The 72089-nt window shown below is 33.5% G+C and overlaps 1 protein-coding gene and 1 long non-coding RNA gene across 3 annotated transcripts; one reads left to right on the forward strand and one right to left on the reverse strand.

The window, feature by feature from the left end:
- Positions 1–4845: 4845 nt before the first annotated feature.
- LOC123669052 (ubiquitin-conjugating enzyme E2-22 kDa) lies at positions 4846–17345 on the reverse strand. 2 transcript variants are annotated; one of them, XM_045602716.1, is made up of 4 exons: positions 17140–17345; positions 10934–11086; positions 9898–10276; positions 4846–5433 (listed from the first exon to the last, which is right to left on the reverse strand). In XM_045602716.1, coding segments are annotated over exons 1-4 (597 nt in total). In that variant the 5' UTR covers positions 17203–17345; the 3' UTR covers positions 4846–5431. The 2 variants fall into 2 exon arrangements, with proteins under 2 accessions (XP_045458672.1, XP_045458671.1); XM_045602715.1 differs by lacking the exon at positions 4846–5433 and having other exon boundaries at positions 9056–10276.
- A 498-nt stretch (positions 17346–17843) lies between these two features.
- LOC123669053 lies at positions 17844–40827 on the forward strand. Its single transcript, XR_006745677.1, has 2 exons — positions 17844–18131; positions 40720–40827. It is a non-coding gene; the product is annotated as an uncharacterized LOC123669053 (long non-coding RNA).
- The last annotated feature ends 31262 nt before the right edge of the window (positions 40828–72089 follow it).

Genomic DNA, 72089 nt, shown 5'->3' on the forward strand with positions numbered 1-72089 from the left:
ATAGGGCCAGGTGGTGCAGTGCACCAGGGCCCCGGAGCTCAGGGGGCCCTCTAACCTCAGCTTTGAAAAAAAAAATAATAAAATAAAATAAATTAAAAAAAAATCTTGTGAGCAGGCTCGAGCCTCGAGTCAAGATTTTTTTTATTTTTTTTTTTTCAAATCAACATCACCAATTATAGAACTCCTTATTCAACATTTTCAACACATGCGCCAAGCGTCCTCGATAAGCATGTGCTGTTTGTTATCGTTATTTCAGTTATTTGGTAGTTTGGATGAGTACGCCCGTAGCACATTGGATCAGCGATAAGCTCACATGCTTGACGGTCGTGAGATCAATTCGCCAATTCCACCCATCAACTTTTTAGGGAAGTTTTCATTCGCTCTTGCCTTGCATCAGTTCTCATTTATGATATTTGTGGCGATGTTTTCAACTTTCTGGGATCTGGGACTGGGACGTACTACAATAGTTGACGCTAGGCGTGTCGCTGACTGTTGTAATTCGTAATTCCCTACTATCAGCCTTATTTCATCAAGTATCACCACTAATGCTATGATTTCTATTCCACACATCCATCCATCTGGCATCAAATTCTGCTAGAACTCATTTTCGCTAAAAAAATTTCCGATGACAAAATATGTATGATACAGATTGCAGCACAACGGTAACCGTATAATCTATGATAGCTCTCAACATGATCGACAACAAAAAATAAACAACGTTTTTCTAAACTCAACTATCAAACTAGGGATAAGTTCAACTCACTGCTTCCTATTCTTATTCCTATCAATAATTTTAAAGGCCAATACAAGTTCAAACAACGCGGAAAGAGGGGAGGAGGGCCCGATTCTTTCCCTATGCACCAGGGCCCTTGTCCCCCTAGCTACGCCACTGAGTAAGGGTCAGGAAAACGTACACCATATATATACATAAAAAAACGCTACTATACAACAACGAGTAACATTTGTTTGGGTTACACAAAGATTTGTCATGGGCGGGAATCTATCCCATTTCAACTGGCACCTCGGCCAGTTGATGTGACCATTGAGCTAATCAGGAGCGGCTTTACCTGCAGTGTGGGTACGGTTCACCCGGGAACGGGTGACAGGGGGCGCAAAAAACCGCATGGTTTTTTGCGCCCCCTGTCACCCGTTCCCGTTAACAAAGTTAACACGAGAAACATCGAATTCGTTTTATATAATAGTCACACATAAAAGAAATATTTAATTTTAATTTTATGTATAGGAATTGGTAAATAATTTTAAATGTCGTTTCTTTGTTTTTAAAAAACAACTTAACTTAACTTAAAAACTTTGTTTTTTCAGAGCAACACATTGTCTAATTTTCCGATTCCAATTTTAAGTAATCAACTAATGACTTATAAAACGACATTTAAAACTCAAAGGGATATATTCCTTTATAGAGTATACATGCGTGTGTGTCAAATACATGGTGGTGTGTGTAATGTTTTGTTTTTGTCCATCACTTCAGCCTATCGCAGTCCACTGAACGCCAAGACATAACGCCAAGATCTTTAACTGTGTCACTATATTAGATAAGTTTCCCATCAAGTATAAACTTGGCAAATTAGACCTAGCGTGGTTCGCCATAATAGTTTTTGGCTCCCGATTATTATTGTTTACGTTCTAGAACAATTTACCCTTAACCCAAGTGACTTATTCCATTGTGCAATCCACGTTTAGGCAAATCCACCAGCTTAACTTGTGTATATACTTGATCGTCAGCATTTATATGATAAGAAGAAGTTATGCGGGAAGTTTTAAAAACAAAAAGAAGTTTGGCAATTTTACAAAAACGTAATAAAAACATGGACAAATTTAGACCAAATTCTTTCACATTTCATTAAAGTAATTACTTAAATTTTGTATTTTCTCTGTTTGTACGTATCTACTTGCACTGAGACTTTTGATTTCACAATCCCTACTATTTTTTTTTATGTCACTAGGTCGGCAAACAAGCGTACGGCTCACCTGATGGTAAGCGATTGCCGTAGCTTATAGACACCTGCAACACCAGATGCATCGCAAGCGCGTTGCCGACCCAATCCCCAATCCCCCCAGGAGCTCTGGTCACCTTACTCACCAACAGGAACACAATACTGCTTGAAAACAGTATTATTTTGCTGTGATCTTCTGTAAGGTCGAGGTACTACCCCAGTCGGGCTGCTCCATATTTTGAGCAGGAAATTCCTGCTGTGCTCTACCTCAGTTGGTACTAATTATAAATGTGAATGTAAGTTTGTTTGTTACGCTTTCACGTGAAAACTACTAAACCAATCATCATGAAACTTTATACACATATTCTTGGAGGTATAAGAAGTAACATCGGATACTTTTTACTAAAGATAAAAAATTTAATGCTATCTGTTATTAACAAACAAGTATTACACTAACAAAATGCAACATCTGCAGTATGTATGCATGGGAAAATTTACCTATATAAAATTATTAAGTCAGCGATAAAGCCCGTCGCTTCCATTCTTATGCCGATGTTTTAAAAGGCAAAAGTATTGTATTCACTCGGTTCGAGTCCGACATTATTAGAGAACAGTTGATATTAAATAAAATTAATTTCCAGCACACATCTTTATGTATAAAAACTGACTCACTGACTCACTCATCAACGCCCAGCCCAAATCCTTGGACCTAAAAAGCTGAAATTTTGCACAGAGTTTTCCTTTATGATGTATACAAGGAATAAGAAATGATACTTCAAAATGCAATCCCTAAGGGGGTAAAATGGTGGTTCAAACTTTGTATGGCGATACAATATTAAATAAACATTTCGATTCGAAACTTCGTAGGAGTACTCCCAAAAATAAATAAGCAAATAGGTATTTCGTGATTTTCCGAAAATCAACCCTTTAGGGGGTGAAATGAGGTAAATAAACTAACAATCGATATGGGCGTGGTTATTTGTGTTTTTTGGGACGTTGATTGCAAAAATGGCAGTAATTTTGAAGTCTAAGACGGTGGGCATGATATAATATTAATTAAATTGTTTCCCAATACAAACTGAACTCCCGTTTCACCACTATGGGGTGACTATACAATTCGAACCTTCGTAGGTGTACTCCAATAAAAAAATAAGCAATTGTAAGTTTTCAAACTTCAAATACATCATTATAACATTAATTTGAATTAGTGTTTTATTTGTGCTGGAGTATACTTACTACAATTTGTACGATAATTTTTTCCAAAATCTAACAACTCGTGTCGTGTTAGCTAATGACGGCAGAACCTTTAATGCAGTATATAAGGATGTACTTTTAGCATAGACTGAAAAAATAAATATTCTTAACCCTTAGGTACTCCTTTGGGTAGGTTTCCTGCGCGAGCGAAGTCGCGGGCAAAAGCTAGTATTGTATAAAACTTGATTCGCCCCGACAACGGGATGACAGAAAGTACATCATAGGTACGATTTTCATAGAAAATAACCAGGGGAACAAATAATCCCTAGCCTAAAACCTACGTAGTAAAAATTATTAATTATTGTGTTTCCTATAATTGTTGATTTAATTTTCTATGGTAGATATGTGGTGCACAGTTAAGAATATCATTTTTCACAAAAATAAATAAATATAAAATATACCAGAACTGCCCATTTAACGACAATCAGTGCATGTTTTACCGGTTGCTGTTAACGCTATTTGAGGGATGACGGCATGACGGTATCCAACTAATAAAATTTATGGTGCCCACGACTTCGTCCGCGTGGAATAGTTACTTTGGACAGCATTTTTTGTACATATCTTTTGATTTATAAGCATCCTCGTTCGGGTATTTACATGTGCAACGCGAGTCTTCAAATTGACATAACTTTTTTATTTATAAACTGATTGACATGAAACAAACATTAAATGTTAAGTCAAGCTTACCACAATATAGTAGTGAACTACATCTAAATAGGATAAACCGTTCCTGAGACTAGCGTGCACAAACGTACAGAAAACAGACAAAAATTCTAACAATCATGGTATTGGGTGCTATTTGCGTTGATAAAGTTCCCAATAATATGTTTTCGACAAGCATTCGCTTTCGATTAAAGTAAGAATCATCAAAATCGGTAAACCCAGTAAAAAGTTATGCGGTGTAATACCACATAGGTCGACGAAAAAATAGTTAACCCAACTACTAACCAAATATGCATTATTAGATATAACTCAAAAAGTACTTGTCAGATAATGACACGCAATATATAAAGTTTGATGTTGTAAGCATTACGGGTGTAGGGCACAGCACGAAATATCCTACCAAAATCTGGAGCAGCCGACTGGGGAAATACCTCGACCTTACAGAAGATCACAGCTAAATAATACTGCTTTCTAGCAGCGTTGTATTCCTGAGTTAGGGGGCTCCTCGAGGATTGGGGTTAGGGTCAGTAACGCGCTTGCCTTGCTTCTGGTTTTGCAGTCGTCTGTAAGCTACGGAATTCGCTTACTATCAGGTAAGCCCTACGCTTTTTGTCGACTGAGTTATATAAAAAAAAGTACGATGACAAACTAGCGTACGCCCACCTGATGGTAAGGTTACCAATGCCTATAGACGCCTGTAACACCAGGAGCGTCGCAGACGCGTTTTTAACACTATATTCAATTCTACACAGGAGGCTTTGTCCTCCTTAGACACCACAGGAACACAACACTATTTGGGAGTATTATTATATAGCTGTAATTTTCAGTAAAATTAAGATACTTTGAGAAGGAAATTCCCTGCTGTGCGCTCCCTTAACAATGATAACATATATAATGATATTAAGAAGAAGAAGAAACACTTCAAAAATTAAGCCAAGTGAGCTGTCCAGCGGATAATAAAACAACATTTATCTTGTTAAGTAGCGTTTATTAATTCAATAATTATACGACACAAATTATTTGAAACAAACTAGGTATAGTGTTTTTAATTCTAAACATTCGTCAAGACATCACTATAATATCGTCATATATATTAATTGATATCAAATATTTTATTAAATAATAATATTCAATTATATTTAACATGTAAGAACTTTTTTGTGTCTATATTCATATAGTAAGTTTATTTGTATGTGTAAACATGCTTATCACATAGTCCTGTTGCTAGTTATATTTTATAAATTAGTTTATAAAAACAATCAACGTTTAATATGCTTCCATCAGCGTCGTGCAGTTAAAATCCTTTACTTCTTGGCCCAGTTGCTTGACATTTTATAGCCTATACACAGATAATATTATTAAAGATATTTAAGTGTATGATCATAATACGCGTAACAATTTTTTTGTCCGGTTTACAACAGAAGTATAGAAATAAATATCTTAAGACTTCTGTAGTCATACATTGCTAGAATTGGAACAATAATTAGTAACAGTAGTGCCAACAAACTGAATATAAAACAGGACCGGCTGTAGGTAGAAGGGACGTTTGCAGACTCTTGTCCTGAAATTTGTAAAAAAATTTGAAAAAAAAAATTAATCTAATAACTAAATATCTCTAATCACATTTTACTATAATTATAGATATTTTAAATTAATAACTAGTCTTAATATTAAAATGAACCAAACTTCCTAATGCCGGCTCTGTCTCCACCTAACATTTTGTACCTATTTAACCTAACCCCAGCTTTTAAAATTAAACCTCCCACACGAAACCTACTAACTCTACCGCAATAAAAGTTACCTAATTTATTTATTAATTAATAATAACCACATTAATCAAAATAAATCACATTATTTGACTATATGAAAATCAATATTTAAAAATTTGATTACGGAACTAATAAAAATCTATCGTTTAAGATAAGTACATTTTGTCGTTTTATTTACACTGGCATTAAAATGTCCATAGAAACATTTATTTTTCTTTGCTATAAAATAACTTTGTGTAACAAAATATCTCATAAAATGGCGCGAGATACATATTTGCTCAACTAAATTCACTTTCGAATAAAATCACACTAATTTTACGACTTTAATTATGTAATAACGAATCCCTAGTTTTCCAGCTACGACCATTGAAATATAGAAAAAGAAGAAAATGAATCTTTATCGGAAATCAGAATAATCAGTAACTACAATGGTACAAAAGAAGCGATACAAACAAGAGACATTAAATTTAAAGGCGGTTTCACCAGTTTTGGAAAAAAGTTTAGTCCAGCAAATAGACTTCATTGTCAGGAGTTATATATCAAAAACTATATTTATATAATCTATACATGTTGGATATCATCATCCATAAAATTCGTCCGTTCAAATTAGTTCTCTAATACCGGTGAAACAGGGCCTTAAAGACACGTTCTACATACCATATCTACGCATATATATAACAGTAAAATAGAGGCAGTAGTTTTGGCAAGAGATAAGCTTTTAGTTTTGCGTAAAGAAAACAGCTCATAGATCTAAAATAATATCGCTAACAGCGGGAGAGCATCAAGCGGGTATTTCGGAATTTATCGGAATGCAGCAAAATTGCATAAGGTCGGGATATCATGCACTTTGTGTGGTACACCCACACTACATTAGCCGTTTATATGTGGATTAGTCCAGTCTCTTGGACTATCGCTACTAAAAATTTACAAATTATCGTGCGTTAAAAATATAGCTTCCATTTTCCATTGACTTTTTGTACATAGCAAGTGGTATGTAGTACATGGCTTCATTCAATACCTCTTATTTGCATCCACTCTGTTTAACGTTTTGTGTCTTAATAATATGTCTGACTTGTTATTTATTTGAATTTAAGCAATCCAAGTTATATAAGCATTATGAATATATACAGGTTATATATAAATCACAATACTTAATTATCGAAGAGCGATCACTATCGATGATTATTATGTTACTATTCTAAATATTAACTAAATATCTTTAATATAATTAAAATTATTCGGTTTATTTATTTATTTACATACATGATTTTAATTATAATGAATAATAAATATTTCCGACGTTATTTTGGGACGTGTTCTCTTGACCCGTGTCTTGATAATAGCTATCATTTTTGTTTAGTACACCGTTCATTATCGATTTGAAGTAATCCAGCCGAATATTTTTTTTTAACGATTTTATATGAAATGTTTTGTTTCTTTTCATTAACTAGAAAAATATATCTGGCAAACTCAAAAGCTGCTCAGAGGTGATAAGGATAGGGAATTTTTATATCACCATGAAGGTTCGAGGGCCTAAAGATAATAAAAACGGCCACAACGTCAGTCAAAAAAATCAGAAAATAAGACAAAGGAGCAACAATGATTTTGCTTCTATTGAGATGTAATTTATATCAAAAATAAATTTTACGTTTTTACTAGCAAGTGATACATATTAATTTTATCTGTTGCTTTCACATAACGATTTATTACGACCGGGACCTGCAGGCCTAGCATGCGCGCCACGACAAAATTTTGTCTACCCCTTTTCTCGTATTATCTCTCTATGTCTACAGTAGCTAACATGCGTGCACGCGATACTCTTCTCGTTACGTCAAGAAGAGATAATCATTAAATTTTAGTGATCTGTGATATTTATCTCTACGGAAGCTAACACGACATCGTAATTTTGTCGAATTTTGTCGTTTTAGGAAGAGAAACTTCTCGTCTTCAATATTATCGACGAGAAAGACGATAAATAAAAAATAAATAAAACCGGGTGCCTATTTTTTGTATACCATGGCGTTTCCCTATTATAATTATATAATTTCGGTATACGAAGAGCGGGAAATGCGAAAAGTCGAGTGAAGTGTGCCATATAATGACACAAAAAACGTATTTGCGCCCTGTTGCTTCTTATTCTAAATAATAATAATAATAATACTTTATTTCAGACCAAAGTATAAGTCCATATTGGGTTAGTACAACAAGACAAGACAACATTCAGAATAAAAAACAAAACAAAATTATATTAAAAAAATCAATAACTAAAAATAAAATTAAATAGAATAAAAGTAAAATCAATAATCAAAAAAAAAAAAAAAATTCAAAAAATTAAAAAATTTTAAAAATTAAAAAAAAAAAAAAAAACAATGCGTGATAGAATTACAATTATCTAATGTGCGACAAGATATAAAGCACAACACGAGCATATTGTTTTACATATATAATTAAATTCATTTACTTACGCCGTTTTATTTTCCATATTAGATTTTTTAAATTAGATATACACTTTTTATCTTAGCCAAAAGGCCGAGAACATTGTTAAATAAAACATGTGTCACTCGTTTGAAATTGGTCAATAACCTTGTAAATTCAACTTTACGACATAAGAAATAAGAATGATATTCAGTTGTGATTATGGTTGATAATGTTTCTCTACTCGACAAGGCGAAGTCTTCGGAAGAGAATTTTGTCTCTCGTAGTGCGCATGTTAGGGTAATCGAGAAAATACTCGATGTAGACATCATCTCTCTCTCTCGTCAAGAGATATCTCGTTGCATGCATGCTAGGCCGGCAGGTCGAGCTAATGTACAAACTAACATAACAAATAATAAATCTGTACGTTGTACGTAATGTATCTGTAATTAATCTGTTTTAAGGTTACAGTAGAGAGGCCTCACGAGCAACACTTTATAATCTAAATCGGATTTTAGGCTCACAAATTGTTAATAAAAAAACTACAGGGACCGACCAACACATTGCAAAGATTTGTCTTAAAGCGATTATTCTGACGGAATTTATACAGTAATTGTTTCAAAAGTCATTGTATTTGTCTTTCTTGTATATCCCTTTATTTAATTTTCGTTACTTGTATGAAAAATAATTCGTACTCTCTGTTGGTTGAACTATTATAAGAGAGTGGGTTTTTGGAGATATCGTAGTCAATGTCAACTATGACATTGACTACGATACGACACAAACTAGTGTCTATGCCATGTTAATTTTCATTGTGTTTTCAATTTGTCTAACACATGTTTACTGGCATAGGTAAAAACAACATAAACATGGGTATAATTTATCTGACTAAATTAAATCACTACTACTATTTTTTATAAAAATTTTCATTAAAATATATAGTAGTTATGTATAAAATAATGATATAAAATAAAATTAAAATAAAATAAAATTCATAAAAACAATTAATAAATGATGTATTTCAATCAGCATAGTTTTAGTGTAGATTCAAAATTGGTTTTGTATCTATGAAGTCATGATTAAACATTTAAAAAATGCTAGTTGTATGTCAAAATTATACAATTAATTTTGTAGGTTAATTTTTTTTTACGTTTTCACGTGTTCGAGGTCGCATTTTCATTCTAATTTATTTTCATAATTGTATGCATATTATGTCGACATAATATGCACACGATTATGAAAAGAAATACGTCATTATTATGTAAAGAAATATGTCAAATACTCGGCTAGATTTTCGCGCGTTCTTGAAAATACCGTCATTAAACGGAAACTATTAATTTATTGTAAACATTTAAAAGTTGAAATTACAAAGAGGTATTAAGTACCCAATCGATTGACGGCATCTTTAACTTTTCACAACATAGCTGCTTTGAAAGAAATGTAATCGATAGTAGAGGTCTAACTTCTGCAAGTGTTCGAGTGTTGCCCGAGTTACTATATATTGCATTTGCCTAGGCGTACAATTTCATATGACGATTATCAAAGCTGGACAAAATTCGAGCAGAAATGATTATTGTGTACATTAACTATTCAGACAGAACATCCCATTATTTTCAGTTTGATAAAATATGATCAACAACAAATACAAGGACGATTACTAAGACAATTAAACAGAATGGATGTTACTTAATCTACTTGGCTATGAACATTACCAGACGGAACTCGACACGGAGAATAAAATAATCTTCAGAAACAAAAAGAAAATGGACGATGAACACAGGATACTAAGTAACGATATCGACCTTAGGGATTTTAAATTTTATAATTATTGGGTGACTAACAAAATAGCTGTTCCGTTGCCCGCTCCAGTTCCCAATCGTACGTAGATAGAGCTACCCTCGCTTGATGCTCATCTATACCCATATCTAGCAACCTCTGAACTTTCTGGTTGAATTCCAACACCGACATGGGACCTCCGGCGTATACATTTGTCCAATGTTTAGCTGTCATTTGGAATAATTGTGGATTTTCTCTATATTGTTTCGCAACGACCGCATCTTGGGGATCATTTGGTTCAGCGGCAGATAGCAATGCTTGTATGGACAATAGGACGGTTCTCAAAGTTAATGCTGCCGCCCACTGGTCTTTAAGAATATCCAAGCAAATAGCCCCCGTCGCTGACGATACGTTGGGATGCCAGATCTTCGTCATGAATCGGATCTAAGTGGAAACGATTATAAAATTAGTTTAATAACAAAAAAATTGTAATCACCAAAGACATAAGTGGCCATACGTAACAAAAGTTTTGTGAAAAACGTTTACTCCCTTATATCTAAGAACGGCAGATTAGACAAATAAATACTTAATAAAAGAAGATTTGACTTTAGCAGTAATATCGATAAATAGATTATTTATTCCTCTAGTTTATCGAATTCAGTTCTTTAGATACAACCTTATCTATCTTTGATTCTTTAAGAGCGATACAATGTCAAAAAATTAATAAAAGGAATTATTTTATAATAATGGAACAATCGAATACAAAATCCATAATCGATAATATCGAGATAGGATTTCCTATGGTGATACATACGTTCTGAAAACGAAAACCATAGCAAATTCATGGAGAAAATTATACTTCTTTTAATACAATTAAAAATAAAATCTTTTCCTAAAATTTTAAATAGACCTCTTGTAATACTTAATTATATTTAATCTGGACAAATAGACTCTTTGACGTATGTTTATTACTTTGTAAGAGAAAATATACATTAGAATACCACACAAACTTTTTTTTTTATCTTTCAACCTTGAAATCAGTTCTCAATGGTTGCCTTTTGTGTATCTACGTATGTACAAAACAATTATCTGAAATCTCACCTTGGGCGGATTGAAAGGATAAGTTTCAGGTACTTTGATCTCGAGCAGGAAAGTACCGCCTTCATACGGAGTATCCGGGGGGCCAGCGATTTCACCTTGGAGTTCCGTCCAGCAATCATTAACCAATTCCAGCTTGATATCGCCACCCGCCACCTGCAAACCCATTTCAATACTATAATTATGCAGGTTTATATTACCCTAGGGGTCATCTATTAACCAAGTGAGGCTTGAAAGAAAAGAGGGGGGAAGGCGTCCGGAAAAAAGCACGAAAAAGAAATTTGTATCAAAATTTTTGAAAATTTAAGCAGATTATACATATATAAGATAATATTCACAAAAAAACGTGATTTTAAGGTATAGGATTAAAAAGTTGCTCACGTCACGTGATAATTGGACGGTACCAATATTTCAAACGCATTTGTCTCTAAAAAAATGTCTCTGTTTGGGTGCTTGAAGTTCACTCCTTACGAAACGATAAAATGCCCGATATTAAAAAATATGAGGAGTGAAATTGTATGAAAAACAACAGCAGTGACGCTTGGATTTTTGCTGACGAGCAACGATTTACAGTACTATTTACATATTATAAACTGGTCATCAAAAAAATCGGCCCACCTGCGTTTTTACCGATAATCACGTTTTTTTTAAACAAATCACAACAAAACTTTTTAGTACTGAATAATGTTTTATTGAACTTGTTTATTTACAACAATTTAATCACAATTAAAACATCAAAATGTTTTTTTTTAAGATTTTGATTTAAAAATCAGAATCTTTAATTTTACACGATTTTTTGATTAATTTTTAATACGCTCTAGTTTTTTAGTCTTAAATGGTATGCATACAATTGTTGCAATTTAATATTGCGTATTCCCTCCTCTTGCTCGAATGACGGCCTGCATCCGCCGTTTTAATGACCTTATCAAGATTTTAATGGTCTCTTGAGGGATTCGGTTCCATTCTTCCCTAATGGTGGTTTCCAGGTCTCCTAATGTTGTAGGGACTGGATTACGGGCTCTAACCTTTTGTTTTAGGGTGTCCCACATATGCTCTATAGGATTGAGATCGGGGCTTCTTGCTGGCCAGGACATTACCCGAATGCCAACCTCTTGAAGGTAATCGGTGGTGATGCGCGCTACGTGTGGTCGTGCATTATCATGCATTAATTCAAAGTTTTCTCCAATATAGCCGGCATAAGGCATCACATGGTCTTCTAAGATCTCTGTGATATAGCGTGCAGCAGTTAAAGCACCTCTTCGTATGAAAACCAGCTCCGTCCGTCCAGTCAAAGATATTCCACCCCAAAACATTACAGAGCCCCCACCATAACTGACAGTTTCCCTTATGCAACACTGGGTATAACGTTCACCTGGCCGTCGCATGACATTACGGCGTCCATCAAAACCGTGTAAAGTCATTCGACTCTCATCACTAAAAAGAACTGACTCCCATTGGCCTATGGTCCAGTTGATATGATTACGTGCGAATTGAAGTCTGGCTTGTCGATGAGCTGTGGTCAATTGAGGTCCTGTTGCTGGCTTATGTGGTCTTAAATTCTGCTCACGAAGTCTCCTTCTTACAGTACTGTCACTTATAGCCACCCCCCGATCTTCGCGTAAGCGTCGCTGGAGATCAACACCAGATAGGTGTCGATTCCGTAGAGCTGATAACACTATAAAGCGGTCATCTCTTTGAGTTCTCACTCTATGTCTTCCAGATCCAGACCTTCTTCGATACTGCCCAGTCTCCAGAAACCTTTGGTAAACTCGCCGAACTGCAGAACGGCTCAGATTTAACCTCCTGGCCACGATACGTTGACTTATGCCTTGTTGCAGCAAAGCCACAACTTGGGCCGCCTCAGCTTCTGTAGTGTTCATTATTTTTAGTCAAAATGAATCAAAATACAGCCACAGTAAATAAACTTAACGGACTCAAAGAACGATTCGAATTTGTTACGATGTAAAACCATCAAATCAGTACTCAACAGTGTTTCTGTATAAGAAATGGTTAAGTACCTTCAAGTTCAATAAGATTTACGACAAATAAGATGCCAAACATCGTAACCGACCCTCAAAATAAAAAACAAACGTGTGAAACAGCTTATCTGTGAAACAATCGATAAATATTAAACAAAAAGTGGGTGGGTCGATTTTTTTGATGACCTGTGTACCTTTTATAAGATATAGGTATAATATTATACAAGCATTTACTGTATCGAGACTAATAACAAGCGTAAATTTGTATTTTGATTTAGTGTTTTATTTTTTAATTTGACTATAATTTTATTGGAACGAAGTTCCTTACGGAAGGCCTGACATTTGGCTGGGCGTGCGAACTGAAAAAAATATGATACTAAAACCGTAAGAAAAATATATAATAACTAATATATATAAATTTTTTCAGTGTCACAGATGGACATGGACATGGACATGGACACGGACACGGACACGGACACGCGCACGCGCACGCGCACGCGCACGCGCACGCGCACGCGCACGCACACGCACACGCATGCATACAATCACATGTATATTTTATTTTATTTAGTTAACTATTGTTTTTTGCTCTGTATTACACTTCACGTCTAATTGTGTAAGTAAAATTGATTCCTAGAGGGGAGAACCCTGTTATTCTGAGATACAGTTTTATCTTACAAGTTCAGATAACAGGTGCACTTTAATTGTGAATACATTTAGTGATATCACCTTAATTGTAAAAGTGTGAATTGTACCTTTTATTTGTTAAGAATAAAATACTTTTTAAATTATTTATGTAATTTTATACTGTCGACAAAAATAAATAAAGCCATATGTTTTTTATTTCACTTCATAGTTTATTATTATTATTTTGTTTGATTTATTTTATTTTACGGTATTTGTTATTTTCTAAAATACTAAATTTCCTAAATACTTTTATGTACTTAATTAAAAACCAATCAACAAAATTAAAAAGAAAATCAAGAACTAGAAAATATATATAAAATTCAACATTTTTTCAAATTGTGTTTCTTCTATACTATTTTTTTATTTTAGGACATTGTAATTTTTAAATACCATAGAAGGAGTAAACACTTGTCACGTGTCAGACCTAACACACACCAATTTTCAATCTTTTTAATTTTTTCATCGTTGTTATTCTAGTTAGGATAATTTAATTTTATATCAATTGCTCTGTCCTGTTCTGTTTGAAAAGTGAACTGTATTTCTACATGAATATTTTTTTTTCTATTACTTATCTAATATTCTTGTATCAAAAAATAAATTAAAAAAGGACCTTTTGCAATTGAAATTCTTTAAATCAAATAATATAATCACGTACAATTTTATTGTTTCAAGAGACATTAACTTGAAATGTTTATAATAATCGATATAATGACAAAACATTTATAAAAAGAAACCATTAATTGCTACATTATAATATTCAAGACATACATACGAACACAGCACATACATTCGAACACAGCACATACATTCGCAGAAAGCAACATAAACAAACAAAAGCAAACATATTTACACACACATACATATTCTTATAATTTAAGCCACTCTATTTTAGTTGTATGTTTATGTAATATACTAGTTGTTTACCACGGTTTTACCCGCAATAATTTGAGGAAAAGACATACTAGAATATTATATAGTCTATAGCCCTATAGCTTTTCTTAGTAAATGGACTGTCAAACACAAAATACAATTTTTCAATATGGTGATCTTTATACTATTAGTATAAAAAGAGTATCTGTTAGCGAGCGAAGTAAATAACAATACATATTATATTTTGTCATAAATACTGTGATTGTCAAGGCCCGAGCTAATGGAGAGCTAATGTGGGTTGTGCGACGTATTATTGTAACCACTTCAAACTTGTTGAACTTTGACATACAGCTCACAATCTTAGAGCTATTGTAATGTAGATGTAAATATATGCTTTGCATACTACCGTTACCGTGTTAAAACAGTAAAACTTTTTGTCTTAATGAGGACTTGATTTCTATGATCAAATAAACATTACAAAAATATCCCTTAAAACCAACAGCTTTCAGGATTTAACTCTATAGATTGTCATTGAAACACAAATTTATAAATAAGAGTATTGCAATTGTGTATTAATCGTACTGATGTTTTGTTGTTGTACATACATGTAATACACAAGCACATATACCTATACCATAGCAAATGTCTGTATGACCTATTAAAATGCTGGTCATGAGACCCGCAATTGCCAGCACATGGCCAGTACTGTAACCGATACCCCAAAGGGTTGTTATTACATATATACTATAGTTGTTACTTTTTAATTTTCAAACAAAAATAATCATTTTTGTAAATTAATTTCATTCGAGGTGTACAGACATTCAGATTTTTTGGCAACATCGAGTTGTTTTCATGATGAATGTGATGATAATATAGTTATGTATATGTGTATTATAAACATAGCTAATTCAATATATATATTAAACATAAAGACAACACAAAAACTACATCAACACACAAAATGCTTTTTTTTTTTTTCTAAAAACTGTATATTTACTAAACAATAATTTTGACTAACGAAAATAAAATTATCAATGTCAAATAAAATTATCAAATTCCAATTTCCCCAAAATAAGATTTTACTTAAATGTCTTTGTTAGGTAAATTTTATACTGGCACATCGCCAAATCCGTGGCTATTTGTAAGTGAATAATATAATGACTCGGATTTTTAAATGTATTGATGATCAAAATAACTACGGACAAAGGGACAGAGATAACATGTATTTGAATGACCAAAATTGTGTTATTATTAGATTTGAGAAAGAAATTTAATGTTTTTGTGACCGACTTCAAAAAAAGAGGAGGTTACTGAATTTGACTATTTTTTTATTTATGTTATTAACTTCGTCATTTATGAACCGATTTTGATAATTCTTTTTTGTTGGAAAGGTGATATCCCCAGTTTGGTGCCACGATAAGGAAACCAGGGTCTGATGATGGGATCCCAGAGAAATCGAGGGGAACTCGAAAATCCCCATAACTTTTTACTGGCTGTACCGATTTTGATAATTTTTAATTTAATCGAAAGCCGATTTTTATCATGTGGTCACATTTAAATTTCATCGAGATCCGATTACAACTTTTGAAGTAATCTTTGATAATTAGTATTTACTTGACTAATTTTTCGTCTACCTACGTTGTATTACTGGTCGATATAATTGAAGTTGTTTTTTTTTCGTTTACCAGCAAACACAATTATTGTGTCTCTCTTTAAAATACTTATAGGACTGTGGTCATGGCTAGTTTTATTATATCTTTGGTCTTCAAGATTGAAATGTTAATCATTAAATATACTTTTATTATGAGCCAAAAACTAAACATATAACTGCTAATAATGAACTATTATTTCATTTCTACCTAAAATTTTATTTTGTCAATTTGTATAAACCAATGTAAGCATAATCATACCTGATAGAAGGCAGAGATAAGGACTAAACTGGAGTACTCTTACTTAGAACTCTATAATACATATTTAGAACTGTTTTATTACTATTTGACATAGAAACAAGCTTATAGCAGATTTTACTGACAATATGTAAAAAAATTTAAACAGTCCTAAGAATTTCTATTAAAACATGTTTTCATATATTAAGACATTTTTCCTAGAGATCCCAATCTTCTTTTTCATGACAGATTAAAATATAGTGCAGAAATCAGACACAGATAATGAACAAAACATATACTAATTTAAGGCAAGGGCAGGCGAAATTTATCACAAGAAAAAACACAAATACATTCAAGTAGCATTTTACAAAGTATACACTCAAAGTTGCACATTTCACTTGCTCCACAACACTCGTAACGTAATTAAATTAATAGTTAAATCGATAGAATAAAGTTTTTTATAACGTAAATAATTACAAATTTTCTTTTATAAAATACCCGCCAGTAATATAAAACTTTTAATTACTTGTTTTGACAAGTTTATACGAACAAAACTTGATCAATCTAAAATAAAGAACATGCTGATTCATGCATCGTTAAAACAAAATTAAACAAATCAAAGTTTTTAAAACCTCAAAAATAAAGGATACAACCGTTTAATTGATTTCGCAATACTTAGCTGCAAACTTAACCATGCCAGTTAAGTATGACAGTGATACAGAAAAGTGCAAGTAACAGCTAAGAAGTTACAACAAGTTTTAATATTCGTTAAAGATTCAAATCTCACCTCCTCACTTTTCATAACTTCCTTGAACTCCCTTTTAATACGTTTTGCAGCTATATTTGCCATCTTGGTAATTTACTAAAACTGTAACTCTAAAGACAAACAGTGAGGGAGAATGCAGATTTTGTTTGGCAGCTACCACAGACTGCTTAAGTGTACTGCAAGCGAGACCGATACCTATTCTGACTACAAATGATTAATAGTTAAATCTGAATGAGATATTTTAGAACGAATACATGAGTGAGTTTTACAAATGAACTGAAGAATGATTGATGAAATGAAATTGACTATTAAATAATTGCTTATCTGTAAGTTTCGTTTAAGAACCAATTTTCGTCTAGTTTAACAGTAGAATCGAATATTAAATTTTAACACAAATAATGATATTTATGCATTTTAATGTAAGTTTTTTAATAAAGTATGAAATTGCTCGCATAGTTCATAATTCACTTTCTCCTCCCACTAAATAAAAATATTAACTATACTTAATAACAATAAGTTACTCATAACACCTGTACATAAAAAACTTAAAAAGTTAATAATGATTAATTAACACATTCCTCACTTCCTATTTTTTAGCATTATCTATGAAAGCTGTTTGTTTATAAAATAAGCTTTCTTAGTTCTATACTTCTATTTCATTCGTTCTAGGGTATAGACAATCTTTATTTTCATTCATCTACATTCGCCACCGTTTACCTACTTCAGAGCGAACTTTACTACGTGCTAGAGCTTTGTGCTATGGTCGATTAGTTTAGAGTGTTATAATATTATATTTTATTACACACAGTGCATACACTTTTAAATATAATCATAACTAAACATTCATATAAAATGGTGATATTTGGACGATAGTAAGTGATTTTTACCACAGAGTGTTCGTATTGTAGAGTTATGGCTGGTGATTTCAGAAGTGTGAGGACATCGTTATGCTAATTTACTTCCCATGTTACCGGGTTTCACCTATGTACCTGGTTTCAGAAGGTGCGTTAAATGTAAGATTTTATTATTTTTAATAATGTACCAGTTATGAAACGACACCGGAAGCTCTTTATAGTTAAATTAAAAATTTGTTTTCTTTGTTCGTTGAACACTTGGTCAAACATAAATAAATTACGCTAAGGGTATCGCGGCCCCTCTTGTTTCGTGAGTCTGCTCCGTCTGCTGACGGATATATTGCGTTTATTTACATTCTCGTTCTCTCCATCAAAATATGTCTCATTGTTTTTCTATATTTACAAAGGTTAGTAAAAGCTTCCACTGGCGTGATTAATATTTAAAAGTAGTATATCTATAATATATATATTAAAAAGAAAAAATATTTTTTTTCGATTCAATAAAAAACGCCAAATAATAATGAAAAGTAAATAAACACTATAATAAAATAGGCTATTATGTATAAAAATAAATAATTTAAGTAGATAATATTTGCTTATTATACTCTTTTAAATGAGGTTCTAAAGTATGTTTAGTTTGAATACTGTCTGCAATGTATTTTAATTTGATAAATAGATTGAACTCTTATAAGATTTATATAAGAACTGTATAACTTTGTTTGTAATTTATTTCAAGATTTAAAGTTCTGTATCATAAACTAGTAATTATTAATTAATTATGTCTCTTATAAACATTATTTGCTATTCTTTCATCATACTTTATTACAGAAACTAGGTCAGTCAAGGTTTTAAAACAAAGACATGAAAAGTATGCACCAGGCATAAATATGATCCTAATCATTGAATGAATACACTGTTCTTTCTACAAGTATAAAGGTGTATCATAAGACTAATTTTTAATTTTAACTTTGTCTATCATAGTTGCGATAACTTTAAACTACTAATTTAATAGTATATTTATTTAGAAAGAAAAATAAAGGATAGTAAACAAGAAAAAAATTCTATTTATCTGAAGTAAAAACATATAAAATGGAACGATAATTATAAACTAATAAAGTTGAAATGTAGTTTCAAGAAATGTCGTTAATCAGTATATAGCTAGCATTTGCTCTAAAGATACAGTATTTTGTTCTTCTGGGCTGTCATTTATTAAACTATCTTTATTATGGAACGTTAGTATGGAACATCCATGAGACATAACACCTAAAACTAAACTACAAATTTTCAGGTGTATTTTAAAAAACTTGTGACTCAAGTTAGTGTCGTGCTTATTAAAAAAGCAAGTTAAATAGCTCTTCGCAGAGTTCATCATCATAATCACTTCAACCTATCGCAGTCCACTGCTGGAAAGGCCCCCACAAGTAGCGCCAAAACTGGCATGCACTCATGTTTACAGTAATAACAATGGGCAATACACATGAGTTCTTCACAGAGTGTATCCATCGAATTGATTGCGTTCACATATAGGGCTACTATATTGTTCTTATGAGTTGTAGTCTGTTGTCGTCAATCTATTGTGAGATGGAGCGTTACAGTACAGCAAATATAGTGAAATTTACTGTTATGTTGTAGTCTTGAGACATAAAATAAAAAATAAAATCAAGCAATGGACTTTCACTATTAAATCTAGCAACAAACGATTAAACCAACAAATCTTTCAACTCCATAGCATACTTGTAGATAGCAAAAATTGGCTGTCACAATTTTCTTGATTAGTAATTATTCTACTTATGAAATGTAACAGAATACACTATTGACATCTAACACCGCTTGATTGCAATTAATCTGTTAAATGTTACAGACACATTATGTTAACTTGAATTACTTGAAGGATAACAATGATACTGGAATAACAACAATATGTTCTCATAATATCACAAACACAATACTTACATTTGTCAGAAACAGTTGTCAGCATATATAATAAGCGTGTCTGTCATAAAATTAATCAATTCAGATAGCGTTTATTATTTAACATACATAATTTATTGAACAACGCTGATGCAACTCTTCAATTGGTGACGTTAAATTCATGACTTCTTATCATCCATTTAATTTATTGTACTGAATTGGAGCGTCTCTTGTATCTGCTAAACGTGTCTCGTTTATTGATTTAAGCCAATTATTAGCTATTGAAATACAATAATAGGTCAAATAAATGGTCTTATTGTTTTATTTATCTAATAGGTTCTGATATCAAGCTCAATTAGAACTATTATCTTTAACGATGATATATAGAAAATTTTCTGTTTTAATACTATTTTTTGAGTTGTTTAGTAATATCTAATATATAAAATTCTCGTGTCGCGGTGTTTGTAGTTAAACTCCTCCGAAACAGCTTGACTGATTCTCATGAAATTTTGTGTGCATATTGGGTAGGTCTGAGAATCGAACAACATCTATTTTTCATCCCCCTAAATGTTAAGGGTAGTCCACCCCTAAATATATATTATTTAATTTTTAGATAATATTTTTTTTTTGGTACAACATTAAAAAATACATACAACTCTAAATTTTCAGTCATCTACGATCAACCCTATTTTTAAATAGCGTTTAGTGTCAAGACAACGTTTGCCGAGTCAGCTAGTTGTTTTATATAAACTTGTTACAAATTATTTCTCAATTCAATTCAAAATATTGAAACGGAAAGAAAATTTCATTGAAATGTAGGTATTGGTTTAAGGCAACAAAATTGTAAAATAAATATAATAGACATGTTTTTATTGTATTTTACACTTTTAATTCAACAAATACATATAATGTATGTTTCTTTTTTCTTATTAAAACATCAACAGAAGATAAAAAATATACCATTAAAAATTAGGGCTACCACCAACACTGCTTTCGTTAGCTCAGTTACAACTTGCAGCAAGAATTAGGAGTAACTTTCTGAGCGAATTGCTCTTCGCAACATTTCTACATCTAGGTCACAGATTTATTAAATGCTCGGTTAGTATGCTCGCTGAAATGCCAGACTTAATGCACGGTCAAGTGGGAAAGTAGCTTTCTGGAAAACGTATCATCCTATTTCGTTTATTCGTAGATAATGCGTTGCGACCCTTTTCCCCGGCAACGCGTGGAGATATCAAGCTGAATTTCATATCAAATACTCAAGTCTATTGTCCGTTAGAGCTGTAAAAAAATCAAACTTCTGGAACGTAATCAAAAGATACAGCCGTTTATGCTGCAAATTTTCGACACTTACAGGGGAATCAAAATTTACAAGGTACTTCCCGTGAACTCAGAATCTTGAAATTTGGTACGAAGCAACGTTTTATAGCACAGATAAAGGAAAAATTGCGAAATGCTTAAATTTTTAATTACATCACATATTATAAAAAAAAAGTTTAAAAAATTTTGTACGGTACCCGAGTCCAACTCGCACTTGACCGTTTTTTTTTTTTTTTAATTTCATTCGATAAGATTACAGCAGAGCATTAATAATTGTGTTGCTCGCAAACGAAAAAAAAGCAACTTCAATTACATCGGCGAGTAATACAACGTAGATCGACGAAAAAATAGTCAAGTAACTACGCGTTATCAAAGATTACTCAAAAAGTAGTTATCAGATTTCAATAAAATTTATAGGTGACCACATGACAAACATCAGCTTTCGATTAAATTAAAAATTATCCAAATCGGTACACCAAGTAAAAAAATATTGGGGATTTTCAAGAGTTTTCCTCGATTTCTCTGGGATCCCATCATCAAATCCTGGTTTCCTCTATCATCTATCATGGTACTAAACTAGGGATATCTGCTTTCTAACAAAAAAAAAAAATATCAAAATCGGTACATCCAGTAGAAAGTTATGCGATATAATACAACGTAGGTCGACGAAAAAAGCGTCAAGTAAAAACGCATTATTAGATATAACTTGAAAAGTAGTTGTTAGATCTCAAATAAATTTAAATGGGACAATTGACATACACCACCTTTCTATTAAAAAAAAATTGTCGAAATCGGTCCACACGGTCAAAAGTTCTGATGTAACATACATAAAAAATAAAAATAAAAAAATACAGTCGAATTGAGAACCTCCTCCTTTTTTGGAAGTCGGTTAAAAAGTGGAAAAAATAGGGTTAGAATAAATTCAGCCGTTCTCGATTTTTTCGCTTTGTGACACTAATGGTGATTCATATTTCTTATATAGCTATTTTGGCCTGTTGCACCAGTTGTGGATATGTTTATCCAGCACATAAGTTACGAATAGACTTTAACAGCAATAGATGAAATAGGCCAATAGGAGAAACAGTTCTATTAATGAATCACAAATTTTAGCTTTATATCTGCAAATAGAATTATCTTTATTCTATAATATAAAAATGAGTCGCTGAATGTGTTGCTAAGCGCAAAACTCGAGAACGGTTGGACCGATTTCGCTAATTCTTTTTTTAAAATATTCCTTGAAGTACGAGGATGGTTCTTACGGAGAGAAAAATTCTAACAAAAAAAAAATTTAAATTTCCCGAAAAAGTCTAAAAACAACACTTTTCTATACTCCCATACAAAAGATTTGTGATAATACTTAAAAGTCAATTTGAACTTTAATACCATACGATAAAGTTTGTGTTAGGCGATACGAAGTTCGCCGGGTCAGCTAGTATTTCATAAATATAGTGTATTAATTTACGGCATAATTATATTTATTTTTTAATACTTTTACTTTTTTGATATGGACCATATACTAATTTACTATTAATAAAAACAGGTTTCTTTAAAATGACTTAACTATAAGTATTTCGTTCGAAAACTCTCGTGGAACGGAGAATTGGTCGTTAAACGGCCTGCCTTTTCCCTTCTATGTACAAAGTTTTCAACTGTCGAGCTTCATAGCCTTACGATTCCTAAATGTACTATAATTGTAATGACTAGCACGTTGGCGCAGTTTGTGTGGTCCTGCTTCCTGTTCCGCGGGTTGCGGGTTTGATTCTCGCCCGAGTCTGGTTTTAATATTTGTATTTATATATTTAAATATGTATCATATATATATATATATATATATATATATATATATATATATATATTAAAAAAATAGTTATAACAGTCGGATGTTACCTGTAACACAAGCATTAAGTTGCTTATCATATGGATAGACGACCGTGTGTGTATGTTATAAGTTATTTATTTATTTATAATATAATATAATATATGAATCCAATGATGTTTATATCCTTTATTTTTAACAAAATGCATCTATAAAAAGAGAGAAAGAGATAGAATTACTATTATAAATACAAAAGCTTGAATAAAAGCTTGATAATAATAATAATAATACTCTTTATACAATAATAATAACAAATTCTTTATTGGACCAAATTAATGCTTTAAAATTTCTTAACTTAGTGCACACTGTTAAAAGAAACAAAATAATAGCAATTAATGAAAGATGTATAAAGGCGGTGTTATCGCTGAAAGAGGGATCTCTTCCAGACAACGTTTGGTGTGTGAAATAATTAGTGTGCGAATTAGAATATAATCTGTCTCCAAGCTTGTTACTCTTTAAGAAAAAAAAATACTTTACCGACGATGTCCAAGGGATAATTTTTTTTCATATTTTATTCTTTTTTACCTGCACTTCAGCCTACCGCAGTCCACTGCTGGACATAGGACTCATAGATAGGATACATAGGACATAGTTCCAAGGTGGTAGTGGAACTGTGTTATCCCTTAGTCGCCTCTTACGACACCCACGGGAAGAGAGGGGGAGGCTATATTCTATACTGCCGTAGCCACTCAGTAGATTCTTTTTTTTTACCATCGTATGTAGTTATTAGATATTTGCAGTTTATTAATTGGGGATAAAGAGGTCCTAATTGTCTAATCTACCTCCCGCTGTTAAAGTATATTCGTAGATTATTTGTATGATGTATGATTTTTGTTCCGATACTTGCAAGGGCTCTAAAGTTACGCGGGTAAAAAAAACGGTGAGGCATTTCCAGTGTACTCGTATATATATTAAAATGAATGTTTTTCTGTGTGTCCTTTATAGAATCGTAAACTATGCATTTGATCATATCATGATCTTCAGCAAAATGTTGTGAATGAGCCCACAAAGGTTTTTGAGTTGGTGCACCCAAAAAAAAATTTATATATATATATATAAATTTCCGAAACTATAACAGATACAAACTTGAAATTTGGCAGGTAGGTTTCTTATAGAACGTAGACATTCGCTAAGAACGGATTTTACGAAACTCGACCCCAAGGGGGTAAAACGGGTTTTGGAAGTTTGTATGAAAGTCCTATGTTTTTGAAGTAAGAGACTTGAAATTTAAAATGTATGCCCTATAGATGGTGTGAAGGTGTCCAAATAATGTATCTTTAGAAATTAACTCCCTATTGGAGTTAAAACGAGGCATGGTAGGTTTATTTATTTATTTATTCAGAAAACCAACAGCTTCTTATGTGCTGTTCTTATCATGAAGCATATAACAAATAATATATGTACGATTATTTTTTTTGTGTTACCCACACATTAGGAATTCTAAACATTTTTGAATATCATATAAAAAATTGACCGCTCCAGCGGGGTTCGAATTCGCGACACGGTCAGTCGGAGACTCGGGTTCGAACCCCGCTGGAGTGGTCAATTTTTGATATGATATTCAAAAATGTTTACAAATAATATAGCCAATAACAGGTTTCCCTAAAGTTGACAAATTTAACAGGTTAACTCATTCATCGCGAAATCTCCGAAACTATAACAGATACAAACTTGAAATTTAGTAGGTAGGTTCCTTATAGGGCGTAGACATCTGCTAAGAACTGATTTTACGAAACTCGACCCCTAAAAGGATAAAACGGGGGTTGGAAGTTTGTATGAAAGTGAAAAGAGACTTGATATTTTAAATGCATGCTCTATACATGGTGAGGAGGTGTCCAAATAAGGCATCGTAATCTATATTTATATATATAAAAGAGAAAGGTCACTGACTCACTCATCACAAGAACTCAAAAACCGCTGGATGGGTCCATCTATCTGGGATGGACAAAGATGAAATTTGGCAGGGAGGTGGATTATAGTTAGTAAACGTCCGCTAAGAACGGATTTTGCGATATTCCACCGCTAAGGGGGTTTGATTGGGGTTGATAGTTTGTATGAAACATATACAGCAGCTATAAGTTCGCCTGATAGGTTATTTATACTGCAGCCTGAAAATAAAACTAAAAATGTGCTGTATAGAGAGGTTTTATAAAAATAACTATTAAATTATACTACATTGTGCCTTTTAAAAAGTTAGTCAGTGTGAGAAACATTTCAAATGACTGAAATAAAAAATAATTTGCGTTAAACATCTTAATAGTAATGCATATCTTCATAACCACGCGGACGTAGTCACGGGCATCAGTTAGTGTATTGTAAAACGAAGTCCCCAAAAGTGTATATGATTGATTCCCTCAACAGATTTTCATGCGGTTTCACCAATGGAGAGAGGGCTTCAAGAGGAAGGTTTACGGAACAGATAAGCCGATTTTGATGAGAGTTTCACTGGAAGTCTGCCGGGAAAACTTTGTGACACACTGATTTTAACGCGGGCGAACCCGCGGGCACACCTAGTATATATATATACGGTCGGATTGAGTAAGCTCCTCTTTTTTTGAAGTCGGTTAAAAAAGGGTAGCAACGCGCGTAGAGTACAGCTAGTACTTATAATACCTATAAATATAAAAGAAAACCTTCATAATTTTACCGATATTGTGAAGTATAATTATGTCATTCGATTATTATTATTTTTTTTTTACTTAATATACTTATAATATGGCAAAATTAAATTCTAAATTTACTAGTTTACCACACGATACTTATTACTAGTGTAATATTCACCTCCGCACAGCAAAGCATTATAAATATTATCTATCCCTCAAGTGTTAATCCACTTCTGATTTTGAATCTTATCAAATTTTTTGAGCTATTTACACAAATATGTACTGGCAACGGTAGAATTACTTAAAAAAAAAAAACATAAAGTGGCATTGATAACAAGAATTGCATGTACAACGAAATTGGCAACAAATAAAAAAAAATAACTTATTGATATTCTAAGTAATTCCAATCAATTTAAGTATATAAACGTTGAGATTTTACTAAAGCTACCGTCCCTTAAGGAAACTCCGCTACCAGAGTCATTTCGAGGCATTTTTTTAAGGATTTTTTTTAAGGATTCCGATCAAATTTGTGTACGTACTCGTGATTTTCAAATACTTTAGTCGCTGAATAGCTGTACTTGCTGGAATTTTCTTTCAAAATTTTAAATAAATCTTTCCTCTAAAATTACTTAAATAAATCTGTCTCCAACAAAATAAATCTACCGAGCATTTTATTTAAATACAACTTTTCGAATTACGGATCATGTGAAAAGAGAAATAAAGCTAAGCTTAGACTTCGACACTTTTCGCCGCACACTCAGTGTATACACCGAGTGTCTATGTATGACATTTATTGTGTCACTGTGACAAGTGTCAGCGGATATGTGAACACGTTGTGTCCAAGTGTCTCTTGCGGTTGAAGGTTGATTGACATTTTTCCATACATTTATACAAGATACCCTGAAATGAATTTATTGTTGAAATGGTAGAGACTGTTATCGGAAAATATATTACTAATTTTTCGCGCCTTTCTTAGCAATTGGTTGTAAACTCCTTATTCTTATCTTTTGTAACTCCATCCACTTGTGAACATTATCTATATAAATATGAATAAATCAAATATTGTTTTGCGTTTAAGTCGTTGTTCGATTCCAACACGATGACCAAACAGTGTCTGAAATTGTGGACTCTCACACTCACACACACACACACACACACACACACACACACACACACACACACACACACACACACACACACACACACACACACACACACACACACACACACACACACCCACACACCCACACCCACACACACACACACCCAAAAAAACTTGAACGAACTTGTGGAGGCCTATGTCCAGCAGTGGACTGCGATAGGCTGAAATGACGATGATGACCAAAACGTGTTTGTTGTGAAACAATCACAAACAGCACAGTTCTAATCGCATTCATGTTAATAGGTCCCGTTTTGCTAAGATGAATTGGTCAAAACATATACGTTGCATCTAGATAAAAACGTACAAAGGTATCCAATTAGATCCGCCATTATTTACTCTGTTTTTAACTTCATGTACAGAACGACAGATTTTTGCTGTCCATAACACATCGCTCTCATTCGCAATTTTTTTTTTTTTATGAAATGTCCCTAACTCGGCAGGCCTTGATAAGCCTTTGTTACTGCGATTTATTTTGTTGAAATATTTGCTTTTTTAAAAGTAGAAAATTTATAATAAAATATTTTTTAAGGTATTTGAGGATAGTAGGAAGTATCGCTGAAAATTTAAAGCAGCTCGACGGGGGTAGTATCTCAAGCTTATAGAAGATCGTAGTTCAAAAATACTGCTGTCAATTTTTCCTAAGGTGAGTAAAGTAGCCAGAGCTCTTGTAAAGGATCGGGGCTGGGATCGACATCGCGCTATCAAATCTTCTGGTATAAATAAATAAATATCTACACAAAACACAAAAGGTCGTCTGTTCCTAAGTAAGCAACTTAATGCTTGTGTTATAGGTAACTGCCGACTGGTATAGCTACATTTTTTTTTCGATAAACATACTTATAAATAATACATATATAAATAAATATTTATAATACACCCAGACTCAGGGTGCGAATCGAACCCACAACCCTCGGAGCAGAAAGCAGGGTCACTACAAACTGCGCCAACGGGCTAGTCAATTATTGGTATTTTACTCGTATGTACTTTTAAATAGTTTTTGCATTTTATAAAACTTGAAAGATTCGATATTTAACTAGCGTTGACATTAATATTCAAAGATATATCTATTATTATGTAAGACTTTTTGTTTCTGAAATACATCAAAATTAATCTTCTAAGGGAGTTTATACTGAACATGTGATAATGCTCTTAATTTAACGCACAGCAACCTTTACTAAAATAAATTGTTGAAATTTGATTAGCCCTTAAGTAATACCAAACGTTACATAAAGTGTATTTTTTCACTAATTATTTTATTTATTTATTTATTAAACTTTATTGCACACACAAAAAAGAAGATACATTTTAGAACGATTTGATACAAAAACAAATAATGTATGCAAAGGCGGCCTTATCGCTTAAAGCGATCTCTTCCAGGCAACCTTTAATAAAAGTAGTCTAAGAAAAATATGTCGGTAGTAGTGCGCAATCGACAACGCAAGTTTAGCACATATAATTAAATTAATTACAATACATTTAAACGGTATATATCTACATAAACATATAAACACATATGTAAACACATACATACTATATTTATACAAACATACAAATAAAAACAATATACCAATAGAAACATATACATAATTAAAACTATGTAAGAGTTAAGTAGTATTTGTGCAAACGATTCTTAAAAATATTTATAGACTCTGCTTGACGGATGTTATTGGGTAGGGAATTCCAAAGTTTGATCACTTTAGTAGTGAAGGAGTTACCATAAGCATTAGAGCGACAAAGAGGTACCACAAGCAAGTTATTACTACGGGAACGCAAGTGACATTCAGTGTCATGTCCTAAAAAACTAAACCTTTCCTTAAGATAAGGGGGTGTGTGAGGGTGATAAAGGATATTGAACAATAAAGAGAGGGCATGCACATTTCGTCGCTGTCTAATTGGTAGCCAACCCAACTGTTGTCGATATTGAGATATATGTTCAAATTTGCGCAACCCGAATATAAAGCGAATACATATGTTTTGTAATCGTTCCAATTTGTTTAACAGTTGTTCAGATAAATCGATATAAACAATGTCAGCGTAATCTAATAAGGGTAGCAGTAAGGAAGTAGTCAAAGCAACTTTGGTTTTAAAGGGGAGAAAGTTCTTCCAACGTTTTAGCGAACCTATTGTTGCAAAGACCTTTCGACTCACCTCGGCAACTTGAGGCGCCCAGGTAAGAGTGTTGTCAATTAATAACCCCAGATCTTTAATAACAGGAAGAGGTGAAAGAGCGACGGAATCGAATAGGATGGTAGGTAAGTCGAGTGAATTAATTTTGGAAAGCTGATATGAGTTGCCAATAATAGTCACTTGAGATTTATTTGGGTTAATCAGTAAACCGTATGAATGACACCATGTAACGATTTTATTTAATTCAATATTTAGAGTAGTGATTGCGTTAGCGATGTCAACAATAGGTGTAGTAACATATAGTTGCAAATCATCAGCGTAAAAGTGATGTTTTATAGTGAGGAGTGAAGACAAAGAATTGATAAATATAGAAAAGAGCATGGGTGACAGAACTCCTCCCTGAGGGACCCCGCAGGAAAGAGTACAATAAGCAGAACGTTTATTGCCAAAGCTAACGCACTGTTGCCGTTCATATAAGTAGGCCTGAAACCATTTGGCAGCACATGGAGCAATATTTAGAGTCCGTAGAATTGCAATAAGTAAATCATGGTCAACGTTGTTGAAGGCATTGCTAAAGTCAAGAAGTGCAACAATCGCCACCTGTTTACTGTCCATTGCAAATCGGATATCATCGCAAATTTTTATAAGAGCCGTGACTGTGCTGTGTCCAGTCCGAAACCCAGATTGAAAAGGGCTTAATAAATTATTAGTACGCAAGTATAGATTAAGCTGAGAATAGACAATACGTTCAAGAACTTTTGATAGAAAAGGTAATATAGAAATTGGTCGAAAGCTGGTACCAGACGAAGAAGGAGATTTCGGAATAGGGACAATCAAGGCTTTACGCCAGGCACTGGGAAAAGTACAAGAGGAAAGAGAGAAGTTAAAAATATGGCAAACCACAGGTAAGATAAATTCGAGCGATAAAAGAATCATTTTCCTGCTTATACCGTCATTGCCAACAGCTTCCGTTCTAATTGCATTAATTTGTTTCTTAACCTCCAGCGGAGAGATGTCGTTAAATTTAAAGGAAGCATGCTCCGGAATTGGTAGAGAGCTAAGGTAGTTTAGAGTTGATAGTTTGGCTTGTGTATCAATCTTAGTAGTATGTGAAAAATTTCTGTTAAGAGCATCAATATCAAGGTGTTCACTGATACAACCCTTCTGCCGCCCAAAGCCGAGTGTCTTTAGAAACTTCCACGTTTGACGAGGGTTATTGTTTTGGAGGGAAGAGTGTATAAATTCACGCTGTGCATCACGGCAAACTCTACTGCAGAAGTTACGCAATTTTTTGTATTTTAATAGATTGTTATCAGTAGGTTTAACTTTATATTTAAACTTAGCAGCGTTGCGTCTAGCCATTAATGTTCTTAACTCTTGAGTAAGCCAAGGAGCTGGGAGATGCTTAAGTTTTACAGGTCTTAAAGGAGCATGTTTATCAAATAACTCAATGAGATAGTTGTTAAATATTCTCAACTTATCTTCTATGGTCTTAGCAGTGTAAATAGTACCCCAATCAATTATATCTAGGTCTTGCAGGAAACTTGTGTTATCGAAATTAGCGAAATTACGTCGCAAAACTATTGTGGGTTTCTCTTTAGGTGGACGAATTTTATAAGACAAAAACACAAGATCGTGGTATGAAAAACCTTCGGCTGGCAGTTGTCCATATGTTCCAACGTGATTCAAGGAAGAAACCAACATCAAATCCAGCAAAGAGGGAGTACAATTAGGAAAAAAATGTGTAGCGTTAGTTGCAAGTAAATTAAGATTAGCACCACTAACAATATTTTTAAGGCGTTTAGAACGTATATCATTTTTGATAAGACACGTATTAAAATCACCCATAATAATAGTATGATCAAACAGAGGTACATATTGCTCAAGAAGGGTTTCAAAGCTTATTAATTATGTTTTTAAAATTAATGTTTGAGTAATAAATCAGAATAAATTTATTAATATGAACATTGTTGTCAAGGGGATGTGAGTTGTTGTGCCATTTATACGTATACTAGGCCCTAGGGCTTTAACTTTGTTTAAGTAGACACTCTGGCAGCAGTTACCTCAAATGGTAAAGTTGATATGTAGTGACATAGGAAACATGCTTGATATTTTCATTTCCCTAATTTTTGTCCAGATATTTTATATTTTCTCCTATTATTTATACATTTTTTTACTAACATTAAAATACCAGTGTGTATTTGTCTCAAAAAATCTTAATGTGCCAGAATTCTTGTTAATTTAGTTTTCAACTCAAAGGGATCCTCGAATTGTTTTGAGTCTTTCGTCTAGTTGTGGTATATCTTTTTTTGCAGCCTGTTAAGCACTTACGTCTGTACGTAAACTAGTATTAAGTTTTTACTTAGTTTTGACAAAAATAAAAAATACAAAAAGCAACTGGGTCTATAATATTCCATATGTCTGAAAACTTTGAAACATTTTATACTCGGATAAAACATTAGGTAACTTAAATTTTATTTTATTCGTATTAAATTCAAGTGTAATCGTATAATTGAAAAAGAAAATTAGAAAGGCAACGTTAGAAAAACTTTTGTACAATTTTATTACACAACGAGCTTTCGCTAGAGGCTTCTTTCACATCGGATTTTGAAAGGAGTGTAGAAAAACTTAAAATAATATATTATTATATATTTAAGATTAGCAAGTATTCATTTTAAAAAATATTGTTAACTGTGGTAGGGCAAAGCAGCACATATTCTGGTCAAAATCTGGAGCAGCTTGACTAGAGAAGTACCTCGACCTTACAGAAGATCACAGAAAATTAATACTGCTTTCAAGAAGTGTTGCGTTCCTGTGGTGCATAAGGTAAGAGCTCCTTGGTAGGGTCGGTAACGCCCTTGCTTCTGGTGTTGCAAGCGTCTATAACCTACGGTAATCGCTTACCATGAGGTGAGCCGTTCAATGCGTGAAGTATAAATAGAAAAACTTCCTGGATATGAACTCTCAAATCTCCTAGTGGTATGAACATTCACACACGGTCGTCTCATCCTAAGATAAGCAACTTAGTACTTGAGTTATAGGTGACAGTAGACTGCTATAGCCGCATATTTTGACTAAGGTGTAGAGTTTGTGAAGTTAGGGCTTGGAGAGTTAGGGCGTGTAGAGTTAGAAGCTTGGCTCTACATGAGATCTGATAACTTTTTGACAGTGCGAGCCATATGATCTCGTCTTGGCAACATTTTACATGAAAATGTTTTTGGTAGGATTAAATATTTTTATTCACCTGATGGCGAGTCGTACGCTTGTTTGACGATGTCCTCGTGTTGAAATAAAAGTAAAAAGCCATATAAAATGTCAATTCTGTTATTTCGACACTCATTAAAAATATTCTTAAATAAGAAACCGTAAAAACAGACAAAGTAACTTCTGTATAAGAAGAAATAAAATGTTTGCCAATTAAGAAAATGAATAAAAACTTGAAAACATAATTGATGTTTATATTTATGATGAATTTATAAATAAGATACGTTTAGAATAACGGCATGGATTTCTGGAAGGATATTTCTACAGATATAAAGTACTGCGGACAAAAGGCTGTTCTCTGATGGGTTCTTGACAGCCGGGTTTAGTTTGAGTGAAATTTGCCAAATCTATCCAATAAACAGGTCGGTAAATGTTCGAATTATTTTCAAGTAAATCATTTATCTGTCTTATTATTTGTCTGATCATATTGAACATACCCGTATAAGATGCCTTTATTTATTAGTTTCAATTTAGGACACAATCAATTCAACACATCAATTTTTCAATCTAGGAATGCATTTTGATAAATTTATCACTTTAATGTGAATCGTTTGCTGGACTAAGGTTTCCTATGAAGGATTTTTTTTATATCACTAGGTCGGCAAACAAGCATACGGCTCACCTGATGGTAAGAGATTACCGGAGCCTATAGACGTCTGCGACATCAGAACCTTCACAAGCGCGTTGCCGACCCAATCCCCAATCCCCCCAGGAGCTCTGGTCACCTTACTCACCAATAGAAACACAATAGGTACTGCTTGAAAACAGTATTATTTAGCTGTGATCTTCTGTAAGGTCGAGGTATAACCCCAGTCGGGCTGCTCCATATTTTGAGCAGGAAATTCCTGCTGTGCCCTACCCCAGTTAAAAGGATCAAAGGATCTCAGGATAAGGGTTGTAGTTTAATCCATTATGCTGTCTTTTGTAGATTCGCGGATATAAATGCTATAGTAACTCTCCTGAAAAATACGTCTCCTCACAATGTTTTCCTCGTTCTTGTCCAGTAGCTTACATATACGTATACGTATTTACAAGCTGAGTTCAGTTCAGTTTTAATTTTGGTTTTTTTTTTTTGGTAATGGCCACTTTTCTACTGAAAATACAAACAACTCAACATGTAACCGGCCTGTCTAAACCAGCGACCTACAGAAATATTCTGCCGCTGGCTGTAAATCGGCAGGTAAAATAGAATTTTTCCAGCAAACTAAAAAAAAAATCTGCAACGCGTTGCCTAATTTTTGTGAAAAAAATTCATCAAATAATTTTCGATAACGACGAATCCTTAATTATTTCTCGTAAAAACGGCGAACTAGTTCACGTTTTTATTACTCTGGAAATCGTGAATGGAATCGTGAGATTTTTTTATTTTTCTACTGGAACTAAAAATTGTGATGATTTTTACTGTGGGTAGTTATATTTAACTGGTAGATTGTTGGATTTAGTGCAATGCTTTTGATTTGGTACAACAGAAGATAGCAGCTGTTCTTGCACTATCGACAAACTAACAATATTAGTTTTGCGGTCTATAGCTTTTAGACGGCCCTGTAATGTGTAGACCTTTAAACATGTCCAGCTTATTATGTCGTCATTCAACCTCATGTGTGATGATAATATGCGTGGACATAAAGTTACGCACAAACGCACCGACGGTCTAGCATCATTACGTTGTTAGAATACAGAATAGCTATGACAAAAGAGGCTTATCATCAGATAGCTTATTTTCAATTTAAATTAATAAAGTTTAAAATTATTTTTTTTCAATTTAAATTAATAGTTTTTTTTTTTATATATTTTTTTTTGTCATAGGTACTGTTAGTTTATAGGGAAATTATAAGAAATATACTCTTTATGAGATGTGCTAAAACCTATAAGATTAGACCAAGACACTTTGACGTCGAAACGTGTAATCTATTGCAATTAGCAGATATGAGATGAATAGATTATTTATTAAAGAGAAAAATATTTAATTAGAATAATTCAATTAAGCTAAATGCCAAACATGATGATAACGAAATAATAAAATGAAAACAATGAAACAACTCGTGATACTTGTATAAAATATTTTGCGACGCTTTTAATAACGTTCGGTCGAAATGAAACAGAGAATAAATATGACATTCGGTGGTTTTCGGATGGCATTGTCTTTGAAGTTCGTTAATAAAGTGCAATTTTCACCTTTAACAAGTGAACCGTTGGATGATATTTGAAATGAAATTCCGGCACACGTCAAACAGACCTAGGGCTGGAGGCAATCAAAACAGCCCAGTATAAATTAAATAATGTCTGACGGACACGGGTGTGGGATGAATCCGATCCAATGATTGTTAAAAATGTCTGAAAAATATCCGACGTTTGATACGATTTCGTTTATAACGGACATTTTTTTTGGATGTAAGGGTGTGGGCACATCAGCATCGAAATACTGTGACTGTAGAAATATAACGAATTATTATTTTTGTTTTTAATCATTTATTTCTCGAATTCCAGGCGTCAGTTAAACTGTATTACATAATGAAACATTTTCGTATCCGCCTATTGCTAAGACATCCTATATTTATCACATTAAGTAGCGATCGAAACTTTAAAGACTGGCAACCATGGCTTTAACGCATTGTCAATGTCTAAGATATGACAAAACGCGGTTTGATGCTATACCGTACTCTGGATAACGGCGCGTAATGCGGTCGAACTCGTAGGTTATGTGATACCTTCGACTGTTAATTGGTTTCAACTGTCATTTTATACTAGCAGTGCTTGTGGCCACGGCCGTGACTATTACAATAATACTAACCTTTGGTAGTGTACAGATTTTTATAAAATAGAGTCAAGACGACACTGAATGCTGTTTTGTGAATTTACGGCGGTAGTTCTACAATAAATGTGTTACATGATGTCTCACTTCCTATCACAGTCCACTGCTGGACATAGGCCTCCCCAAGTTCGCGCCGCATATGGCGTGAACTCATGTATTTTGCCCACGCTGGGCAGGCGGGTTGTCCACCGCAGACGCTGCTGCCCGTCTTCGACCTGTGTATTTCAAAGCCAGTAGTTGAATGGCTATCCCTCCATCAGTCGACTTTCTAAGTTCCATGGTGGTAGTGGAACTGAGCTATGTTATCCCTTAGTCACCTGTTATTACGGACACCCACGTAAAGAGAGGGGATGGCTATATTATTTACTGCCGTAACCACAAAGCAAAGATGTCAAAAACATATAGATATTTTTGTAAAAATACTGAAACATATTGATGCTTGAAATTACCATTAATGTAAATAAGTATAGATTTAAAATTGATTCATCCCCATTGTAGTAAAATAATAAACAGTAAAGTAAAATAATTTAACGTAAACGACACGTACTTCGACATTATCGACAGTATTCAAATGTGCCGTAGAGACAATATGATCAAACACGTAATCAAAAAGTACCAAAAAAATCACAATACGTGTAATTAATAACATATCGGTTAGTGTGGCTGGAATTCTCAAATAGCGTGTTACGACAACGAGGGCATCCGTAGCATATTTAATTGAATTTTGAACGTAGAGATGTCTCTCTTAGGATATACCAAAAATTTTCATATCAAACGAAACGCTTTGAGTATCAACGACAACGCATTCCACTTTATGAAATTAATGCTGAACGTTCAGTATATTCACAAAGACACTTTAGTTATAAAGTTTGAATAATATACGAGTATGAGTACTATTGCAGAATGACCGAGCTTCGTTTGGTCCATAATAATGTTCCAAAGTATTGCTACTTCTCGGTACAAGAAGGCGACTAGTTAATGACACCAACATTACTTACCTATTAATTTAAGTAACAACTTAGATTTAAATTTTTAAAGATGTCTTAAAAATATTTTTAGAATGGAAAGAATCCTATATTTATTTTTTTATCAGAGTCGGTGTGTAATTCACAAAAGTTAATCCCTAAAAGTAAGTAAGTCAGTTCCCTAGATAGTTTCTAGCTCAAGAGTATGAGCTAGCTCTCATAGTTAAGATACGAACTAGACGTGATCTTCAATCATCTGCTTAATAGATAAAAATTATATAATTATCTTCTTTAGTATGTTAAAGGTAAATCGCGAAGAAGTTGGCTGAAAATTTTCCGACCAAGCTATATTTATATTCGGCAACCGCCATTCAAACCAGACTTAGCAGACAATGTAATCGCAATAAAACATCACTCATTTTGATGTGAGATTTATTTATTAAACGTTAGGTATTAAAATTATTCTTTAAGTAGGCGCATTTATAAATAAAAATAATTTTTTCAATTTTGAATTAAATATAGCCTGGCTAGGATTTTACAGGCAAACCTTTCGCGGGTATTTTTCTAATATACTAAAATTTATTTAGTTCGTATCTCCTACTATAATATATCAAAACAATGATAGGACCTGGCGAGGGGTAAACGCATAGTACATAGTAATAGGTTGCTTAGTACATAGTAATAGGTTGCTGAGCTAACCATTGAAGGCGCTATTCCCGCGTAGTACAAATATTTGTATATTTTTGAGTGTCTCGAGTTTTACTGGACCCCTAATTAATTATTTGATCCTATAACGGCCGGTTTCAATTATCTATTTCCGGTTTTGCCTACTAGCCATAGATTTTTGACAAAATTATTTTTTTATTTATTTATTGATGTTTGGTGGTGTGCAGAATTGGGAATTACTAAAATTCACATTAAGAGACAAATAAAAAAAAAACAATACGTGGGCAAATAATTCATATACATACTGAACAAATACATGCATATATACATACATACATACACACATACACACATACATACATACATAACGACGACAGTAAATATGGAGTAATATAGAATAATATGACACAATTAGTATGGAGCTTACATCAAAATTTTATCTCTAGTAGGCAAATTCAGAGATAGAATATTTAAAATGACCGTTAAGTCAAAGGCATTATGTATTTGTGTCCTAAAAAAAGAATATCATACAGTTAACATAGCATAAGTAATAAAAATTTCACATATTGTAGGAACAATGTGCACCTCACTATTCATATGTCACATATTTATGTTGAAAACCATACGAATCCCGTCACTGTACTCGAGGTCTAAGGGCAGATGTAAACGGGTGGTTTTCGCCCGAATCTACGCTCAGTTCAGCTCAGTTGGGCTCAGTTAGGTACAGCGTCTAGTGCCGGCACAGTATTCGCCAGCCTCCGATCGAGTTACGACGTCTCCTGCGGTTGTTGATTCGTGCTCCGAACACGATTTATAAATATTGTGATTTAAAGTCACAATTATAAATTATAATTTAATTTATAATTATAATTAAAATAAATTAATCTTTGTTAAAATAATAAAATAAAAAATATATCTTTATCGCTGCACTTAGTGAAAACTTTCTAACTTAAAATCAGTTAGACATTGTGTTTACGTGCTTTTAAACAAATCGTAATTTTTTTTTTGAAGTGCTATCTTAATATTTTCTTAATACCAGTTCTAATAATAACAAAAACTTTCACAAGCATACAAACGAATTTATAAGTAAGTTATGGGATTAAATAAATCACAACTCAGTCATAAACTCATGTCATGTAATTTAATTACTCATTACAATATCTTATATGTAATCATACATATAAATTAGTTATTCACGATAATATAAATAGTAGCCGAAGTTCATCTCGCACCGGTCATGTGTCAGTCTAAAGTGATCGTATTTAGCGTGTGATCGGGCCGGAAGCCGGCGCCGGTGTGTTTGCGGTCCTCGCAAAGAACTCTCACGCGAATCTCTCTAACGAATACACCGAAAACCTCTTAACTATGAAGTGAATTCAACTCCGTATGAGGTGCTTCGAACTTGGCTCGTGCTTCTGAACTACGGAATACTTTTTAATATGATGCATTCAAACATTATACAATTTTACTGACGCTAACTATGTCAATATAAAGAGGGTAAATTTTCTTTAGTTTTAATACTTATAGTTGCACTATTATAAAGTTGCATTATACACAAGGTAGGCTATAAAACAACATGCGTAGATCCAAAGCGAAATATCAGCACTATCAACGCGGTTGACACCGCATGCAAAATTCAGCCTAAAACAATATGTTTGTTACCTTTATTGGTTACGATAATTTCAGGATGTAAATGGTTTTGTTAAAAAGTATTCGCACTTGAAAGTAAGTTAGAAAGGTTTTAGGGCACCAATCATAATCACGGAACATAAACAAAAACCCACAAAAACGCGTCCGAGTGAGCTAATAAACGTAGGTCAGTGGTAGATGAATATAATTATCACTTTTGACTATTTTGCAGAGGTTTGGCGTTATTGTAAATCGTTCGCGAAAACCCGTATAATCTATACAAATAAATAAAATTGGACTGTCTATTTGTAATATGAAAGTAACCGCTTTTTACTAAATGCATAATATATGACACACGGCATATACACGGTACATATACAAAAATAATATTTTTTACAATTTTTGTCTGTCTGTCTGTCTCGTTTCTCTCTCCTCTGTCTCTCCTCTGAAATGGCTGAACCCATTTTGACGAAACTTTCACTGGCCGATAGTTGATGTAATAAGGAGTTGCTTGGGCTACTTTTATTTTACTACTTTAAATTTATTTATTTTATAACTCTGCGAACGATACGTGGATGAAGTCACGGGCACAGCTAATATCAAATAATAATGTCGATAAATAATATATATATTAAAAAAGATGTTGCGGATTAAATTTCGTTTGTTGGAAAGGTTAAATTTTTGTAAAAAAATAAATTAATTTCGACAAAAATAGCTCCTTTCTTGATAGAAAAGCAAATTATAGGGAAACAGTATATACCGGCCTAAAATCTGAGCTCCGACAAATTGAGCCTTAATCCTTACCTTAGTACCGTTCATTTGCTCACAATATATAGATAATTTGTAATTAAAATAATAATAATAATATAACTTAGACATTGAATCATTGATAACAAAATTGTATCTAAAAGTGACAAAAGTGAATATCAATATTATCGAGGTCATGTCGCAACGAGTAACAGTGATGCGTATTCAATTTAAGTAATGCAGTTATCAAGATGCACAGTTCTATTTCGTCTCGAGATCTATTTCAAAGGAACGCGATACGGGAAACCTATTACGGCATTCTTAAATATCCTGTTACTGTTTTCTCAATAGTTTTATTTCACCTGAAGGGCTTGAATCTTAGGAAGTTTGAAAACGTCTGGAAGCTTCTTAGTTCGAATACTCGACTCGATGCGTTCTTTGTTCGTGTTGTAATTAATTAAATGTGTCTATTTATTAATGTTTCGGATAGTACGTTAAGCTGCCGGTCACGGTTGCTATCATACCTTTATTTTTACATATAATACATTTATTTATGTAAACACGATTAAAAGGAACTTTTTTTTTATTTGTTAAAAAATACAAAAAACACATACTTAACACTTATACATAAGCCTGCCACGAAAACTCACAAGAGCTCATCCGGACAAGCCGCCGCCTCGCATTACCTATCATATAATGTCTATACCGTACCGTAGTATATATAGCCATTAAATCTAAACTAAGGTAATTACCAAAATTTTGTGACTATTAAACGCTTAAAGATTTCGATAAATGTTCTTTTAGTGATCTTGTATATTTGCGTTTGTCCAGGTATAACTCTTGTAGGTCTTCGGGAAGTTCATTAACAAATGCAGGTATAATGGCGTTTAACATTCTAGCTCCGTAAAAAATTCTAGCATTCGGTATAACGAATTTTTTTGAGTTTTGAATATTTCTTAGGGTATTGGGTCTACATTTTTCGATTAATAAAGAAGGATCATTAACTTTATTTAGAATATGGAATTTCACCAACGTAAATACATCCATGACATTACAATATTTAAAAATATATTACTTATATCACTTTCATTCAAAATACTTTTGATCTAAAACCAACTAAATAATATTAAAAATTGGTTGTTAGATCTCGGACTGTACTCGTACAAAGAAAACAAAATTATCTGCATTTTGATATTAATATTGTTTTATGTATTTGTAGGCTATAATTAATTTTTATGCTTCAAAAAAATTATATTTTATACAAACCGTAATCAAAAAAATATAACTTTGTCTATGTTGATTAGACAGTATCATCGTTTGAAATTGCAATTCGAGAGTAATAGTTGTACAGCTCATGCTATCGCTCGGCTATTGCAAATTAGCTGATAATGTTGCTATCCTGTAGTGTTGTGTTCCGGTCGAGTGTAGGGTCGGCAACGCGTTTGCAATGCTTCTGGTGTTGCAGGCGTGTATAAGCTACGGTACGGTACGGTTTACCATGTGGGCTGTACGCTTGTTCGACCTAGTTGTATAAAAAAAAGTATCTTCGCTTGGAATTGCGATTTATGAGCAATAATTGCACAATTCGTGCTATCGCGCAGCTATTGCGAATTGGGAATGCGATAAGTTAATCTAGCTTCGTCTAATACAAGCAATATTTTACAGAATTGGTGTGTCGGTAGAGATGGTGAAGTGAGCGCGGCGAAATGGTGCCGTGTCTGGTAGCTCTGCTGCTGCTCGCCCGGGTCTTCGGCTTGCGTGCTCTGGACATATGTGAGTATACTTTATTCTTGCGATGTACATGATTCATATTTATATTTTTATTAACTAACCAGACATACATTGTCTCGTCTTGCGAACTCTTAAACGCGTGAATTGTATTTTTTTACTATTTCATTTTATAAGATCCTGCAAATAAAAAAAAATCTGCCGTATAGATTTAGTCGTACTCGAGTATTGCGCTTAGAAAAGCATTTAGCGATTTCATTTATGTAGATGTGTATTGTAATTCGGTACATAACATAAAATATAAATATGAATATTATAAGCACTTTTAAACATGTATAAGTTTTTGCTTTTGCGTTATATTCTAGCTGTATTTAGCTGGAAATTGTAAACAGGTCATTGTTTCTAGAGCTCCTGGTTCGTGCTGCCAAATAAGCATTTTTGCTCTAGGGTAAAAAAGACAAAGTAATCATTTGGTTGCTATCACGCATCTGTAAATTCTCATATTTAAAAAAAAAACCTCCAGCTTAAAAATGTATAATAATGTCTTTTTGGAAGTTATTAAGTCAGTGATTAGATTATACGATATTTTTTGTCTGTAGTAAACAACAAAAAACTGTCATAAATGATGAACTGTCAAAGGCGATAAGTTAAAGAGGCTTACAAATTAGACATAACTACAAAAAAATATATACCTAAATGATATAATATGAGGGACTCCGGTATCAAAAATTTATTAACCTATGGGTTGTCTGGCAGAAATGGCTAATTAGCCGTAAGTCCGCCCATTGTACTTCACTGTCTGTAACTATGCTTTGTTTGTAATATATTTGTGGTGTACAATAAAGTATAAAATAAAATAACCTAAATAGATTATTTTCTTATACGTATCAATAAATCGTAAAAATGTACGCGCTTTACTTGTACATAATAAATTACCTTTTAATCCAATTATAATGTAGTGATTTAATGCAAGATCATCACATATCTTTAACGATTTAAATTGTAGAAATATCGTTTGATAAACATGTTATATACATGATAACAATTTTATATTTGTTATTATTTGTTAAAAGTACATATACATATAACTGAACCACGTTCTGGGAGCTATCAATCTTTCGGAACAATACTACACACTTGTTGATAGACATTATCCAAAAACGAACAAAAAAAAAACTTAAACCGCCTATTTCAAACGACGGCTTTTAAAAGATTCTCCTGTCTGCACAATGTTTACCAAAACTTAATAACGTATTGCAGACGATTTTTTAATCACCATGTCAAAAAAAAGAATCAAAAATCGACACATCAGTAGACCGTGATTTATGACGTCGCATGTCAGAACAATAGCGGAACAAAGTCGCATTAAAAACGCAAAAAAAAGACACGCTACAAGCGAAAGTGATCTTCGGCTCGTTTGAATAGTCAGATTTATGGAACAAATAATAGGTTATTTTCATTCACAATAGAACGATCGCGAGCTATTGGTTTAAAATCACATGTTTGCAATCGAACTTGTTGCATACAATCGCAGTCCGTGCGAAGTGTCGTGAATAGCTACTTTAGTAGACGAGGTTCTCATATCGACTGGTTTTTGTTTTTTGTTTTTCTTTATGCGATATTTCCATTTGTGGACGAGTTTGATTGCTTTTAAAATGATTTCAGAAAACTAAACCTGTTTGAATGTTACTAGCAAACCCGGCGAACTACGTACCGCTATGTTATGTTTTTCGTGAATAGACAATAAGGAGCAAAAAAGAATGAATAATTTGGTGCTTACGTTCGTAAGTTTGCGCATACATACATTTGGCCTATTTCTTTTAAATATAGATAGATTAGAGATTATTCGTGAGGTAGTAATGGGGAAATAGATAGACGATCACATCATAGACAAATAATATTGCTCTATGATGAGGTAGCCTGTGCTGACAGCAGAGTAGGGTCGGCAACATGCTTGTACACCTGGTGTCGGTGACTATATTCGCTAACAATCAAGCGGTCCGTACGCGTGTTGCCACCCTGGTACCCAAATTAAAAAAAAAAGCTAATTATAGTAGTTTAACTTTTTATGTATGTACGAAATGTTTTAGCTAATTGTTGAGCAATTTTATTAATTTCTATTCTCAAGGGTGGTATAGACGGCAAATTGCTTACATTAGTTTGTTGTAAAAAAAAACTATGTATGGAATTCTTGTACCTACGTCGTTATACTTTTATAGTTAACGAATAATTTTCATACAAAAAAGACCTGTAAAATATTTAATAATCTATATTAATATTATAAAAGGTTGTCTGTTTGTTTAAAAGACGCTTATCTTAGGGACTGCTTGTTCGAATTGAAAATTTATTTTTTGTTTTGGATAGCTGAGAAAGGCTATTTTTTTATAGACTATTTTTTTCCTGAAATTAACGCGTGTAAAACCGCGGTGAACAGCTAGTTCTTAAATAAAATAAATGTAATTTGATTTTAAGCAATAAGTACATATAAAGTCGTTTTATGCTTGGCGAATGCAACACTTAACATTATTAGGTTTTTAGGGAGTGTGTTGTAGTACAAGTAATAAGTACAATAATGTATTGTCTAACAATAATTACAATAAATAATAAAAATTAAGTACGTTTTTCTAAAACATATAACTAAAACTTAACTATAACTGCAATAGTAAAAAAAAATATTAAAATTTAACGCCCAAACATAAAAGACGGAAATATTTTTAAATGAAGTTCGTTTTTATTAAAATAAAACTTTCACGAGATAAAAATCTATCCGGGAAGACTTTTCAACAATGAGAATTAATTTCGAATGTTCACTAGCCTCAGATGTTATCATTGTTATCAGGCCACTGTTGGATTCGGTGGAGAAGCCCGTTGACGTTTTTAGGTCTATGTCACAATCCGAGGGCCCTTTTATTTCTAGTCGTTAAATTATTTGCTTAATGAATTGAGTTTTTAAAAACGAGTTACATTATGTTTTAGTTATTTATGATTCATTATTAAATTAGGTATATTCATTAATATTCTAAACGGAGTTTTCAATATAAATATACTTCTCTTTACCGTATATATACTAACGCTACTCAATGTCTGTTACAACCAATTACCGAGTGATATAGCCTCGTGTTTTTTTTTTTAAATATATCTTGTATATAAAAATGAATCGTAAAATTTGTTCGTAAGCGTATAACTCAACAACACCTGGACCAGTTTTACCAATTTTTTTTAAAATGTTCGTTGAAGTCCAAGGATGATTGGTCCAAGATAAATTCGAATAATTTCCGTGAAAACCCTAAAAACAGCCCTTTTCTTTTTCCCATACAACAGTTTTTTACTAAAATGTAGAGTGAATTCGAACTTTACTGCTATTCAATAAAGTTCATATTAAATAATATATTATATTAGGGAGCATTTTACGTAAGTTATTAATGATTAAATTGATCTTATTCGTAGACCGCATTTTAATTTAATTTACATACAGTAAAAGTGGTATTAACTAGCTATTTCACATTACCTATTATATTGTTGCGGGGGCGTTAACAATGGAAAATTCCCGTTTTTAAACTATCGACTCCAAATTTGGTACGAATCTCCTATCTGTGATGTAGAAATGATCGATGAGCGGATTTTAGGATAACTCATGCCCAATAAGGATTACGGGGGTGGGCGTTAACAATGAAAATTTTAAATGTATGTTACTCCGAAACTACTGAACCAATTTTTATCGATTTTTTTAAGCATCTGTAATTTGGTCCAACTTGGGAGATAGGGTAGTTTTTTATCTCAATTGGACCCGATAGCTGGCGCTACTATTGGTATGTAACTCCAAAACTACTGAACCAATTTTTATTAAATTTTGTACGCATCTGTAATTTTGTCCAGCTTGGGAGATAGGGTAGTTTTTATCTCAATTGGGCCCGATAGGTGGCGCTGCTATTGGTATGTAACTCTGAAACTACTGAATCAATTTTTATCAAATTTTGTAAGCATCTCTAGTTTTGTCCAGCTTGGTGTGTGTGTGTGGGTCTTCCTGACAGGCCTCGGCCTCGAGGTTGCCCTCTTTACCCGAGCTTTCTTCTCCGGAGGTTCACCTCCGGGATCACATTATTTTGGCCCTATTTGGGCCAGGGTCTCATTGCCCTTGGGGTGTTCTTCTTAGTCTTGGGGTGCTCGCCTTGATCTTGGGGTGCTCGCCTTAAAAATTGGGGTATTCCTCTTATTTAGATTGGCGACGGGATGTCCTCCCTCGCGTCGTCCGGATCGTCGCCACCACTGTCCGCGCTGGGTCGGCTCGGCGGTGCTTGCAGGAGGAGCTCGCGTGGCAGAGGACGCCCTTCTGGCGGTCTCGCGTGTAAAGGGGCGATTCCGTGGAGGTGTACGCACGCGCCTTTGTCCAGCTTGGGAGATAGGGTAGTTTTTATCTCAATTGAGCCCGATAGATGGCGCTGCTATTGGTATGTAACTTCGAAACTACTGAACCAATATAAAAATAAAAAATAAAATCAAATCGAATTTGGTAGCTGTTTTCCGAGCAGGACAACGTCTGCCGGGTCCGCTAGTATACAATATAAATAGGTCAAACTACGCAAGTTTAAAGTCGCTCAGAGTGCAATGGTACGGGATATGCTTGGGGTTGAATTAGAAATGAGACTATCCGCGAGAGAACGAAAGTAACCGACATAGCCCACAGAATTAGCAAGTTGAAGTGGCAGTGGGCTGGTCATCTGTGTCGCAGGACCGATGTCGGTTGGAGCAGACGTGTCCTGCAGTTGAGACCGCGTCTTGGCAAACGCATCGCGGGACGCCCTCCGGACGCCTCCCTAGGACCGACGATTGTTTACGTATGATTGCCAGTGTAGGCTGGATGAGGATTGCGGTAGCTTATATCCAGCAGTGGACTATGAACTGACTGACTGACTGAAACCACGCGGCTTACGGGCTAGTGAAATGAATTAAAATTGAATAAAGAAGTATTATTCAGAATTATAGTTGTGCCCAAAGTCGTTGCCTATTTCAAAGAACCGTTTGACTGATAAAATAAAAGTGAAAAATCAGACTCCACACAGACAGAGTAGTGCGATATTACAGGCGGGAGCGAAGCGTATTATATTATAACTCTGCGAATTGAACAATAATTTATTTTGTTAAAACGAACGACATGCGGACGAAGTCGCGGCCACTGCTAGTACTAAATAAACTAAAACCACATTTGACACAACTCAGTTAACATAAACCAAGTTCAGTACATATAATTGTAATCTCATTGATAATTAGGTATATTGTTATAGTGATGTAATTATAACGTTACAGACGCGCAGTAAATTGTTTTAGTATAGACAATAGTCTTTATCGATGTAGATTAGCATCTCCGTTCCCGTAACACAGCCACTTAGACAGATTAACCGTCTCTATAATGATTAGCTCTCGTTCACAATCCTGCAACTGTGTCTTAATTGGATTTTACTTAAATAATATAAATTAATCAAAGATTGTTACATTCGTAAGTTCAGCTAAGAAGTCCATTAGTACCAAAGTAAAAGTAATAATAACTTGTACAGTAAAAATATACTAGTAAGGTAAAGTAAATAATAAATTATATTTTTATTATTGAATGTTATACTTCGTTTATTTTCTTCATCATTCATCATCACAGTCAACATTCATCTCTATGCGATGTTTATTTTTGAGGTAATAAAATAAATTTAAATAGTCATTTGAAAATGTAATAGATTAAAAAATTAGAAAAAAGTGATTTTTAATAAAAAAAAAATGTTTTGTATACTTCAGTAACTTTTTTTATGGCTATAATTCTTTTATGGTCATGTCCTTATAAACTTGGTTGAATAATCTATTTATCAAATCATTTAAAAAGTGCAAGATGTAAGACGATGGAACTTTCTTTTATTGTTTTCTTTGGACTTGTCTTAAAATTTGAAATGAAAAGAAATTGATAAAGTTGCTCGTAAATTGAAAATAAAAATAAAAAAGGAATTAGTACTTTCTTTGTATGGCATTTTAGTATGAATCGGTTACGCTTCAGCCTGTAACATCACATTGCTGGGTATATCCTTTCTCCCCATGTAGGAGAAGGATGCTTAATCCACTACGCTGCTGCACTGCGGTTCGCGGATATATTCCCTACTATGAGTAACGATCGCTATCAGGTGCACACAGTGTATCAGGATAACAACCGAGACCAACAGCTTAACGTGCTCTCCGAGGCACGGCGTGGAGACCCACAGGGACTAACAACCAGACCGGACCACTCCGAGCGGGAATCGAACCCGCGACCGTTGGTGTTTAGGCGATACCGACACAGCACACACGCCATTACACCAAAGCGGTCGTTAATCGTACGAATCGGTTCTATTATTAAATATATTTTAATATAATTATAGTCATATACATACTCGTATTATATTGCCATTATCCTTGACTTAGTATAGATTTTAATCATAACGTGTTTCCTAAATAAACTATAGTCTTCATACTAGATTGCAAGTGTGGCTTAGAGCTATTTGTAACTAAGTCACACCGAGGGACGGGGAGACAAAGGCCTTAACGCTATTAAAACGATCTCTTGCCCACGTCCTATTGACGTACAACACTATCTGTGACATGCACGATCAGTATTAACGTTCAAATGCAAATTGAAACTGAGGTTCGTAATATTACTTCTTAGCCCGTCTCTTGACAAAGGACTTTTTGGTCTTGTTAAACGAAAGAGATGATCAGACTTGAGAAACCTGTCTTCCGGTAATACTCATAACACCTTTAAAACTCAGGAGTATTTCTGGATTAGGTCTCGGTAGACATTATCTTTCTATTATCACCTCGGTTTTATTAAATACTAGCTATGCCCGCGACTTCGTCCGCGTGGAATTAAAAAAAAATATTATCAGCTCACAGAGCTACAAAATAAAAATATTTCTAAAATAAAAGTAGCCTAAGTTACTCCTTATTACATCAGCTATCTGCCATCGTCCAAAGTGCCGTCAAAATCGTTCCAGCCGTTTCAGAGATTAGCCGGAACAAACAAACAGACAGACAAAAATGATAAAAAATGACATTTTGGTATATGTACCGTGTATATCCAATTGTATTTAGTAAAAAGCGGTTATTTTAATATTACAAACCGACACACCAATTTTATTTATATGTATAGATTACAATAAATAAAATGTCCCTAGTGTAGACCGAGAGAAAAAAAGTCGGAGGAAAAATACTAGGTCACGGTCTGAGAACGGTACACATATATACATAGGCACCTACTAACAATATTTTATTTATAATTTCATTTTCTTCAAAAAGATACACTAACAGACTAGAAAATCTTATTTTGCACAAGACTTTTACACAAAGCTTTATAAATATGTGGTCCAGTGAGAAATGTACACAGCATTCATATATTAAATTTCAACAAACATGTCTATGTGATTTTGGTAACAGTATAACAGCTCAAACGAACACATATATATATTCTTTATTGCACTTAAAATTTTCGTACAGTTATTTATATACAAATTTAATTAACAACGGTGGACTTAACTCTAGAAGAGATCTGTTCCCACTGAGTAAAAGTAATTTATAAAAGATTTTTCTACATTCTAAATAAAAAGTAAAATACAAAATATTACCAAACCAACCAAATAAATTAATTGGAAAATTAAGTACACGACAAATGTACAATAAAGACATTTCAAACTGTAAAGAAGTAATAGGTTCATAATAGAATTTGTTTCTAAATTAAAACAAATTACAATGCAGTACAGCAATATAGCAGCCGAAGACGGGCAGCAGCGTCTTCGGTGCGACAAAGCCAGTACTGCGGTCACCAACCCGCCTGCCCAGCGTGGTGACTACGGGCAAAACACATGAGTTCACGTTATTTTTGGCGTAAACTTGGGAAGGCCTATGTCCAGCAGTGGACGGTATAGGCTGTAATGATGACAATGCAATACCAGACTCGAAAAAAGGCCAGGCTCAACCAGATCATGTATCTGGACCGGATCAGGATAGAACGAGGCATGCCAAATCCGACAAGCTCTATCAGAACCAGGTCTGGTCCAGACAAGGATAGCTTGATGTAAAACATAATCAAATATGATAAGGCATACTGGATCAGGACCCGGTCTGATCCAGATAAGGACAGCCTGATGTAAAATATGATCAAGTATGGTAAGGCATACTGGATCAGGACCCGGTTTGGTCCAGATAAGGATAGCCTGATGTAAAATATAGTCAAATATGGTAAGGCATAACTACATCAGGACCAGGTCTGGTCCAGATCAGAATTGCCTGAAAGAAATTACGCGAACTGAGCCTGAATCGCGCTTAATCGGAAAAAACGAGTGTGCTTTTATTGGGTAATTGATTTCAGTTTGTACGTTATTATTTTAAACGATCCCTGGTTTGAACGATCACCGATCGTTTCGAATTCGCTCGTCTCAAAATCAAATTTCGATTTCACAATTGCGTATACTTTGCCCGTTCACTGCACCATTTGATTTGTTGTATTTATCACTAGCACGCGACTTCGTTCACGTTCGTAGCGTAAGCCCTCAAAAGGAAAAACTACCCGATTTTAAATCATTCTTCATTAGTGCTCCGCTCCTCTTTGTCTTAACGTGATGATATACAGCCTATAGCCTTCCTCGATAAATGGGCTATCTAACACTGAAAGAATTTTTCAAATTGGACCAGTAGTTCCTGAGATTAGCGCGTTCAAACAAACAAACAAACTCTTCAGCTTTATAATCTTAGTATAGATAGTATATTAGATATATTCCAGAATCGAAATCGGATGGGAAACAGTGCATAATAATGGCAAAGATATTGAATTGACATAGTCTTTTAATTTGTTCATGGGACTTGCTTTGACAGTTTGAAATTGTCATTTGCTCTAGTGTACTCGGTAATCCTTTATTTTATAAACGCAGTAAATGTATTGTACTGATGCGGAAGAGACTTTCTGCGTGTTCAACAGGGCATTGCTTTGTCGCCTTTTTACCCAGTCAAATTTTGGCTCTTGTCAAATCGCTTCAATTTACCTTATCACTTTATCATTTTACTTATCCTTTTTCATGCGTCTTCGTAACTCCAAAAATAGAAACTTTTAAACTGTTTAAACAGTCTTTATTTTTACAATCAATTTGCTTAGTCATTAAATATAAATGTAATAAAGTAGTTACGTCAGAAAAATCTAGAAACCGACGAGTTAATGATTATTTCATTAAACGCATCATATGCAACAGTGAGCAAGCAGCTAACACTGTTTGCATCTCAAGTCCGTTGTAGTGTCGACGGGACTTCATTATATTATATGTTATGAGTGGGGGCACCATTCGTTCCTTTATATCACAGGAATGTATCTAAAATGAATTTCCTAAAAATTTAAACAATAGTAGCTTTTTACTTTGATATTTTTTATTATTTTTTTTATTTTTATTTTTTTATGTTGTGTCATTTTTTATTAGAACAGTATATGCTGTATAATTTGTTTTAACTTACAGTAATATTCTATTTAAAAAAAATAGAAGTTGCATAGACTTGATACTTTTTTTGTATAATTTACTCGGTCTAAATAAACATTGGGTATATATTGTAGAATACTCTAAAACTATACTTTAAAAATAAGGCTGAAATTTAACATCATTGAAATCGAAAAAAACATAAGAAAAAAATAAACGAGTGTGCTTTAGACCACACGACTGAAGACTGAAGTAAAACTTTTGCACAATATGCCTGCACTCTGTCTTAGATATACGAAACGCAACTGGCTATTAGAGAAAGAGAGAAAGATAATGTATGCTCGCACCTATCTCTCTTGCTCCGTTCGCTTCACCCGATCACACATTTTCTAACGTTCTCGTCAAGCATTCATCAGCTTACTCTCCAAGTTAAGCATGCATAAATAAGTTTTAATTCAGAAAACGCAAATAATTTACATGGAAAGTCGTCATACGATTAGTCGCTTAACAATAAAGTATTTATACCTATTCATATTTATTGTTTTGTTTAAATTTACCATGTGATATACAAGAAACTTATTTTTTCATAATTGTTATATGGTGGTATTATAACTATGTTCAAGTATCAAATGGATACCCTAAATGCGAGATACCTCGGCGCCGCCATGGCGTAACTCATAGTAACGAAATAGCGTCTCGTTTCAAGTTTTGCTTGACTATTCTAGGCTATCAACGCATAATGTCGTGGACGTCGCTTCGGTGCGCTTTTAGTACTATATTTGGCAATACTTTACTTAGTACTTCTGTACTTAGAGTTGACTGTTTACCTGATAATGTTTTTTTCATTGCGCATTTATGTTGATGTTAGATTCGTATATTTATTTATTGTATGATGATTGTATTTCCTTATTACCCTTTAAGGAAAAGCACTTTTATAAAACATGTTTCTTAATATTTTATTTTCTGTCATTTATGCGTTTTGAAAAAATTACCCACATATCATATGTTTATCGAAATATTGATCTTAAACATAGTAATCAAATCAAATTCTTCTGTCGAATTAATTTTCGAAATAATAATTTAAAAAAAAAACCGCTTCCGTATAGAAAGTATTAAAGTTCATACTACAGAATACAATGGTGTTTTCCATTTGCCAGTGTTACTCATCATCATCATCATCATCATCATCATCCGTATAAATGCAAGCTTAACTTTGTGTACTTCAGGAAGGTAATAAATCGTATTATACTTTTTTGTCTTTCAAAAACAAAACGCACATCGTACTTTTAATTTTTATATCGGATAAAACATGTGAGCAAATTCAGAACCTTTTCTCTGATGGTGATCTAATATAGTTGTGAGTTGAAGCAGAACTACACAACAGTGAACTGAAATATTCTTTATCTAAAGAAGTCTGACGAGCCATTCTCTAAAAAGCTTTCTTGTAAAGCTGTCAAACGCCGTTGAGAATTTTTTTAAAGAAAGTGACGTTTAATCGATGGAGTAGAACATATGCACAGAATTTCATAAAAAAAAACGGTCCGCTCGTTTCGGAGGAGTATTTTAAGTACATAACACGAGAATTGTATATATAAGATATATAGGTATATACAGGTCCTTTTAGAATAACTAAAAAAAAATACTATTATTTCAAACTTAAAATATGATCACGATTTAAAAAAAGTAAAAGAATAAAAAAAAACTGACCCGAAAAATATTTCATACTCAAAAAGTATGCGACGATGCAGTGAAAAAAATTATATTTGTTATTTCGATTAACAATACATTACACATGATTCGACACAACGAATATTTTGTCAATTTCACCCTCACCGTGAAACGGGCTATACAAGTGTGCAAGGGAGATCGCAAATTTGATAGTCGATATAAAAAATTTATACTCTATTATTTTGCCTTTTATTACAAAACATAAGTGCAAGCTTTAATTTTTTCTTTAGTTATTTAAAATTAAATAAGGGTGCTTTTTATAGCTTAGTTGGCATTCAGTTATACAATATATCAGTCATAGAATTTGCTGTTGTTCTATTAATCGCGCGAAAGAACTAATTTGATATTAAAAAAAAAATTAAATACGCTTCATTTACTTTCAGACAAAAAAAAAATGTAGCGTATCTTTCAAACCTTATCTGCAAACTTTCTACAAAGGCCATTCATTATCCATTTTTACGTGATCAAGAAACTCTAGTATAGTGTGGGTAGTTTTGTTTTCGTATTGATTCCTCAAAAATACACATTCAGACTTCGTTCTGTCAAAATGTATTATTAAAGATATATATATATATATTTAATTTTTTCTTTTGTATTAAAACCTTCCGTGGTCTAATTTGGTCCGAATTGGTCGAGCCATACTCGAGTTATGCGCTTAGCAGCATTCATTTTTATTTGTATAGATAACTTAACATTAAATACAAAAAAAAAACTTAACCTGGACAGGTTACTCGAGTCCGCGTTGATAACGGATCTTAATTATTTGCTATTAATACTTCCGTTGTAAAGATTTCATCATAAATGATATGACCAGATTACTTTTTTTCCATATACTCGAGATACTCTAATAATTTTTAATGCTTTGGTCAGTTCATGTACATATTATTAGTTGCTGAGCGTTTAATAGCCCATAATCTTGCCCTATCATCATGCCTTGCTTACTCTACTATGGTCAATGTAAACTTAGGTTCAATGATCATACTATATGTTATGTTACATAGGTTGTACAAATCGGTCGAATTCGGTTTCAATTTTAACGTTCTATATTGATTATATTATTATTTCCTCTAATATAAAAACATTTGATAGTGCTTATGGACTTTATGATTAAATACAAATAATAAGGACCTCGACCGTATAGAAGATACTGCTTTTAAGCAGTGTTGTGTTCCTGTTGGTGAGTAAAGTGACCAGTTGGCAACGCGCTTGCGATGATTCTGGCGTTGCAGACGTCTATACGCTACGGCAATCGCTTACCATCAGGTGAGCCTTATACATATAAAACCTTTTTTTTTACTTGATTAATTATTCTTGATTTTACTTGACGGTTATATGTTACTTGAATAGGTTGGTATCACCTACATGAAACAATAAGTACTAGTTTTATTGCCAGATAGGAATATTTGTTTTTAAAACTATAATACTAAAGTTTTACATAGTTAAAATTCGGCCTCGAGAAGCATTTTTGTGTCAAGAGTATAAAAATACTCTTCGAGTCTTTTACATAATATTTCACATAATATTTTCGTTACTTATATGATAAAAAAAAATGTCTTATACCCCTTTTAGTAATTTTAATAATCAATACGTAAAAAGACAAAAGACAAAAAAATTCCAGACGATGATTGTAAACAATATCTCGTGTAAAGAGAACAAAAACAAATCAGACAATATCAAAGCTTAAACTTCAATCGAATATCCTTTCTCAAACAAAATATCAATCTCGAATAATTTCAATTACGTTACCGTCACATACCTTGCCGGAACATAAATTATTAAATACTAAAGCTATTCGTACGGTGAGCGCTTAGCAGACGATCGGTATTCTACTATTAAATCTCTAGTCTTTCATAATCAATTTTATCGTTTTAGTTATATGTATATGATTACTGCCAATCACAAACATTTACTGTTACACATGAAAATTACTGACTAAAATGAAATTAGTAAGAAAAAGTTAAGGATCGAAAAGGTGAAATCCTCTTTTCATTCTGGTTTCACCTTCCATAGGAAACGTAAGTTCCAGTCTTTTTGTCAACTTCTATTTTTGAAGTAAGACTTCTTTATGCATTATGCACGCTTGACTTGGGGATTAAGCTTGTGAATGCGTGACGAGAGCGTTTCTAAAAGTGTGATCGGGCGAGGCGAACGCAAGAGAGAGAGGTGCGAGCAGATATTTTCTTTCTCTCTATCTCTCATAGCCAGTTACGTTTCGTATATCTAAGATACAGTGCAGGCCTATTGCTCAAGACGTTTTACTTCAGTCGTGTGGTCTAAAGCACACTCGTTTTTATGAGTGTATCATACTATGCTAAACGTACAAACTGCAGTCAATTACGCATTAAAAGACCGACGTTGCAACTGCACGTTTAATATATTTTAGCTATTTCCACAGTGTTATATCTTACGACCTGTTACTGTGGGGTAATGCTACAGATATTGAGACTGTATTTATCTTACAAAAAAGGGCTATTCGCGGCATTTAAAATCTTGGAGCTCGAGTCTCTCTACGGGATGTTTTTCAAAAGGTAGACATATTAACAATTGCGTCGCAATATATTTATAACATAAAATAAATAGTAATAATCGGATTGTATAAACTCGAGAAGGAATAACAAAATTGCAACTCCAAGTTTCCGACTGCACAAAGTAAACGTCTCCTTTCTAGGTTATGGTATTCGCATATACGAGTATAATAAAATCCCACCAACAATTTAAAAATGTGTGGACTTAGTGGCGCTGTATTTTATGCAACATGTTAGAACACAGTTTATATATCATTGCTCAAAAGAGTAACTGCGGAGTTTCTTGCCGATACTTCTCTGCAGAATCTACATTCCGAATCGCTGGTAGTTTTACTTTTACAAAAGTAATTTATTTTTAAAGTTTTAATTTCTAAAATAACGATTCGAAAGTGCTCTTGGGGCATATTTGAATAAAGCTGTTTTTGATTTTTATTTTGAACGACAAGAAAACTTACAGAATAAGTTTGCTAATCTCCTTAAACATTTCGTATTCTACTAATTTTTTGTTGTAAACGCTTCAGCGTACGCCTAGCGTCCCGGTATTCAGTCTCGGCCGTCAGAGTAAGCCAGGGACAAACACGGGCCGCGTCGTAGTCCGCATTGCTCTAATGGTGTCTATAGTGTAACAGGTGGAGATTGTCGCAAACAGTAAAGCTATTGCGTTTGCAAACGTAATACCCGGGGGTATTTAGTTCACACATGACATATTTGCAATATATCCCATTACGATTGCGGAATATTATTAACCGTGTCTCCTTGAACGTATGAAATACATACAAAATTTAATTACTATGTTTTAGAACTAGTATTCTTATACTAATTGAGGTCTATTTCTTTTGGTGTGCGACAGATGATGTTACTAAAATAATAATGGTCAAGGCAGCTATAACTTTAATTTTTTTTTAATTTTCTTCGTTATATTTAAACTTACCTGGATTTCTAATATCAAATAACGAACACATGTGATTCTTGAATTGAACGCACCTTCGTCACAAGAATATTTATGTACAGTCCGACAAAAGAGCCAAAGCAGTCATACACAAACCTGAGTTACATAAATAATTGTTGCGGTATCATTATTCAAAACCTCGAAATATAATTATACCTCTCCTGCATTTTGCTTTACTAAATACTGTATTTTAATTATTTTCTAATGTCAACCTAAACATTTCAAACATTAAGTATGATTACATGTCCTCTTATACGATACGATGGTAGAACTAATACCGCTCTGTACTATTCCAAAATGGTAGTCAGTTGCAATTTCAAATGTTATTATAAAATGAAATGGACGCACGTTATTCATCAAAGCATGTTTATATTAATATTTGCTCTAGTAAATTCTATGTGAAGTTATTAAGTTTGATATAACCTTACTGTCCAAAGCTGTCTCGTCGGCGACACAAACGGTCCGCTTCAATTGCATCCATTATTATTATAACAACTAAAACCTTTATATAAATTTAATATTTATAACATAGAAACAGTCCCTTTCAACCGTTGTAATTAAAATAACTATCCTGATTGAATATTAAATAACACAAGCGGGGCAACCGTACAAATAAACTAGCAACTGTGATATTATAACTACATAAACTCTCAGCCCGACTGGGGTAGTACCTCGACCTTACAGAAGATCACAGCTAAATAATACTGTTTTCAAGCAGTATTGTGTTCCTGTTGGTGAGTAAGGTGACCAGAGCTCCTGGGGGGGTTGGGGATTGGGTCGGCAACGCGCTTGCGATGCTTCTGGTGTTGCAGGCGTCTATAAGCTACGTAATCGCTTACCATAAGGTGAGCCGTACGCTTGTTTGCCGACCTAGCGATATATATAAAAAAAAAAAATAATAAAAAATTTGCGATAAACTTACGACTGACTAGCGATTTTGTATACTAATCGTTTCGGTAAAGCGATCATGGATAATTGCAATTATCGATCACGGCAAGTTGACAATTACAATCTATTGCATTCGGATCGCTTTACGTACAATGCGTGCACTTGTAAATGTGAAGTTTTTGACACGTTTATTACCATTATACCTTCTGATATTTTGTTTGATTTATTTTTCAACTTTATTCTCTTTATTGATTTGTATAATTTTCTTTGGTAGTTTAATCATATTCCTATTACACGTGCCTGATATCTAAAAATATAGTATCAGCAATAGATTCACATGAAACTAAACTGAACTGAACAAGTTAGTAAACACCCATTGTTGGACAAAACTCCCTTTACATAGTAGAAGGGTCCGCATCGCTGCTCCACTGAGGGTTCGTAGATAATTTCCGTACCACGAGAGTATCGATCGTTATCAGGTGTTTGTGATAATAACCGCGAGCGACGGCTTTACGTGCATTTAGCGGCGAATCAAAGCCGCGACTGTTAGTTTTAATTGATGTTTTGTTGCTACCTAAACTGACAGAAAAATAGCTATAATCATTTATACGTTGACCGACTCCAAAAGAGTAGATGGTTCTCCGTCTTTTATTTTTTGAAACTTTCTAATAACCTTTTACTGGTCGTACCGATTTTGACGTTTCTTTTTTTTATTCGAAAGCTTGCAAACTATTATACTTGTCAATGTTAATTGAAGTCGGTTTATTTTTGTATAATAACAAATACAATTATTTATTTATTATTCTATTACTCACTTTAAAAATGCGTAAAAGAAAATTTCAATATACAAATGTAACCAAACCGGTCTTATCAGTGACACCCCTTGAACAGACGACCCCTGTCTATAAAGGAAATATTGATAACATGACAATACATACATAAACATGACACGCAGACGGTGCAAATAGATTTGGAATGTAAACATTTTAAAATCATTGGAATTTTTTAAAGTAATAATTTGTACAATGTGTAGATAACATAGACCGTATGTGAATGTTTAATATATTTTTATTCATATACGAAATGAAATGATTACACAACAAACTTCGATAATGCACCCAGTATAAATCATTGATTTTGCTTACTAATGAGAAATCCATTGATTTCTGACACGATTCTTATATCAAAATTCTATCTCTAGTAAGTAAATATAGATATCGTCAAAACAAACTGCAGAAGGCACGAAATTTCAATTACCAAAATCAAATTTTTACGTCGTTTCCATACATTTCAATAGCTAATGCTAAGTAAAAACTCTAATGCAAATATGGATTTTTTTTATCGGACCGCTACTTCCTGAAAGTGGCGTTCAAACAAATAAATTGCTCAGACATACTTAATAGACTTTTTCATTCGTATCCGACAATTAAACCAGACTCGACCGTTTAGTTAATTAATTTTCTTTATCTTTCCATGGTGTACCTTTTCCCCAGTGTTCTCGACATCTCCCGTCGGAAGCTAAAGAACTAAGTCATGAATACCGCTAAATGAGATTTTATTATTATTATTTTTAATCCTTTGAGTAGTACAGAATGATATCCATTGCAGGTAAAGTTTTTTTTTTTTTTTTTTTATATATACTACTAGCGACAGATGTTGCTCGAAGAAAAGTAGAAGCCTATTGCGATCTATTGTATGATCACAAATGAAATCGAATATAAATCGTTTACGATCCCACCCAATACACAAAAAAATTTATCAAATCAATCGTTTAGAAGATCTTCAATTATAAAAAATTGTGTAAACTATGGACTGCTGTACTCTGTTTGTTTAAGGCCAGTTCCCATATCTATCTCTGTATTGACTAGCCTGTTGCACTTGGGTGTAATATTGGTGTTTATAAAAAAGTATATTTAGCTATATCATCCGACTGCTACCTATAACACAAGCATTAAGTTGTTTATCTTACGATCGTGTGACTATGTGAACTATGTGTGAATGTTACAATAAGAAAAATTTAAAAAAAAATGTCTACTAAATTGTGTCAAAAATATATAGCTAGTAGGCCGTTAATGCATCATTGAAGCATAAGTAAAAGAACATAATCCAACACGCAACTCCACTAAGAAATAGATGGTTTTCAGTTATATTTACTTTTTTTTTAAATAATAACTAATAGTTTAGACGTTTAAATATTTAACAAAACATAATGTCTTATCTGCTTCATACCTAGTAACAAGAATTTCATCTTTCATTTTTGTGTTCTAAAAAGATAAGGTTCTTTTATCGGTCAAACAGGTACAGAACTATTTCAAATTTCATGTTGTTTCAAAACACAAAAAATTACGTTTGTCATGTAACAAGTAATTATATTTTAGATGACAATAAATAATAATATGCACAGCAACCGGTATCGATATCTTAATATACATAAATTATGCGTCACGTTGTCTATCCGCGATGGGCTCCTAAACTGCTTAACCGATTTTAATCAAATTAGTACAATGCAAGTGGTGCAATTTTATCCAACTTGAAAGCTAGGCTATATTATATTCAAGAAAAAAAAATAACGCGGTACGAAGTTCGCCAGATCGGCTAGTGTAAGTATATAAACACACCACATGTTTAAAGAGACGAGAACAATGAATGAATGTAATTGACATGGAATCGAAATTATTCCTAATTATCTTAAATATATTTGTAAAATACCGCGTGCTGTCGATTGAGAAGTACTAATCGATCCCATCCTATAATTATTATTTATACTAATATTATAAAGCTGAAGATGAGTATATAAGGGGAAGTTTGAAAGTAGCACCCGTGACAGAGAAAATGAGGAGCAATAGGTTAGCGTGGTATGGGCGTGTAATGAGGAGGGATGAACGCTATGTTGGTAAAAGAATGTTAGGGATGAATGTCGAAGGACGAAGAGCGATCGGCAGACCGAAAAAGCGATGGATGGATTGTGTGAGTGAGGATATGAGAAAGAAAGGAGTAAGCACTGAAGTGACGAATAATAGAGAGGAATGGAAGAGGAAAACATGTTGTGCCGACCCTACATAAGTGGGATAAGGGCAGGAAGATGATGATTATAAAGCTGAAGAGTTTGTTTGTTTATTTGAACGCGCTAATCTCTGGAACTACTGGTCCAATTTGAAAAATTCTTTCAGCGTTTAGATAGTCCATTTATGTAGGAAGACTATAGGCTATATATAATTACGCTAAGATCAATAGGAGTGGATCGCTAATGAAGAATGTTTCCAAATCGAGAATTTTTTTCAAGTTACTATTCAATGCGGACGAAGTCACGGCCAGTAGCTAGTGATACAATAAATATGTAGGCATAAACTCATACCTTACGCTAAGCATAACGATTAAAAGCGTTCAAGTTAATTCTTCTCCTTCTCATCCTTAATACCTTGTTATATAAGAATAATAATTAATGGATACAAGCGGGAGGCATTAAATGAAACCACAGATATAACAAATACGATTACCTTTCTAAACAAAATATCAGTTAAATAAAGCGGTAGTTCAGGCTTGAGATACGTTTAAAGCTGAACTTTAAGTACCCAGTAGTTATACTTGCTGCGTTTTCAGACTTTACTCGCCTAATTGTCCATTTCGTAAATTTTGAATTAAGAATATATCACTAATTTCCATCTTTTTGTATAGATACCAAGTTTTATCATAATTAAATAGTTTACGTAAAAGAGTTCTTATATTAAACGTAAATATAACTCAAACACATCTCGCATCGCATTTATAATATTAAGATTTATAAAGTATGTAATAAGCAGGATATATCTTAAATCCGGATTAAACATATACGAGATACCGCGTAAGTTAATATCTTTAAATTTCACGTGATGCGAACAGCGCGAGCGACCTCAGTGGATGTGGAATCCGCTTAAAGGTTCATATTCGATCAATTGTTATAAACTGTTACTCGAAATAAATCTCGTCGAGTTTTCTCTCTATTATTTAAGAGTTTTCCGAATTTTACGACGCTCGGATATCTTTTACGACGAATATAATGCTTGCAAGCATTATATTGTAATTACGTGTGTAATTCTTTCAAAAGTTAATAAGTATTAATGATTGATAAGGATTTGTATTTGTATGTACTTTAATTTCTATTTTTCAAAGTGTAATTTATTTAGAATCAATTTGATTTGAAACTCGATGAAACGAAAATTCGTCAAGATAAATAAACAAATACATTATTGTTTAAGAGTAAATGAGATAGAATACATTCAACAATAATTTATATTCTCGGTGACACAAGTCTCTCGTAGGCTGGGTTCTGGAAGTTTAACTTCTTCCGTGTGTGCATTGCACGCACGAACAAACACACTTTTGTTAAATGTATTGGTAAGTAAAGTAGTAATTGTGTAAGTAGTAAATGTTTTGGAAAAGCATCATTCTCATGAATGAAGAAAGAGTACTCGTGCCCGCTTTGGAATTTTACAGGCAGAATCAAACTAAACGTTTACATAATTTTCTAGTCGAAGTACATTTTTGCTACTAAACCTTATACATTGTTACTACAAGGAGTGAAGTTTCAGGTATTATCTAGTTCAAAATATTACGAGCAAGTCCTGAACGGTTTTTGTGTTATATTTTAATTTAAACCCGTATTCTTTACGTTCGGAACAAAGAAATAGAAAACGGCGATGGACTATCGAACGGAGATGATCTAGCCGCGGGGACGGCGGAATTAAATAAAATGAGACCGCAGTGGAGGGAACGTAATCGAACTGTGATTTAAAGAATCGCATTTACACTATTTTACTTTGCCGCTATCGTGTTAGGTGTGTTGTTATTGTTATTTTTCGTGTTCAACATTCACGTGGTGATACTTTCACGTTGTTCCTAAGTTAGCATTTTGTACGAACAATCGCATACGGTCGTCCTTATATAGGTAACTCGATGCCTGTATTTTGTCGATCTTAATCTGCCTGTTTTAGGTAACAGCGCCCTGATATAGTATTTTTTTTTTAATAACAAATTTGTTGACCTGGCGAACTTAACTTTTTATTCGCGAATAAACATATTTTTTTAAAATTCATTTAAGATAAATTTGTCCTGAAAATAATGAACATAACAAAAAAGTGAGTTGATACGTTACATATAAATAAATATATGTCACCGAAAATCCACAAAGCTAAATGCAAGGTATTTTAAAGCAATCCAACTGGACGGTCAATTGCAGTTTGATACTTCAAAAACAGTTTCTGTATACGTTTTTGGTTTTGCATAATCCGATTTTGTGCATAATGTTTAAATCGATTTGAATAAGCCTTTGAAAGTCCCACTACTGGACGAAGACCTCTCCACATATTAGTGGGCTTTAGCTTAATCTGCCACGTTGCGAGTAATCGGATAATTACCCTACCCATAAGTAACGATCGCTATCAGATGTCTATGAAAACATCCGGGATCGACGGCTCTACGTGCTTTCCGGTAGAACGGGTAGAGCCACATGTACGTCCTTACATATAGCCAGACAAGAGGCAAATATTTGTATAAAACTCTTGACTGAGTTAAGGAACAGCAGGAAATATTCTGTTCAAAATCTGGAGCAGCCCGACCGGGGAAGTACCTCGACCTCACAGAATCATCATTACAGCCTACACGGTCCACTGCTGGACACAGGCCCCACAAGTTTACGCCAAAAATAACGTGAACTCATGCGTTTTGCCCATAGTCACCACGCTGGGCAGGCGGGTTGGTGACCGTAGGGCTGGCTTTGTCGCACCGAAGACGCTGCTGCCCGTCTTCGGCCTGTGTATTACAAAGCCAACAGTTGGATGGTTATCCCGCCACCGGTCGGCTTTTTAAGTTCCAAGGTGGTAGCGGAACTGTGTTATCCCTTAGTCGCCTCTTACGACACCCATGGGAAGAGAAGGGGTGGCTATATTCTTTAGTACCGTAGCCAAGCAGTACAGAAGATCACAGCTAAATAATACTGCTTTCAAATAGCGTTGTGTTCCTGTGGTGAGTAAGGCGACCATAACTCCTGGGGGAATGAGAGTAGATTGAGTGGTGTAGGCGTTAATAAGCTACGATAATCGCTTACCATCAGGTGAGCTGTACGCTTGTTTTTCCGATCTAGTGGGTACAAAAAAGCAAATATCTACTATATCGCTATTACCGATATATCAGCTATCATATGTCTGTTAAATAATGACAACGCTGTGACCAACTTTAATTATCGATTTGCGGTTTAAGTTGTTACGTGTTTTGGTATTAACTTGTCGTTTACATGTGGAGTTACGTTTTTCTTTTTATCAAAAATTAAAAATCAATATTATAAATATTTATTGTAATATTTACGTTTTATGTGTCGTGAATGAGTCATAAACAAATGAACCTCTGCTTTATAATTTGACGTACATAATTACCTAGTTTTATCAATATAAGTGTCTAGTGGTTCTTCCTTTAATCCCATAATATAACTATTTGGTGGCATGTTTATTGCTCTATTTAAAAATCAAATAAAAATAAAAACTTTGACAAATGTCGTTTCGGTTTAATCATTATAAAAATTACAACGATCAACTTTATTTCTGCTAACATCGAAACTAATAATAACATTTTTACTATACGAACTGTGTCATCTTCCGTTATAAAATACTAAAGCTTATTAGCGTCAAAAGCCAGAGATCCACAGATATGGGTTAATAGAAAGTTCTAGACGGTATCGCGAAACGGGCTCTTGATTAAGGCACTAAGACATTAGGACTATGAGTGTTCATTTGACTTGAACCACAGTAGCTTCGAGTTAGCTGATGGTCGGTTTTAATAATCTATCTCCGGTTTAGCCGACTAGAGATATATTTTTGATACAATTAGTATGGAGGTTATGTTAAAATTCTATCTCTATTAAGCAAATTCAGAGATAGACAGAATAGTAAAAATATCCGTAAGTGTTTTTTTTTTTACACAAGTAGGTCGGCAAACAAGCATACGGTTCCAATGTAAGCGATTATCGTAGCTTATGTTAGCTATATGCTTATCGTTTGCAGCACAAGAAGCATCGCGAGCGCCTTGCCGACCCTACTCTCATTCTCCCAGAAGCTCTGGTCATCTTACTCACCACAAGAGCACAACGCTATTTGATAGCAGTATTATTTATCTGTGATCTTCTGTAATTTCGAGGTACTTCCCCAGTAGGGCAGGACCTCAATATTAAATTAAAATATTTTTCAAGTCTTAACTATGTGTAATATACTTTGTATATAGGTACATACGTATTTGATATGAGATCCAGGTAATTATGTTGTTAATTCAGTTTCGCATTCAATAGCGCAAAAATAGCACAAATGTAGCAGTAACTTCATCATTTGCCACAAAGACCAACTAATTATGCATCATTGACTGTGTTTTGATCTGAATTAGGTACACAAAATTCTGATTAATTAAAACACAAAGACACTCTTAACCACTTCTGTTTTAGAATATACATTATATATCTGTTATTAATTTATTCAGTTTCTAGGTTTTTAATAATATAGAAATAGCACAAACTATTTTACAAATGACACGTAGGATACGATTTTAATGTGGTCGAGATTACTACTATTTTTAAATATAAAAAACTATAATGAATTCGTTAATAAACTTTAAAGCTCATTTTTTTTTGTTTTTTTTTTTTTTTTGACTTTCAATTGTGTCGAAATAGCACGGATGATTTCGCTAATAACAAGTAGGATGGAATATTTGAAGAATGTTTGCTGGTTGAGATTACGATCTTAATAAAAATTTTAAGACCGTAGTAAATTCTCGATGTAAAACAACTCGAATATTGCACATACTCTTTATTAAAAACACCTCGCGTTGTACGACGTCTGTCAGAGATGTCAACCGATCTGACAGGTATCAGAAGTAAACGGACGGAAATTGTTGGAAACGTCAAATATTACACAGACTATTAGCAATTAATTTAAATTTCATTATATCTATGATACTTTATTTAAATTTTCCTCGACTTATCCGTTTCTTGAATGTACAATCAAGTTATTATCCTATTGATTTTTGTGAATAATTTTAATAAATTACATTTTCCTGGTTATCTTCTCGTCTTCCTTTATATTTAAGGTTTCCGATTTTAATTTTTCCAGAATACTTTTATCAGAGAAAGTTCAGTTATTAGTAAAGACACGTCACCTGAAAACTAAATTAATGGAAATCAGTGAATTATTCATAAATATAAAAGCCTTAATTTTTTTTCAAACATTTCAGCCTTTATGAGCTTTAAGATTAAACTAACATCTAAGTTTCTGTACTGTATTTAACTAAAGCTATCCTTGGTGCTTATATATTTTGACGAACATTCATCTATACAAATAAATAAAATTGAAGTGTCTGTTAATAATAAAATAAGCGCTTTTTACTATATGCATATGGATGTATACACGGTACATATACCAAAATAACATTTTTTTTTACAATTTTTGTCTGTCTGTTTGTTCCGGCTAACCTCTGAAACGGCTGAACGGATTTTGACGGGACTTTCACTGTCAGATAGCTGATGTAATGAGGAGTAACTTAGGCTACGTTTATTTTAGAAATATTTTTATTTTGTAACTCTGTGAGCTGAACAATAACTTTTTAATTATATTCCACGCGGAAGAAGTCGCAGGCACAGCTAGTCATAAAATAAAAATACAAATTAATGGTTTTAAATAATTTATGAAGTATCAAAGCGAGGTATTAATTTTAATATAATTTCAAGGATACCTCGCGAATTATATATTTTTTCAATTATCAAATTCTTTCAATCAATTTCTTTCTATTCTATCGGCTTACGCGTGTCAAGACTTATAAATGTATAATGACTACGTGGGTTGTCTTTAAAGAAATTAAATTTCCATTTACAAGTAAAATTTATGTACCTTTTAAAATTATATTTATCGAAATAATCCCGTCAATAATATTCTTTGATATAATTATTAATTTTTCATTTATACTTAAAATATATTTCTAAGTAAATACCGTGTTAGGAAAAACAAATTCGGCTTACAAGGATTTTGGCCTCCCTCGAAAATTTTATAAAAGCTAGAAGATGTAATAGTTTTAGTGGAGGGAGTTACTATGTTACTGTTGTATCCATAAGTTCGGGACTAATACTATCTTTTTAACCGACTTCCAAAAAAGGAGGAGGTTCTCAATTCGACTGTATTTTTTTTATGTATATTACATCAGAACTTTTGACCGTGTGGACCGATTTCGACAAATGTTTTTTTTTTAATCGAAAGGTGGTGTGTGCCAATTGGTTCCATTTAAATTTATTTGAGATCTAACAACTACTTTTCGAGTTATATCTAATAATGCGTTTTTACTTGACGCTTTTTTCGTCGACCTACGTTGTATTACACCGCATAACTTTCTACTGGATATACCGATTTTGATAATTCTTTTTTTTGTTGGAAAGAAGACTAGGATCTGATGGTGGGATCCCAGAGAAATCGAGGGAAACTCTTGAAAATCCGCAATAACTTTTTACTGGGTGTACCGATTTTGATAATTTTTGATTTAATCGAAAGCTGATGTTCGTCATGTGGTCACATATAAATTTTATTGAGATCTGATAACTACTTTTTGAGTAATCTTTGATAACGCGTAGTTACTTGACTATTTTCTTATTCGATATATATACTTATCTTATTCTTTCTATATCGATCTACGTTGTATTACTCCTCGATGTAATTGAAGTCGGTTTTTTTTTCGTTTGCGAGCAAACACAATTATTCATCATTAAAAACAAGCATCAGCTTAAGATAAACCGTGCGTTCAACAGCTGTACAATTCGGTTTTCGAGTTATTTGGACCTAACGTAGAGGGTCATGTATGTCTTAAATTTCTGCACTTAAACACAAAAAATCTTGTAATATTAATCGAACAATCACTAGTTCTATTATCTTTTCTAATAAAAACATAATCAAGGAAACATGACGGCGCGTTAACGAATTATAACTAGTGACTGCACGGTTTGACTTTCACCACTTCTCCTAAGGGAACCGCGTCGAGTTTCGTAACAAAAGTACATAGTGGTAGGACATAATAAGGTTGAACAGAAAAAAGGCGTCGAGTGTCCTCTAAAATTTTAATAGTCTTCATGAATGACACCCACTACATTTTAATTTTATGTAAAGATAGATAATATTTTAACTTAATTTAGAAAATATGATTTTATTTTATCAAAGCAAAACTTCGTAAAGGTCTTTGAAGACTACAATATTTAATCTTAAAATGATACAGACCATAATGTGATACAGCCTACGTGTGCTATCAATCAGACTATTAAATTAAATCAAGTACCCACGTAAACTGCAATGCTTTACGAGTAATAATAATCAACGCTTAATATAAATAATTAACATTTTGCTTAGCACAGATGCTTGTTATAAAAAGGAAGTAGCAAAAATAATCTCACTTACTAATGCTATATAAAAGTAAAATTTGTATGGATATTAATTACATAATCACGCCAGAAAAATAAATAAAAAAAGCTCCATAAGTATTAGTAAAAAATGAAAGCTTAATAACTAATAGTGACCTCGTAATGTCTGTCACACGTGAGCTCGACTAGCGGACAGTTCCCAATATCGGCGATGACCTTCAAGACATTGTTGCGGCACTCGCCTTAAAAGTGTGCTTGCTTTTTTCGCGAAAAATTCCCGGGAAACTGTCGACCCGTGAAATACTGAATCTGGATGAAAAGAAAATGGATACAGTGATATGTTAGTAGTTTGTATTTACCAGGCCGTGTGTCACCACGAAATTATATTCGGTTTTCGTCGACTAGACTTGTTTTTCTTTTACATAAAAAAGGATCGACATAATCTATACTAATACGTATTATAAAGAGGTAAAGTTTCTAACATAGACTTGAGAGAGAGAGACTTTCTGTAGAGGGTAATCTTCGCAAATACTGATCCGATCACCATCGTTTGTATGTAGGGGGTAATCTTCGCAAATACTGATCCGATCACAAAAATTTTCTCACTAACAGAAAGCTACACTATTCAGAAGTAACGTAGGCTATATTTCATTATTATTGAACAAAAAATTCAGTGAAAAGTTTTATATATAAAATTCTCGTGTCACAATGTTAGTGACAATACTCCTCCGAAACGGCTGGACTGATTTTTATGAAATTTTGTGTCCATATCGGGTAGGTCTGAGAATCGGCCAACATCTATTTTCATACAGCTAAGTTATGGGGGGGGGGGGATTAAGGGGGGGGTTTAATAACATATATGGCTAAACAACGTTTGCGGGGTCAGCTAGTATTTTATACAGTGGTAGTTTAGCGATCAAACAATGTAACCGTACATAAATATTTTCAAGCGAAATCGCTAGTAAAAGCTGTTAAAATACATTTTCAACGTTAAATTTATCAAATATATATTTTCATTCGTGAATAGATAATGGCCTATGAATTAGGTTTGCATTCGCGAATGAATCGACCTACAAATGATACGTTGTTGATATTTTCATCATGCTTGAAATACTTCTATTGTTTTCTATTTTCAATTTCTGAAAAGAATGTAAAATCAAATAAAATATAAAAGAGAACTCAAAAGCCGCGAAAAATATTTTTTTTGTGCCGGTAAAACTGATATACAAAACTGAATTGAATTGAACTTGTCAAAAATTGTATTTTTTCTGCATTCTTATTTTGTGAAGTATAGCACAGATTAACAACGAAAATATGCTGTCATTTCTTGCGCTTAATATTTCTATGTAGGTATAATAATAACACTTTTCGCGAATACAAAAATTAAGTCGAAATAATAATTATAATACGTAAACTTTTCTTTTAAAAATTTGGTCTTATTGAGATTGTTTCGTCTATATGTTGAATGTTTTATGAACAGAATTTTTTCGGTGGCCGTATGAACTCTTTTTTTAATGAGCCTATGTCTCTTTTTACAACATGTAAAAATACTTCTTTCGAAACTTTTTCTTGTTAACAACTTTAACCCCCACATCTTCATATTTTTATGTTTTACAAAATATAATTGTGTGTGTATGCGTGTATGTATTTGTTAGTTTGTGTATGTAATAATAATAATAATAATAATAATAATAATAATAATAATAATAATAATAATAATAATAATAATTTATTTATTCACTCCCTTTAACAAAACAATTTACAGCACGTTAAGTATTCACATTTTAAACAGAAACTTATACAGGTTAACGTTGGCAGCCGTAATAGTATAGACTGCGATACAGCTGCAAATGTCTTTGTTATGTATACACAGATCAAACGTTCTATGCCCTGTTTAAAACAAAATAGAGTATAAGAAAAATTAAGTTATGATGTCCCCAGATCAAAAAGTCGGACAGCTTTGTCTGTTTATTTGTGTCTCTAATAACATACGAGTATATTAATCATCCCTTAAATATTATGTCCCCAAAGAAAAAAAGATTGAGAGAGGGATATCGCTAAGACACCCAGAGTGTATACTTTATTAAAAGTTTTACAAGCAATCATAATGAAATATTAGATGATTATATCGGTAAAGTTTCCGCATTTACAAAAAGTTATAGGTGGGAGTAAAATTGCGGTAGAAGGATAAAGAAAATTAAATTTCAAACTAAATAGCAAATTAATCATTTATCAATTAATTTACCTGCCCTCGTAACGTTTATTTATATATTTATTATATATTGGTATCAGTAAAAATTGAGGAGAAAAGTCAAAGCTATAAAATTTTGTGTATTTTCTATTACGTCAATATCCAAGCGTAGAAAGATATGTCACTTTAGTGGCGGTTCAGTAGACGGTTTTACTTACTGCTAGTAAAGACTTGACTACGTAAATCGTCGATTTTGTTAAGTCACTTACAGAAATTACATTTAAAATTATTAATCAGCCTATATCATCCCACTGCCTGTATCGTCCCATTGCTTGGCATAGGCCTGTTTTTCCAAGTAGAAGAAGGATCGGAGCTTAATCCACAACGCTGCTCCACGGCGGGTTGCCGGATATTGATAACAATTGTAAATAAGTGTGTAGGAATATAATAAAATTTCGTTATTCTCAGAATATTGCTGTGTGTTTACGGCAATGAAGAACCACCCCCTTTCTTCCCGTGGGTGTTGTAAGAGGACTAAAGGATAACACAGTTTCACTACAACCTTGGAACTCAAAAAGCTGACGGATGGCGGGATAACCATCCAACTGCTGGCTTTGAAATACACAGGCCGAAGAAGGACAGGAGCGTCTTTGGTGTAAAAAAGCCAGCCTTGCGGTCACCAACCCGCCTGCCCAGCGTGGTGACTATGGGCAAAATACATGAATTCACGCCATTTTTGGCGCGAACTTGTGGAGGCCTATGTCCAGCAGTGGACTGTGATCGGCTGAAATGATGATGATGATTCTCAGAATAAACAAGTATTTTGATTATATTTTGCCTTTAAAACCTTCCTTGTGAAAGGTAAGACATGAATCATCACGAAATTGACGATCGTTGATCTATAAAAATAAGCCCATTTGAGTAATGTAGGCATTGAATATTAATTTATAGTCTATAGTTAATGATTTTATTTAGCTTTTTAACGTTGCAAAAAATCCTCTACTCGAGGTTCAGTAAACCCGGGCCGATATCAGGTGTTTAACAGCCGGGTACGTCGGCTCTACGTGCTCGACGATATTGGGAATACGTTTAGAAATCATATTTTAAGATCGAGATAAATGATAGTAGAAAATAGACTAGACAACAGATTGTAACGAGTTAGCACTGATGCATTTTAACACTTTAAACTGTTAGTAATGTAATTAACACGTTAACAACTTCGAGGTAAACTTTTGGATCAAGGGTCGGATACAAAAGACATTATTGCTTGATTCGGGACGCATTGTGAGGTCTTACAATGCGTGCATCACTCCCTGTCTGGAGTAATTACCGGTACTACCCTTACTACCGGTGGTTTTTCTCATTTTTTTTTTTAATTAGTTTCTTATAAATATATTTAAAATAATTATGTGAAATACTGTGTGACTACGGCACTAAAGAATTTAGCCACCCCCTCTCTTCCCGTGGGTGTCGTAAGAGGCGACTAAGGGATAACAAGGTTCCACAACCACCTTGGAACCTAAGAAGCCGACCGATGGCGGGATAACCATCCAACTGCTGGCTTTGAAATACACAGGCCAAAGACGGGCAGCAGCGTCTTCGGTGCGACAAAGCCAGTACTGCGGTCACCAACCCGCCTGCCCAGCGTGGTGACTATTGGCAAAACACATGAGTTCACGTTGTTTTTGGCGAAAACTTGTGGGAGGCCTATGTCCAGCAGTGGACTATATAGGCTGTAATGATGATGATGATGTGAAATATTTTCGATAAATAAATAAAATACGACTATTTATTTCTATGAAGGTTTTTAATCATAGCCTCGGCTTAAATCATCGTGGTAAAGAATATCATGACTCCGAAATAAGTCTTAAATATATTTTTATAACGAATATTGTACATATATTGACGATGCGTTGGCGCAACGGTCACAGCGCTGGTTTGTGGCTGTTGCGCTGGCAGTTGCGGGTCGATCCCCGCACATGGCAAACATTTGTGTGGGCAATGCAGATGTTTGCCGTGGTCTGGGTGTTTGTGCAGTCCTTGTGGGTGTACCCACCGTGCCTCGTATAGCACGTTAAGCCGTCGGTCCCGGTTATTATCGTGTACGCCTGATAGCGATCGTTACTCATAGTAGGGAATATATCCGCCGACTGGCATCGGAGCAGCGTGGTGGATTAAGTTCTGATCCTTCTCTTACATGGGGAATGAGGCCTATGACCAACAGTGGGATATTACAGGCTGAAGCGATATTTATATAATAGCAACGAGTCACTCAATCACTCGTTGCTATACACGAGTTCTTGAAAATTACTAAATCTATTAACTAAAATTTTGTCACGTATTTAGAATATGAATAGGAGACTTCAGCCGACAATGGTGAGGATTGCATTTTTAGCCACTTGTAAAGAAGAATGTAGGAGTTTGGATTTGGTATGACATTTTTTATTTACGCTTCAGCCTGTAATATCCCACTACTAGGCATAGGCCTCTTTCCCCATGTAGGAGAAGGATCAGAGCTTAATCCACCACGCTGCTCCAATGCACATTTTTTATTTACGGTACAGAAATTTGAAATTTAGACTATCTATTCAATATCCCGTTGACAATATTTTTAAGGCTGTGTACCTTTGGGAGTTGATACTGAAATAAAATTTTATATATAAAAAATTGCCTGTATAAAATGGCAACTAAATTATCCCTCCATACAACAGTTAAACTGCTATGGTTGATACAAAACGCCTGTGATATATTCAGGTTGTATTTTAAAAACATGAAAAATTCGTAATCGATGCACACCCCTGCGCCGCGGGCACGCGAGATCGATCGTAAATAAAAACAAGTCGGTTCGTCACGAGCGTAGATGTGACGTCACTTAACGAAATATTAGCCATTTTACAACGATAACTCGTCGTGCTTTTGTTCATTTCGCTGATTATTGTGTCACACGATATACATACATTTATTATACTTAATATTGCTTTATCTGACATCTCTGTACTCGACTGTCGTGCGTTATATGTGTTAGTTAATCACGAAAAGTCTGAAAGTACTAAAACAACGGCACTAATATATAATTATGTCTTGTCACGGTGTTTGTCAACGAATTAGCTCAACTGATTTATATGATTTACTTTTTTGAAGTATATGCCATTGA

Source organism: Melitaea cinxia, chromosome Z, assembly GCF_905220565.1.
Source record: "Melitaea cinxia chromosome Z, ilMelCinx1.1, whole genome shotgun sequence".
Lineage (NCBI taxonomy): Eukaryota > Metazoa > Arthropoda > Insecta > Lepidoptera > Nymphalidae > Melitaea > Melitaea cinxia.

Excerpts from the sequence above, each read along its gene's own strand:
- LOC123669052 (XM_045602715.1), bottom strand. The coding sequence starts at position 17,202 with ATGGCAAATATAGCTGCAAAACGTATTAAAAGGGAGTTCAAGGAAGTT. Across the intron at positions 11,087-17,139 it reads AAGTTATGAAAAGTGAGGAG|GTGGCGGGTGGCGATATCAA; the intron begins GTGAGATTTGAA and ends ATGGGTTTGCAG. Across the intron at positions 10,277-10,933 it reads ATCCTTTCAATCCGCCCAAG|ATCCGATTCATGACGAAGAT; the intron begins GTGAGATTTCAG and ends GTTTCCACTTAG.